The following is a 72,089-nucleotide window of genomic DNA, read 5'->3' as shown; positions in this document are numbered from 1 at the left end:
GCTTTACAAATGCTGATTGATTGATTGATTGAAGCATCCAATCTGTCTCTCCTTTTCATTCCAATTCACGCCAATGAGTAGAGAGGCACTAAAGGATGAAGGAACAACTCTGGTCATCAAGTGTCCCACCAAAACACCTCCCAATAATGCTACTCTACAAACACACGCCTCTCTACGGTAAACAACCTTTCCAACGAAACTTTTACAACGCACTACCATTACAACGCGGTCATTACAACGCAAACCATTACAACGCATTGCGCTGGGGGGGTGCTCTAGGATAGGGAATAGGTTAATTTACTATCCAATAACCTTCCCTAGTGGCCACGGGGACTGGAGTTGGAATAGTAAATTAAACTATTCACTATCCAACACCCAAAAGCACTATGCGTTGTAATGGAGTGCGATGTAAAAACCGCGTTGTAAAGGCAGGCGTTGTAATAGCCTGCGTTGTAACATCATACATCCCTCTCTACCCAAGCAGATCCAGTGGCCAAAGTGCCTTAGTGCCTCATCAGGGGTATGAAGCACTATATAAATGCAATTACAACAAGACCACCATCGTGCGGCGCATCAAGGGGGCAGCCGGGATTTGGAGGTTGTTTTTGGACTCCTGGTTTCAGTGTCACTGAGTTAAATGCCAGGTCAGATGAAGGGAAGGAAGGAAAAGGCAGGAGGATGCAAGAGAGGGGAGAGGAAACAGAGAGACAGCAAGAGGAAACAGCAACATTTATAACTCCGACAGATTAAAATGAAGGTAATGGGAAGGGAGTGAGCACATGGGTATGGGGTGGGTGAAATGATAGCCCAGAAGTAATCAACGACCAGAGGAGGAAGACAAAACAGTAAGTAGAAGACGGTACTACAAGAAGGGATCAGAGAGCAGATGTGGTTGATGATTTTCTGACCTCCAGGTAGAATGACATTCCCCGGGCTAATCTCAAAAGTAACCTACAGCTACAAGTATATTACATGTGTAAGTTTACTCCTACACTTTTGAGTAACTTTACTACTGAGGGCTATTCCTCAATCTTACTGTAAATTTGCTCAAGAGGGTAGACTTACATGACTGCACCCCCTGAAACAGTGGGTGGGGCCAAATGTAAGTTACTACGACCAAAACGGAGCAGCAAAATACCTAGCAACACACATGGCCGACCATCGATACTGCCGCACCCACCCATACAAAAGATGAGATGAAGAGGTAAAATCCCACCATAATAGTTTGAAAACAAAGAACTAAAAAACAAACAGATGTATCCAGAAACAGTTTTAAAGCCAGTCAGCAAGCCATATTCAATTGTTTTATAAATCCGGTTGATGCCAGTTGTGTTTGAAATGTGAAACACAGTGTGCAGTAGATCAATAAATTGTGTTAGAAATTTGGTCTACAGAAGTTGCTGGATCTCAGATGCAGAGTGGGTTGTTTGGAGTGGAGCTGTTTTAGGGTAAATGCACCTTTCTTGAAAGTGATTGAAAAAAATCACCTTCAGTAGGTTATGTCTTTTTTCAATCCACAGGCACTGTAATTGAAAGATGTAAAAGTTCTGGCAACCAATGGGAGTGGGTTTTGCTAAATAAATGAAAGAAATGATAACATCAGGCCCCCCCCCGGTGGAGATCAGCATTGAGAAGGGCGAATTCTTGCCGAAACGCATCTGCTTGGCACAATAAAAGGGCTGTGGAATCCGCGGTGTGCTCCTGAATGTTCCTATTGGAGCGTTGCTGTGGAAATATATATATAATTTTTTTAATATTACATTTAAACATAATTTTAAATACTTATGATAAAATATTTAAATAACCTTTTTTTAAATTAGTAATAAATATAACTTTAATATATAAAATAGATATGTATTAACGAATATAAAATGTTATTTATTAAATAATGTAAATTATTTTTTTTAATTTACAATTATTTTTAAACTAAACATATAATGAAAGTATTTCATCATAGAACCATTTTTAATATTTTGTATTTATATATATAATTTGAACACTAAATTAATATATATCTTTAAAAAATCTAAATAAATGAATTTATTTTAGAATTATTTCCTAAAGGATTCAGCTTGGACATCATTTAATTATGCTGGACTAATTTCACGTTACTTTTCGATGTAGAATTGCTGATAAAAATGCGATTGCTCCTGCTTGCGTAACAAGAGTTTTTTGAGGAAAGACGATCCTACGGCGAGAGCACATTTAGCACCAGTAAACAGGCGCTCACACTCGCAATTGGTTTTCTGCTGAATTAAGCACAAAATGCACCCTTGCATCGATTTTAGTGCAAAAGTGAATTTTACGCAAAGAAAATGATTCTAATGCCGAAACTAAGTGGGGGGGATCCTACACCACAAGCACATTTAACGCTATTTATTAGAACAAAATGTATTTTTGCAACCATTTTGAACGCAAGGGGCATTTTTGCGTTACAAAATACTGCTAAACATAGAGTTACTCTTCATGACTAATTATACATAATCTCATGGAACTTGAATGTAATTCCGTTTGATTACACTACACTGAATTATGCGAGTTACTCCCACCCCAATTATTTTTTAATTTTCTGTTTCCATTATTTTCTTTTGGAGTTCATTATAATGGCAGTGGTTTAAATTATGTGGTGTGCTGGACTTATTCCAGGCCTGAACTAGAGTACATTTACTACTGTTTTAAGTGCTCTTTGGCTGTAGTAACATTAGAAGTGCAGTTTGTGAATAGCAATAGGCTTAGGGGCTAGATGTACCTATCTTTTCTGAGATCGAAAATAGCCCGGTTCGCTAAGCCTTTTTGAATGTACAAAACCCCGTTTTGCGATTCGGTAACCTATTATCGCATCGCAAAATGGGTTCACGATTCGGTATTAGGAAGGGGCATGTTAAGAGTGCCCTTTCCTAATAGCGACTCACATTGGTATGTGTTAATGTTTTGCGACTGAAATGTGGTCACAAAACATTCACATTTTACCACCTACTTCAAGTAACCCATTTACAAACCAGACATGAACCTTTGTGAGTGGTAGTTAAAACATTTTTAAGTGGAGGCAGTAGTTTCACCGACTTTTCATTTTTCATTTTTGAAACGCAACCTGTTTTCCTTTAAGGAAAATGGGCTGCATTTAATACAAAAAGTGCATTACACTCGTAGGTTTGTGAATGGCATTTTGTAGTAAGGAGTCCTACCGTAAGTACTACTTTATGTACTGCAAAATGTCGTTTGTGACTCTGGCCCGTCCACACTTGGACACTCCCTTAGTCCAAATACCAAGCCCACTTTGAGGAAATGTCTTACTTACTTTTTGTAGCCGTCTTGTGGTTGGGCCATGAAGCAGCGGCATCCAGCTGCCTTCATGCAGAGCCAACCTTCGAGAAAAGAGCTTATTCCTGCAAGATTATCCAAGGAAAGCAAGTGAGACACCAGGCTGAGACTTAGAGGCTGGTTTTAGAGCTTGGCAGATGGGTTACTCTTAGGATAAAATGGGATTTGTAGTTATATTTCGGCGGATGGGATATCCGTCACCGTTGTGATGGAGTAACCAGTCCACCAAGATCTAATTCAGACCCAAAGGCTTACTTCTCTAGGTTAACTAGTTACCTAGTTAAGGAAGAGAAGCATGGCATCCATAGGTTCAGGTGATGCCCGGATATTGGGACGGTGGTGACCGGGCAAACGTTCTTTTCTGTTGATAAATGATTTTAAATGAAAATGCAGTGCAAACATTCTTTCCTAACTTACTGCAAATACTACCCCCAATGCACCCTTTAACCTGTCTCCTTCTTTCGCCAGGTGTGGGGCTGTGTAAACAACTACCTGAAGATCTCTCCAGGAAGTGCTCCCTCACTGGGTAAGGTTTACATCCTGTTTACATCGCGGGGGTTAAATATGGTGGCCCATTCAATGTTCACTGTTTAATAAGTGTCTGTAGGAGAGCTCACAGGTATTTACTCCCTCAAGCCCTGATGGGGCACAACGGCTGTATTTACTCCCTCAAGCTTTAAAGGTGCACAAAGGATGTATTTACTCCCTCAAGCGTTGAAGGTGCACAAAGGCTGTATTTACTTCCTCAAGCATTAAAGGTGTACAAAGGATGTATTTACTCCCTCAAGCATTGAAAGTGCACAAAGGCTGTATTTACTCCCTCAAGCATTGCAGGTGCACAAAGGCTGTATTTACTCCCTCAAGCGTTGAAGGTGCACAAAGGCTGTATTTACTCCCTCAAGCATTAAAGGTGTTCAAAGGATGTATTTACTCCCTCAAACATTGAAGGTGCACAAAGGCTGTATTTACTTCCTCAAGCGTTGAAGGTGCACAAAGGCTGTATTTACTTCCTCAAGCGTTGAAGGTGCACAAAGGCTGTATTTACTCCCTCAAGCATTAAAGGTGTACAAAGGATGTATTTACTCCCTCAAGCGTTGAAGGTGTACAAAGGATGTATTTACTCCCTCAAGCATTTAAGGTGTACAAAGGCTGTATTTACTCCCTCAAGCATTAAAGGTGTACAAAGTATGTATTTACTCCCTCAAGCATTGCAGGTGCACAAAGGCTGTATTTACTCCCTCAAGCCCTGAAGGTGCACACAGGCTGTATTTACTCCCTCAAGCATTGAAGGTGCACAAAGGCTGTATTTACTCCCTCAAGCGTTGAAGGTGCACAGAGGCTGTATATACTCGCTCGAGTGTTGAAGGTGCACAAAGGCTGTATTTACTCCCTCAAGCATTGAAGGTGCACAAAGACTGTATTTACTCCCTCAAGCGTTGAACTGCACAAAGGCTGTATTTACTCCCTCAAGCATTGAAGGTGAACAAAGGCTGTATTTACTCCCTCAAGCGTTGAAGGTGAACAAAGACTGTATTTACTCCCTCAAGCGTTGAACTGCACAAAGGCTGTATTTACTCCCTCAAGCATTGAAGGTGCACAAAGACTGTATTTACTCCCTCAAGCGTTGAACTGCACAAAGGCTGTATTTACTCCCTCAAGCATTGAAGGTGCACAAAGGCTGTATTTACTCCCTCAAGCGTTGAAGGTGCACAGAGGCTGTATATACTCGCTCGAGTGTTGAAGGTGCACAAAGGCTGTATTTACTCCCTCAAGCATTGAAGGTGCACAAAGACTGTATTTACTCCCTCAAGCGTTGAACTGCACAAAGGCTGTATTTACTCCCTCAAGCATTGAAGGTGCACAAAGGCTGTATTTACTCCCTCAAGCGTTGAAGGTGCACAGAGGCTGTATATACTCGCTTGAGTGTTGAAGGTGCACAAAGGCTGTATTTACTCCCTCAAGCATTGAAGGTGCACAAAGACTGTATTTACTCCCTCAAACGTTGAACTGCACAACGGCTGTATTTACTTCCTCAAGGATTGAAGTTGTACAAAGGCTGTATTTACTCCCTCAAGCGTTGAAGGTGCACAAAGGCTGTATTTACACCCTCAAGCGTTGAAGGTGCACAAAGGCTGTATTTACACCCTCAAGCGTTGAAGGTGCACAAAGGATGTATTTACTCCCTCAAGCGTTGAAGGTGCACAAAGGCTGTATTTACTTCCTCAAGGATTGAAGTTGTACAAAGGCTGTATTTACTCCCTCAAGCGTTGAAGGTGCACAGAGGCTGTATTTACACCCTCAAGCTTTGAAGGTGCACAAAGGCTGTATTTACACCCTCAAGCTTTGAAGGTGCACAAAGGCTGTATTTACTTCCTAAAGGATTGAAGTTGTATAAAGGCTGTATTTACTCCCTCAAGCGTTGAAGGTACACAAAGGCTGTATTTACACCCTCAAGCGTTGAAGGTGCACAAAGGCTGTATTTACACCCTCAAGCGTTGAAGGTGCACAAAGGCTGTATTTACACCCTCAAGCGTTGAAGGTGCACAAAGGATGTATTTACTCCCTCAAGCGTTGAAGGTGCACAAAGGCTGTATTTACTTCCTCAAGGATTGAAGTTGTACAAAGGCTGTATTTACTCCCTCAAGCGTTGAAGGTGCACAAAGGCTGTATTTACACCCTCAAGCTTTGAAGGTGCACAAAGGCTGTATTTACTTCCTAAAGGATTGAAGTTGTATAAAGGCTGTATTTACTCCCTCAAGCGTTGAAGGTGCACAAAGGCTGTATTTACTCCCTCAAGCGTTGAAGGTGCACAAAGGCTGTATTTACTCCCTCAAGCGTTGAAGGTGTACAAAGGCTGTATTTACTTCCTCAAGGATTGAAGTTGTACAAAGGCTGTATTGACTCCCTCAAGCTTTGAAGGTACACAACGACTGTATTTACTCCCTCGAGCGTTGAAGGTGCACAAAGACTGTATTTACTCCCTCGAGCATTGAAGGTGCACAAAGGCTGTATTTACTTCCTCAAGCGTGGAAGGTGTACAAAGGCTGTATTTACTCCCTCAAGTGTTGAACTGCACAAAGGCTGTATTTACTCCCTCAAGCATTGAAGGTGTACAAAGGCTGTATTTACTGCCTCAAACGTTGAACTGCATAAAGGCTGTATTTACTCCCTCAAGCGTTGAAGGCGCACAAAGGCTGTATTTACTCCCTCAAGCTTTGAAGGTACACAAAGGCTGTATTTACTCCCTCAAGCTTTGAAGGTACACAAAGGCTGTATTTACTTCCTCAAGCATTAAAGGTGCACAAAGGATGTATTTACTCCCTCAAACATTGAAGGTGCACAAAGGCTGTATTTACTTCCTCAAGCATTGAAGGTGCACAAAGGCTGTATTTACTCCCTAAAGCATTAAAGGTGTACAAAGGATGTATTTACTCCCTCAAGCATTAAAGGTGTACAAATGATGTATTTACTCCCTCAAACATTGAAGGTGCACAAAGGCTGTATTTACTCCCTCAAGCATTAAAGGTGTACAAATGATGTATTTACTCCCTCAAACATTGAAGGTGCACAAAGGCTGTATTTACTCCCTCAAGCGTTGAAGGTACACAAAGGCTGTATTTACTCCCTCAAGGATTAAAGGTGTACAAAGGATGTATTTACTCCCTCAAACATTGAAGGTGCACAAAGGCTGTATTTACTCCCTCAAGCGTTGAAGGTACACAAAGGCTGTATTTACTTCATCAAGCGTTGAAGGTGCACAAAGGCTGTATTTACTCCCTCAAGCATTAAAGGTGTACAAAGGATGTATTTACTCCCTCAAGCATTTATGGTGTACAAAGGATGTATTTACTCCCTCAAGCATTAAAGGTGTACAAAGGATGTATTTACTCCCTCAAGCATTTATGGTGTACAAAGGATGTATTTACTCCCTCAAGCATTAAAGGTGTACAAAGGATGTATTTACTCCCTCAAGCATTTATGGTGTACAAAGGATGTATTTACTTCCTCAAACATTAAAGGTGTACAAAGGCTGTATTTACTCCCTCAAGCATTGAAGGTGAACAAAGGCTGTATTTACTCCCTCAAGCGTTGAAGGTGCACAGAGGCTGTATTTACTCCCTCAAGCATTGAAGGTGCACAAAGACTGTATTTACTCCCTCAAGCGTTGAACTGCACAAAGGCTGTATTTACTCCCTCAAGCATTGAAGGTACACAACGGCTGTATTTACTTCCTCAAGGATTGAAGTTGTACAAAGGCTGTATTTACTCCCTCAAGCGTTGAAGGTACACAAAGGCTGTATTTACACCCTCAAGCGTTGAAGGTGCACAAAGGCTGTATTTACTCCCTCAAGGATTGAAGTTGTACAAAGGCTGTATTTACTCCCTCAAGCGTTGAAGGTACACAAAGGCTGTATTTACACCCTCAAGCATTGAAGTTGTACAAAGGCTGTATTTACTCCCTCAAGCGTTGAAGGTACACAAAGGCTGTATTTACTTCCTCAAGGATTGAAGTTGTACAAAGGCTGTATTTACTCCCTCAAGCGTTGAAGGTACACAAAGGCTGTATTTACTCCCTCAAGCCCTGAAGGTGCACAAAGGCTGTATTTACTCCCTCAAGCCCTGAAGGTGCACAAAGGCTGTATTTACTCCCTCAAGCCCTGAAGGTGCACAAAGGCTGTATTTACTCCCTCAAGCGTTGAAGGTACACAAAGGCTGTATTTACTTCCTCAAGGATTGAAGTTGTACAAAGGCTGTATTTACTCCCTCAAGCGTTGAAGGTACACAAAGGCTGTATTTACTCCCTCAAGCCCTGAAGGTGCACAAAGGCTGTATTTACTCCCTCAAGCCCTGAAGGTGCACAAAGGCTGTATTTACTCCCTCAAGCCCTGAAGGTGCACAAAGGCTGTATTTACTCCCTCAAGCGTTGAAGGTGCACAAAGGCCAGAGACCCAGATCGATCAGGCCTCTTTTTAATTCAGGGACCATTTCTGTATGTGCAGTGATGTCTGCCCACATCTGATGGTCACTTCTTCCAAGCATGGCCTGCGAGTTTGCTGCTCTAAAATGACCTAGAAGATGCTCCTTTTCTGAACGTATCTATTCTGCAGCCCTCTTAAACAGGGTTACGGTGCTGCACAACACAGGCTTTCTACCAATTCCGAGCCCCCTTTTGGATACCTGGTGAAGGGGGAGGGGCTTTTTTGGTCTGAGTTTCGGAGGAATGCTGAGCTTTCTTGCTAAATATAATTGATACTTGGTGTAGCTCCAACCACTTTCCATAGGAGACCCTGAGAATGTACAAGAAACAGCCTATCTCTGCAGAGGTATACAGCAGTTCCAACCTTTGCGGATGCCAACTTCCATCCCGGGCACGGTAGAGGCCGCAGAGTCGGCCTGTCATTTGGGAGTTCTGTTTGAGCCTAATCTGCAGCTTGACGTCTCTGTAAATAGGACCGCGGCGACCTGTATGGGCTTGCTTCGTGCCCTACGCAAGATCTTGCCGTTACTTCCCCTGGGAGCCAGAGCAGAAGTAGTGCGTAGTTCTATTCTCAGTAGGTTAGACTACTGTAACGCACTACTCCTGGGAGCCCCTAAGACCTTGATCCTAAAGTTGCAGAGGTTTCAAAATATGGCTGCTAAATTGGCTCTATCTCGTCCACGCTCGGCTTCTTCATCTGCAGCATTGGCTGATCTTCATTGGCTACCTGTCCAGCAGAGGATTGCCTTTAACCCCTTCGACGCTGATGACGAGCTGGGCTCGTCAAGAGGTAGCCTCCTTGCACGCTCATGACGAGCCCAGCTCGTCACGTAACATGCGATTTTAAAAAACTCAGCGTACGGGCGGAATTCCGCCCGCACGCATGCGGTTAAGGCCTTATGCCTTGTTTTCAGGGCTCTGCATGGACTAGGACCGATACCGCTTCAAAATCTCTTCTCTTGGTATCAAGCAGCTAGACTTCTGAGATCTTCCTCAGCGTTCCTGGTGATGGTTCCCAGGATTAACAGAGTGAGGATGGGCGGCCGTGCCTTTAGTTTCACGGCCGCCACGTTATGGAATACCCTACCTCTGGCGCTGAGGAGTAGACAAGATATGACCTCCTTTAAAAGGGATCTTAAGACCCACCTGTTTCCAAGAGCAATGTAGTGCGCTTCACCTGATGGAAAGATATGGTCTCAGCGCCAGGATACCCTTTGGGTGACAGCTGCGCTAAATAAGTATAAATACATTACATTACATTACACACATTACTCTCTAGGCCTGGGCGGAGTTCGAAGTGCCAAAAAAGCTCAGCGGAGTTGCGCAAGTGGTGGAATGCAGCAGAAACTGCCGTTAGGGCGATTTTTCTGATGGTGCTTGAGTTAAGATGGTGGAGCTCGTAGTCGGACGGTGAATTAATTGCGAATTGCTACTGATGCGTCGTATAAATCGCAACACCTCTAGAAGTAGAGAAGTGTGGCTCAATGGTTAGAGCGGCAGACCCTGATGCAGTAGTCTGGCCGGGAGTCGGGACCAGGGTTCAATTCCCACCTCGGCGGGTCTCGGGCTCAATTTCCTCGGACCTGATAATTCTCGCCTCGGTGCCTATTCGAATCATGAGTCCCACTCTGCACCTCTGGGCAATAGCTTGCTTAATCTCTACAACGGCCCCAACAACGCTGAGAATGCCTCATGGTCTGGGACTGCCGGCCACCCCCCCCTTATCATGCACACTACAGTTATCACACTTATCAGACCAACAGCAGAATTCTTTGGAAGGCAGGGGGTCTCGAGACCCCCCGGCCGTATTTATTAAAATATGAAACAGAATTAAAAAATTTATAAAATAACATTATTTACATAATTACTAAATGCAAAATTCAGACATTAGATTTACATCAAGTTTAGACAGGTATGATGGGCTAACCTTAACAAATGTCTAATACAGCGTGTTTCCTAACCGAATCTAACATCCTGATATCAATTTTGCATTCTAATAATTTCTGGTCCTACGGCAAGGTCGCTAACCGGTGTCAGATCCCTTTACCCAGCTACGCTCTCACGTCCGAGATGCGCATGCGCAACAAGGGCCCGGTTACCCTCGTGCGCTCCATGAACTCCATTTAACCATAACAGGAGGGCCCTTACACTCGCGCCCCTTGATGACGTCATAGTGTATGTGAGGGGTGGCTACCAGCCTGAGGAAAGCGTGACTCCCTCCCCCGCACCCTTCCAAGCGACGAATATCCTGCCCCTGAAGTTCTGGGAGAGACCGGTGGCCCCTCCCCCTGGGCGACCCCTTTCGTGAATGGGACCGCCCCTCCCTAAGGACCTTATATTGCTGCTCACCGATTATGACCTTACCGCCCAAGGCCAGCATAGTTGACCGACTATCTGGCCCCCCTCCAAAAGCCTACACTGAAAGGTCATACCCTCCTTGCAAAACCTTCTACCCATGCTAAGATGTTCCTTATGAATAGGGCATTCCCTGACTCTGTCAAATGGACCCCAATCCGCACATAAAACTGTTCCCCCCAGATGCAACCATGAGGTATGCTCTGTAGATAAGGAGTTCGAAATAGATTGTCTAGTTTATTGTTGACCCTCTTTACCGAGTGATTCAACGCACTGACTCATTCACCCCCCCTCCACTGCAATCTTGGTATCAACTGTGACCACACAATAGTGCAATGCGGTAACAGTTTCGCCAGCCACCCTGCCGCTGATATGATTTCTTCCAACAAGACCCTTCTGCCCAAGTCTACTAAATCATTCCCCCCAGGTGCAAGAGGACCGCTGAGGGTGGTGAGGTGTGTGTCTCGAGTAGATCTGATATGTAACCCCTAAGCTGACTGAGGCAAAGCCCCCCTCTGCCATGGAAGGAGACATTGAAACCCCCGCACTCCGTCTACCCGCTCCTGCAAGGAAAATTGGTTTAGCACGTTTCACATAAGAATGGCCGACTACCCATACTACTTAAGTCTTCCTTGTGTCTCCCTGCCGTTGCCGTGATGTTGATGGATGGCTGTGATGGTCCTCAAGTAGTTTCCGTCCTGTGTCACAGGCCCGAGAAACTAGAAATAAAACAAGACAAACAGCAGGCGTCAGAAAGGCGGCGCCTGACCCTTACAACATGTGCAACCGCACATAACGCTTATAGGCATTGGAAGACCACCTCCCAATCGTCTTCACACTATTGACATTCAACCCCCTTGCGGTGGCCTCAGTGGCTGCCCCTATCCGGAAAGAATGTGTCCCAAATTCTTTGGGGTTTAAACCTGCTTTGGCAATACTCATGGCTAAGACTCTCTGGAACTGAAACCTGGCAAAAGGGGTGCCATCATTATGCATTAGCAATGCTCCACTTGGCTCACATGTCCGTTGCTTAATTAATGCTTCCACATGTGACACCAGGCAGCACGGGTTATTCGGTGCCCGGTGTAGTACTAAACTTTGTCCCTTAGCCTCCTGATCAGTCTTGGATTTCCGGATGGTAACCCGCATTGTGTCGTCCCGTATACTGACATCACGCAGCTGAAGGCCACCTTCCCTATCTAGTTTGTTGACTGCCACTGGTTCGCCTACCCGGAAAGCCCCGTAGAATGCCAGGGCAAAAGCAGCATTGAATAATCCCACTTCAACCGAAGAGCTGCACGTGTCTGGCAGGGCGAGGAGCACTGCTGCCAACCGTTCTAAACCTATCGGCCTTCTGCCATCGGCGGTGGGTGCTTGCAAGCGCCGCCATCCTTTCAATGCTTTTTGCACTAAGATACTGTTCGTCGGGTCCCTGGCTCCCCTTGCGCGTGCGAAAAAGGAAACAGCTGTCTTGTGTCTGCTAGCTGTCGCCGCCGTGCGCCCTTCCTTGTGTAATGTGTTCATGTACCCATTAAAACTAGCCTCCTGATCCCACTTCGTCTCCCAATCATGTCCCAGAAAGTTACAGTAAGACCTGAACGCCCCTTCGTAAGCTGTCCTGGTCCTGGGAGCTAGGCTGGCTGCCACGAGGTCGTGTAGTTGGGGGCACCAATCTGCCAGAGAGTCGATGGGAAGTGAGCTGGGGATGCCTCTGCAGCTGGTAGGTGTTCCCTGAATACCTGCATCTTAAAGCGAGAAAGGGCGTCAGCGGCGTTATTCAAGACCCCTGGGACATGTTTGGCCCTGAAATGTATATTCAATCTCATGCAACTCAGCACAATCTCCTTTAACAGGCGCAATATGAACTGACACCGCGCTGCCTGTTGATTGATGCATTCCACCACGGTCATGTTATCTGACCAGAAAATCACCGAGCGATTGGCCAATTGCTCGGGCCAGACCTTCAATGCCACCCAGATTGGGAAGAGCTCCAGGAACCCAATGTTTGCGGTCAGCCCACTCTCTTCCCACCAGCCGGGCCATCTTTGTGCCACCCACTTCTTTCCAAGTATGGCGCCAAACCCCACACTGCCAGCAGCGTCAGTCCATAGTCCTAACTCTGCCGAGGTCAGCATGGGGGCACCCCACAGTACTCTGCCATTGAAATTTACCAGAAATGCAATCCATATCAGCATGTCCTGGCGAACCTCGGCTGACAGTCGTGTGCGGTGATGCTTTTCCCGCAAGCCCTTCATGGCTTGCGCAATTGAACGGGAAAATGGGCGTGCCATGGGGATGACTCTCAAGGCAAAGTTTAGCTGGCCAACTGTCTGCTGCAACAGCTGCACCGTGACCTTCTTCTTCCGCAAACATAGTTCAAGGGTTGCCCTGAATTTCACGATTTTTTCTTTGGGTAACCTGAAACAGCCTTCCACGGAATCCAATTCAATTCCCAAGAATTCCAGGCATGTCAATGGCCCTACTGTTTTTCCCTGCGCAAGCGGGACCCCAAAAGTGCGTATGAGCACGCAAAATTCCTGCAATGCCCACGCGCACTCCTGCGAGCCCGCCGGACCCAGGAAAAGAAAATCATCTAAGTAATGCATGACATACTGGTGACCCGTAGATTGTCTCAGCACACACTCAAGGAAAGAGCTGAATGTTTTAAAATAAGCACATGAAATAGAGCAACCCATGGGCATGCACATGTCCATGTAGTACTTGCCTACGTAGGAAAAACCCAGCAGGTGTTGATCTGCTGGGTGTACTGGGAGTAGTCTAAAGGCTGACTCAATATCTTATTTTGCCATCAGTGCCCCCAGACCCAAGACTCTCAACATTTCGACTGCCTGGTCAAAAGACGCGTATTTCACACTACAAATAGACTCATCAATTGCATCATTCAAGGACAAGCCCTTCGGTGCAGACAAATTGTGTATGAGCCTAAACTCGCCCCTTTCCTTCTTTGGGACCACTCCTAAAGGTGAGCAAACAAAATTCTGTACGGGGATGTTAGGGAAAGGTCCCGCTACCCTACCCAAGCGCAGTTCCTTCTCTATCTTGTTCGCTACTACCCCGGGGTTGTTCTGAACTGACAACTGGTTCCTACACTGTGGTGTCCCAGTATAACCCCCAGCTGGAATCTGGAAACCATGTGTGAAACCCTCTTGAAGCATCCTTGCGGAAGTGTGGTTAGGGTATCTTTTGAGCCAAGGGATCATAGCCGCCAACAAAATAGGTGAATGCCCATAAGGGGGTGTACTGTGCTTTTCTGGTTTCCTCCTCCCTCTGTTACCGGACGCATTGCCCTTTGACCGGCATGTCGCCTCTGGGTGGGAAGGGTGGCCGCATAAGTTACACGCGTGCCTGAATTTGCAAGTGCCCGGTGCCCTGTTGCAAGTTCGCCTATTGAAATCCATGCAGACTCCTTTCCCACCCGTACTACCTCTGGTCTTATTGGCCATTTCCCCGCCTTGCGCTGGCCGAAAGGGCTGCTGAAAGGGCTGCTGGGGCTTAGGGGAATAACCTTTGTTCCATGTAGCGCTAGTACCTGCAGACTGTCTCTTCTCAAACTGGGAATGCCAGGAAATAGAATCAACTTTATCCCATGCTAAAGACCGGTTAAACTCCCTCGATTTCCTGAAAGCTATGTCATATTCCTTCCATGAGTCCCCCCCATGATTCTCGGTAAACATTGTAATCCTACTCTGATAGCAGGCCATCTCAGCTTGCTTACTGGGGAAACGTTCACTAATAACTGCACTATAAACAGAAAAAGCCCTGATCCAGTTAATGAGCGTCTCCTCCACCCTAAATTTGTACAACTGAGATCGCCATTCACTAGGCAACATCATTTCTTTCTGCGATTTCGCATATTGCCACTCCCTGTTGTCAATCAACAATGAGAAAATATTAATATATTTGTCCGCCCAAATTAACTCCTTCACACTCTGAGGTACATGCTGCGCCAAACTCTCACTCCTACAGGGAATTGCGCCCTCGCCCAGTACCAGCAGGGCAACCTCCTTACCACTTTCGGTGGGTTGTGTTGGTTCCACGGTCTTGACTGCGCCCCCATTGCTTGCTGGACCTGTTTGGGGAGAAATTGGCGCACCCGGCGTGCTATTTTCGCCCCTAGCTACCAAGATTTGAGCAACCATTCTCTGGGCCTCTGCCGAGGGATCTGCCGCGGGAGGTAACATTCCCCCGATTCCCAACCAAGGGAGCACAGCCGCTATCTGAACCGCCGGTTCTGGTGGCACCTGACCCGGATTTGCTGGAATGACTGGCGGGGCAATGGCTGGCACTGGGACAATCACTGGCGCTACTGGCGGCGGGATACCAACGGGGACCGGGTCAGTGGGTGGCATTATTGGCGCTATTGGCACGCTTACTGGAGGTTGCGGGGCGGGGGCTGAGATGCTGGCTGGAGGCTGGGTGGCAGGAGTTGGTGAGCTAGGTGCAACAGGCGCTACATTCGGTGTTGGACTCGGGGACCCCCCACCCCCACCTGACCTGGGGGGGGCGACCACCAACTTTCCTAGTTCTGGCACGTTTGGGTGGTGTTTCAAAATCTCCCCTTGGTTTGGGGGGCACTATGGTCCGCTTAGGCCTTACCGTCGGGCCTGCCTGAGCATCCATCCTCGCCCCCAATTCAGCCACAGTCTTACCCAATTTGTCCACCTTCCCCAATCGCTTGTCCATTGCGGACATTCTGCGCATCATTGTTCGAAACATTAACTCCATGTTCGAACCCCCTGCTCCCCGTCTGGCAGACATACTGCTCTTACACCTACACTGCACAATGCGTTATGTATTGGCACAATGTGCCCTGTACCTGTCCCGGTCGGAGGCTCACAGGCTGGCCGTAAGCACCACGCAACTGTGACCGCACACACCAGCTAGCCTGGAGTGTTTGGGCGAGCGAACTCTAGTGCAGCGGCCCGCCAGAAGCAGTGAAATGCAGGCCTGCCCGCGTCCTCAGGATCAGCCGTCCACCGTGAGCTCCACAGCTACCCGGTCCGCACCGACCTTTGTCTTTAGCTCCTTGTACTGATGAATTCTGACAGAAAATAATGCCTGCCCTTTGTGCCTGAAACTTCCAATGCCGCGCCGCACTCGATACACTGGTTGCAATCCCCGATCGGCAATCCTGCTTAATGAGCACCCGACCGCCGCTCCAAATCGCCGAAAACCTGGAATACAAAGAAATAGAAAATTAAAGGCCCCACAGCGGGGCGAGGAGCGAGCCTGGGAAGCGTGGGCACAAAGAGGCCGCTTCCCGCGCTCCCCAGGCTCTTAAACGCCCCCTATGCCGCGGTCCCGCCTCCTTGACCCGGAAGCGCAAAACTGCTTCCGGGTCAAATGGCGGGACGCGCGGACCAACCAGAACGGGTGGAGAGGTGGGGGGGGGGGGCCCAGCCATGTGTGCGTGGGGGCCGAGCGGCCCCTCCTTTCCTGACTTCACCTTGGGGGTGCCCAGGAGTGGGCTCCTCACAGGGAAAGGCAAGGAAGGGTTCCTCGGCGGTATTCGTAAAAGCACCGAGATGCCTACGGGTAGTCGTGCGCTATACAAGTGCGTAATCATTTCATTTCATTTCATTTCTAACGTCCTTACCAATTATTATACCTATTGCTTCAGAATCAATTCAAATATTCAGATAGTCTCGTAACTGCTTAATGGTAAATGGCTACTGTGCCCGTATCGCAGCTTTCCTAAGTGGCAACAATGTATCTTCTTCAGTGTTCAAAATAATTGCAATAGGTATAATAATTGGTAAGGAGGTTAGAGGTGTTGCAATTTATACGAAGCACCAGTAGCAATTTGCAATTAATTCACCGTCCAACTACGAGCTCCACCATCTTAACTCAAGCACCATCAGAAAAATCGCCCTGATGAAGTTCTTTTGTAAGAACGAAACGCATTGGCTGCCCTATGAGTTTATATGAATAAAGAAGATTAAAAAGAAAATCTGCAATCAGACAACTACTAGATGGACAATTTTCAATCCATTGATACGATTTGATTTGATATTGGGTGGTGCAATCCACAGTGGGTAGAAACTTTGACCCTTGTCTTTCCCTTCAGAAGAGTTTTTGGTCAACCTTCGTCTTTCTTGATAGAATCTGGTGAGGCTTCATTGCATAGAGGAAACATTCTGAGAAGCTGCTGCTTTTACACACATCTGTGACTTAGAAAAGTCCAAAATACCCCTTTGTGCCTTTGTTGAGGGTGGAGCACTGCTCTGAGAGTCTTCCCAGAGGATGAGATCCTTGGAAGGAACCTTCTACAGGAGGTCAAAAATGTTAGTTATCTGCTCCTTGGCATTTTAGCAGAAAACGTGCAGCTTATTTTGCAATCTTTGACTCATATTTGGGGTGCATGAGGGCGATCCCTCAATTGTTTCTTTTGACTCAATTTTTTGCATGGTCTGAACACAGCCTTTTAGGATGCTCATCCATAATGAGAAGAAATGCCCTGTTCTCAGTCCACCCCTGAGTTCTAGAGGGCTTGTATAGATGTTAGGAGCGAGATGGGGCAGGAAAATATGTTGAAAAAGTGAGCAGGAACAGAGCAGAGCTCTGAGAAGGGTCTTCCTTCACAAAAAAGCATGCAGTAAACATTTCAGGGATGGTGGCTTTAGGGAAAGTAGAGTTCAGTGCAGTCTCCTCTCATTGGCCAGATCTTTTCAAATAGTTGATTATGCTACAAAATCATGCTATTTAATGCCTTACAGAAATATTGAAGTTATTATCCACTGCTATCCTCCTCATCTTGGGTCGGGGCATAGTTAAAGCTTGTGATTCTGGTAAAGATCCAATTTTAGAGACACAATAAAATATCAAAGCATGCACGACAATGTTGAAGGGTCGAGGGAAGAGGGCAGCGCCCTCCTGGACTCCAGATCTCAGTGGGACACTTGCATTGGAGTTTGACCCCATGTTACCCATTCTTTAGGACAAATGGGGGGTGAAGCGCCTTGGAGCACGCGTCTCTGCAACAGCCTCGTCCTTGAGGTAGGTTCAGTCCATTGCACACTTTTCAAACGTACTCCTAACCTCCCATGAGCTGTGGCTCCATCACAGCGGGCAGGGCCGGACTGGTGCTTTTGGGCACCGGGCAATCCCCCAGTCAGCTGGAAGGGGTGGGGGCCGGTTTTCAAATAGGGGGCCGGTTTTGTGGCTGGGGGGCCGATTTTCGGTCCGACCGTCACAGCGTTACTCACGTCAGTCACCAGGTGTCGTGTGACTCGTGTCTGAGACTCTCACAGTCTCAGGCTTTCCATGTTTTCCAAGTTCCAAGCTGCAGTGCACAGGCCTGAGTGAATACTAAATAATACTAGCGTCGCGTCACTCAGCAGCAAGCCTGATTGACCCGTGACCGTGTGCACTGCAGTGCAACCTAAACATTTTTCAGGAGGAGGAGGTGTCTGTGCGCAGCGCGCAGAATTATGCCCTATCTCCTCCTCCGGCGCGTCTACGCGCCTCTCTAGGGTGCGGCTGATGTAATTCCCGCATGCGCAATTGCGCATTGGGCAATTAAAACTGCGCGTGACTGGTGCACTACAGGCTGCAGCATCACAAGTGGCGAGAGGAGCAGACCGGAGCGGCCATAATTCAAAATTTGCGAACATACGTGACAAGAATTTTCAATTCTATTAAGGACAAGGAGGCGAGGATTATGCTTTCTCATTTCTTTAATGAAAAGCTCAGCAGCCAATAAAAACAACCAAAAACTACATTTCCCATGAATACCAGGGAAGGACCATAGAGACTACAGTATAAAGGGACCCAACATTAGTCCTTCTTCCTCTTTCTTTGTTGTGGAAACAGTTCAAGGTCAAAATAAAATCCAATGTAGAACAATAAAATCAACTCCAAACACGCTGCAGAAATCCAAAGGATCTGGAAGCAGGCAGTAGAAGAACTCTGAGTCCGTGAACCAGGAGAAAGATGAACGTCAGAAGGAAGGTGGCAAACTCTACTTCGGGTCTGAACCTGAAAAAGATATAGAGCCGTAACATCCAAATAAAGCAAGAGAGTCAAAGCAATCCAGGGGGGGGAAAAGAACAAGGAACAAATTTCACAATAGCATTAAATTGATTGCAGAATATAACAATGTAAATCAAAAACAATGGGTGGGATAATCCTCGCCTCCTTGTCCTTAATAGAATTGAAAATTCTTGTCACGTATGTTCGCAAATTTTGAATTCTATGTCAGGACAGGAGGCTCCGATTATGCTTGTTTAAAGCTGGTTCACCACCACAGAAGCAACACTATCAATTGGCTTGTAATAAAAGGATTTGAAAACGGAATCAGAAGACCAATCTGCAGCCTTCATATTGTCAAAAAGAGTAACCCCCATGGAAAAGGCTTTAGAGGCCATTGCTCCACGGGCAGAATGTGCACCAAACACAGATACATCAATGCCCGCCTCGGACATAAGCCAACGCACCCAGCGCGCCAAAGTAGCTGGAGTGACAGGGCGAAATGGTTTCTGTAATGCAATTAACAATTGACCCTGCATGTCTGAACGTAAAGAAGCAGTACTCACCTCATAATCTTTCAGGCACTGCACAACACAAAGATTGGGATGTGCGGGAAAAGACGGATAAGTAATGAGAGAAGTATTACATTTAGTCCGTCTGGAAAGGCGAAAAGAAACACCTTCAGGCGTGAAACTGCGACCCGCAAGATCTAAAGCGCGGACATCCGAAACACGCTTACAAGAAAGAAGACACAGCAACATGGTCAACTTTGCGGACAATTATTTGCGGGACAAGGACGAATTGGAAGGCCAGGCTTCCAAGAAACGCAGTACAATGGAAACATCCCATAGCGAGACATACTTAGAAGTGGGAGGTTTCGAGAGACGAATACCTTTAAGCAATTTAGAAATGAAGGGGTGTTCCCCAGCTGGTTTGCCATCAATGTGGACATGGCCAGCCGAAATAGCGGAACGAAAATTGTTGACTGTCCTGTAAGCCAGACCTGAAGAAGCCAGAGACGCCAAAAAATTAATGATCAAACACACATCCGCTGAAACGGGATCAGCTTCCCGTTGAGCACACCAATCGCACCACCGCTTCCAAGCACCTTTATATCGCTTGTGAGTATTGGGAGACAATGCCTCACTAATGAACTTGGAAGCGTCGCTCGAAATGCCCGAGATCGTCCAGCGATCCCCGAGATCCGGCACGCCAGCAACTGGAGAGAGCCTGATAGAATCAGGGGATGCGGATCTTCTAGAGGATCCAGCAAAAGATTCCACTTCTGGGGAAGAAGGAGAGGTGGCTCGCAACACATCTCCAGGAGAACCGGGAACCACGCTTGAGCCCTCCAGAGCGGAGCAATCAGAATCAGTTCCGCTCGAAACCGTTTGGTGTAAACCAGAACCCTGGGAAGCATCATGAATGGGGGAAACGCATAGCACAGAGTCGACGGCCAATGCTGAAGAAAAGCATCCGTGGCTAGAGCTAGCGGATCCGGTCTCCAGCTGTAAAACATCGGTAGTTGTGTGTTGAGGCGAGAGGCAAACAGGTCTATGCGACACTGACCCCAACGCCGAAGAATGGAACGGAACACTCGAGGATGAAGCCTCCAGTCGCTGAAGTCCCGAAGATGTCTGGAGTGCCAATCCGCAACTTGATTGTTGCAACCCGGAAGATACTCCGCAATAACAGTGATCCTCTGCTGCAGACAAAAATGCCAAAAGTCTTTGGCTATCTCCGCCAATACCTTGGACCGAGTCCCGCCCAGTTTGTTGACATATCTGACTGCGGACACGTTGTCCATCCGGAGAAGAATGCAGCAACTGGTCTGGCGCGGAGAGAAACACTTGATCGCAAATGAACCCGCTAGGAGTTCTAGACAATTTATGTGGAGAGACAACTCCTGAGGGGACCAACGACCTCCCGTCGAGACAGGACCGCAACGGGCTCCCCAACCCCATTGGCTGGCATCGGATTCTACTACCAGTTCCGGCGACGCCCCGAATAGAGCTCGACCATTCCAGGCCTCCATGTGGTCCAGCCACCACTGCATCTCCCACTTCACGTCCTCCGACAGAGGAATGTGATCTGAGTACCTGAGACCTTTTCGGAGATGCTGAATCTTCAGACGCTGCATTGCTCTGTAATGGAGGGGACCCGGAAAGATCGCCTGAATCGAAGAGGCTAACAGACCGACCACACGTGCCAACGATCTCAGTGACACAGTCCATCTGGAAATAATAGACGTCAATTCCCTCTTGATGTAACGAATCTTTTGTCTGGGCAAGAGGAGCTGGCAAGAGACGGAGTCGATCTGGAAACCCAGGAAATCTATAGACTGAGTGGGAGTCAAAACTGATTTCGGAATATTGATCAGAAATCCGAGAGATTGCAAAAGACCGATGGACCACTGCAGATGTAGCAGAAGCTGATTCGGACAATCCGCCAGAAGGAGAATATCGTCCAAATAAATAATCAGTCTGACCCCCCGAGCTCGCAAGTGTTCCACAACTGGCCGCAGTAGTTTCGTGAAGCACCATGGTGCTGACGAAAGGCCGAACGGGAGGACTTGATACTCGTACCAAACCCCGAGCCAATGAAACTGGAGAAACCGACGATGAGGCTTGAAGATCGGTATCGACAGATACGCGTCTTTGAGGTCCAAGCGCACCATCCAGTCCCCCTCCCGCAGGAGATCCCGCAAGAGATGGATGCCCTCCATTTTGAAGTGCCGGTAAACCACCCCACTGTTGAAGTCTTTCAGGTTGAGAACCAGGCGAGATCCGCCTCCCTTCTTCTCGACTAGAAAGACTGAGCTGGCAAACCCGGTCGGATGACGGACGGTTGGAAGAATCGCCCCTCTTTGGAGAAGCACATTTATTTCCTCGGAGAGACAAGCTTGATCGTGAAGGGAAAAACTTAAACATGGGGGAGGACGGGTCTGATGCACAGGGTGATAGAACTCTATCTTGAAACCTTGTACAGTTTCTAGCACCCATGCATCGTTGGAGATCATGCGCCAGTTTTCTAGAAAAAAAATTGTATCCGACCCCCCAACATCACATCGCAAGCATGAATCAAGCTCACCTGCTGAGTTGGAGTCTTGGTAGTGTCCTTGGTGTCCTCCGGAACGACCTTTTCCATACTGGCCCTTCCCCTTACGGGAAGGATAGAAGTTTGCTCTTGTGGAGTAGCCGGAGTCATGAGCTCCACCACGATGAGAGGGGTTACCTCTGTTGGACTGTTGAGCGTGGCCACGGCCGAACGAGCGTCCACGTCCTCGTCCGGCCTTTGCAAAAACCGGACGCATAGCCCGGCGCAAGGATGCTTGCGCTTTGTCAATGCCACTGAAAGTTGACACAAACTTAGTGAGTTCCTTCAAGAAGGGTTGTCCAAATAAGAGACCCTGCGCGTCAGGACCAGACTCCGATGTTGCAAGCTCGGACAGCTTCGGATCCAACTTCAAAAGAATCGACCTACGTCGTTCAGCAGACACTGCGCAATTGGCATTACCCAACTGGCAGATTGCTCTTTGCGCCCATTCGATCAATACGTCCGGGTTCACAAGAGCTGAGGCCTCTTTTGCTTGAAATCCCAGATCAAGAATTTTAGTAAGAGGCCCAAGCATGTCCAACATCTTGTCCTGACAAGACCGCCACGAACGGTCAAGGCCCTTTTTCGGGTCCTTAGCATATTTCTTTAAATATGTGACCATCATAGGGTCGACCTCCGGTGTCTCAGCCAAATGGTCAGCGAGGTCGGGCCTCGGACATTCCGAGCGGAGACGTGCACGGACTGAAGCCTCAAATGGTTGCCGAATATGAGCCTGAATTTAGGCTGCCACAGCAGGCGAAGGCAACCAAGAAGACGAGTTTGGATGTAAAATATCCGCCGGCTCAAATGTGAGCACCGAAGGGGCGTCCACAAAATGCTCCTTACGGACACGCTTCTTTGGAGGGGGTGAAGCATGGTCTGAAGACGTGGAAGAATGCACATTGTCCGAATCAGTATCATGAGGAACAGAAGTACTGGAAGGCGCAGCCGCCAAATTCTTTGCCAGTCTCTGAAAGTCAGATTTATGGGGATTAACTGGCGACTTCGCGGACTTTTTAGAAGGAGGCAGCCATCCCTGTTGTTGCGCATACATAGTTAAATGACGCTTTAGAGGATTAATTGCACGTACCAGTGCTTTATTAACCGACTGCTGGACTCCCTTGTCCAATTCCTCCACCAAATGGTGCTCCATAGAGCCTTCATCCTCATCCCCATAATAGTAGTCATCATCTGCGTCATAATAATCTGCCATTGCACAAAAATGCAAAATTCAGAGCCCACTAGATGACCAGAAAATACGGAGTGTGAGACACAAGTCAAGGGGGAGTGTGAAACCCCAAAATGCAGGCTTAGAAACAGAGCAGGCCTAGACCTACACTCAAAACCAATTTAAATGTGGAGGGAGCAAAAGCCTGCGCAGACCAAAAAACACTCTAGGCAGAGCCTATGCATAAACGTTACATAAACGTGGCCTTTCCTGGGCACCGGCGTCAATTGGGTCGAAAGTTCAACAAGCAGTGGGCGTGAACGCTGCAAGAACGCTCCTTCACTTAACCGGCGTGTGAAAAAAAAAAAACCTCAATGCCGGAAATAACGCAGCGCGCATGCGCGAACTGCCGCCTGAGAACTCCGGCTCGAGAGCGCTCGCGCTCCCCTCGCGAGCCAGCAACCCAGCTCCCGCTCCACCAAAGGCAACCGGGCACAAACGGCCAGGCGCAGGGAGGCGAACACACGCTCCCAAGGGACACGCCGCAACGGACAATGAAATAATCCCTAAAACACGGAAAAACTGAGCCGGAACGCTCCAAACATGCAAATCACCGCGCGTCAGATAGACAAAGCAGCGGAAGACAAAGGCAAGCGCAAATGCACAATAATATCACAATAAAGTCAGCAATATGCATTGAGAGTAAAGATAAAGGGACTTAACTGGCTGCGGAGCAGCAAAGAAAGAGGAAGAAGGACTAATGTTGGGTCCCTTTATACTGTAGTCTCTATGGTCATTCCCTGGTATTCATGGGAAATGTAGTTTTTGGTTGTTTTTATTGGCTGCTGAGCATTTCATTAAAGAAATGAGAAAGCATAATCGGAGCCTCCTGTCCTGACATAGAATTTAATTGGCTAGCCTGTTTTATGCCACTGCCACCAACAGCAGGAGGTAAGTGTTTCCGCCCTGGGCTGGCCCCGGCACCAAATCACAAACACATTCACAAACAGTTGCCGGGCGTCGCACAGTGGTGGTGTTCTCTGGTCTGGAGAGTTCGACAGTTACCAGCACTGACCGTATATACACAGCTCTGTATGGTACGCCGCTCGCCAGCTAGAGCCTGCCCTTGTTCAGCCTTCCTTGCTTCTTCAATTAGCTAAAGTTACCCACATTCTCTTGATCAGGCAATGCTCCTATTGTCTTCGCCGGGCCGCCCTGGTCTTTACCCAGCCTGAGTGATGAAGCATGGTTCTAATCTCCGCTCCGGAAACAGTAACCGGGTCGCGGGGCCCGTAAATCACTCACATCGCTCCAAATCGGTTCTTAAAGTGCTCTCCTAAATCCTAAGGACTTTACAAGCCCTCACCCAAAGGAAAAAAAAGAAATGCGCGGTTACTCATTCTTTAGACCTCGTGGGATGAAAGACTGAATGGGCCCTGTGGGTTTCCAAGCATGTGACTAGGTGGCGAAACACATATCACTGCAAAGCATGCATTGTACACTAAGAACAGATGAATTTGTAAAACTGTGCCGTAAAATGGATGGCGTGACGTCTCACTATTCTTGGGAGAAAGGCCACAGAACAGGGTCAACAACAGCCACTACTATTTCTATGTGAACTCGCACTGGAACATTTCCCGGTTTGCAGGCGGTTTGCTTTTAAATGCCACCAGCCTGTCCATCCCTAATAGTTTGTTTATAGGTTGAGTTTTGATTTTTGGGAGCGTGACTTTCCCCAAATGGGCATAAATTCTTTAACAGAAACCGTCGCTGCCTTGTCAACGGTGATTTTTCAGTATAGGAAAAAAATAGGGAATGTGGCCAGGGGCTGAGAGACAGAAAAGTGAGAAACAAGAGCGCAAATGTGTGCGTGGGTAGGAGAGAGAGAATCAGAGAGAAAGAGAAACAAAAAACAGCCACTCGTGCAGGACCTGGAAGCACGCGTCCTGTGCTGGGGAGGCTGAGACAAAACAACTGCTCTCTTCAACTTCACAAGGAAGGCCATCACTGGTGCTGTGTGGGATGGGAAGAGCATGAAGTAACACAGTGATTGGCCATGTTCTCGAGTACACCCAGCCTCAGTGCTGACTGCTGAACATCGGTCAGCAGGAACATGCCTACCTACCTCAGCTACGGTGCATACAAAACTAGGAGGAGTGAGGGGGCAAATGTAACGGCCGCCATCGGGGAAGTGAAGTCTCTCACCCGCCCTTCATAAACGTGTGAGCGTGTATGCTGGTAAAGTAGATCGGCGGCTCAATGCACCTGCAGCTGGAGACCCGAATGGGCTGGCACAGTATTATTCTGTTGAAGAACTAGTGTTATTGAGCATGGAGAACTATAGAGCGCTTCTTGTCAGGGCACATGCTACCAATCTGACTTACAGCAGCTGTCGTCACTGCATCAACCAGTCTGTTAATGATATGGAAATTATCATAATTTCGACAAGGCTGCTGCCTTGACCTCCCTTGATGATACCTGACTCGTCACCTGGCAATTTAAGTGATACTATCTACATCTTCACTAAACGTATCTCTAAGATAGAAAACTATAGAGACAATCTCGCCTGTGGGAGGTATTGGCTTTGTCAACGTTGTTTAGCCATGTCACACAGCAGCGGGGCTGCAGGGCAGCATGACTGAAAGTAAAGCAATAGAACATTGTACTTTTATTTTTGTGAGAGATAGGGCAGTAAGAGAGACCACGAGGGAGGAAGGATGAGCATGGAGGGCAGCACAGACAATGCAGTGTGTGAGAAAAAAGTGATGATGCGGGCAGCAGCGCCAGCGTTATAGTGCATTTTTTTTTTTATTGTGGGTGGAGGAGCAAAACAGACAACGGTGGAGCAGGCACAACATTGACAATGGAGGTAGAGCAGGTTATGGCTAACATGTGCAACAGTCAGAGAGAGGGCAGGTGAGGGGTTGAGACATGGACAGCAGAGTGCAGTGGCAACACAGAAAATGGATAGGCAACACAACCATCAGAGTGGAGGGTGTGTTGGGGGTCAATACGGAGAACAAGGGGGTGGTGGGTGGAGGGCAACACAGACTGAGACAACTGAGGGAGGGTGGATTGGCGCAACTTGGACAATGAAGGGAGAGCAGGTGGGGTGAACATGGACATTGGCGGGCGAGCGGGTTAGGGCAACATAGGCAGTGGACAGAGGGCGGGTGGGAGGTCAACACGAATAATGAAGGAAGGGCAGGTGCACACATAATAAAAATAACAAAATGTAAAGTTTTAAAATAGTACATAAAACAGCAAGTACTCCAATCGATTGGAGCGGGCGGCCAGGCCGGCAGGCCGCAACTAAAGTAGGAGAACTGAAGTAAGGTAATGCAGCAGGCTGGCTGGCTGCTTTGTTCGTTCTCCTACTTTAATCACGGCCTAGACATAGGTTGGATTAATATTAGTAATCAGCAATTGCCATATCATGTGCCTTAGTGATAACTCCTAACAGTGAAATCTACTTATTTTTGACTAAAAACCCAGTTGTGTTTAAACCTTGGAAATAATTGTATGATCACACATTTGTTTGCACTTTGAGGAGCAAAGGAAAGTTAGGCTGACAAACGTGATGTAAAAAAAGTTGTCTCTTCCTTTGGATGTGCTGCAGTTTACAAGTTTTGAAATGCTGACTCAGAGGCGTCCAAGTTTGGTCCAGGAAGGCTGGATCCTTGGCTGGTGTTCGGATAAGCACAGACTGTGTAATGTGTTCCATTTCAGACTCAGTGGATGTGCCTTTATCTCATGTCCATTACCTTAAAACGTCTCTTTGACTATGGAGCTTTTGGTTTAATTGTTGCCTGCTGTCAATATTGGGAGGTACAGGTAGCACAGTCGTGCTCTGTCTAGCATGCATGTTGTGTTGCCCCATAGGTGGCTGAAGCAGAGCCAGTCGTGGGTGTAGAGATGAAAGGAAGAAGAAAAGACAAATGCGGACAGAAAAGGGAACAGTGTGATATCTCTCTCTCTCGCGCCCCCTCTCTTTCGCCCTCCTTCTCCCTCCCTCTCTCCCTTTCTCGCTCCCTCTCTTGCTCTCTCTCTCTCTCTCTCTCTCTCTCTCTCTCTCTATCCCTCTATCCCCCCTCTCTATCCCCATATCTCTCTCGGTTCCTCTCTCACTCTCAATCTCTTTCTCTCTATCATTTTTTTCTTTCTCCCTCTCTCTATCCCTCCCTCTCTTTTCTATCCCTGTATTTCTCTCCCCATTTCTCTCCCTCTCCCTATTTCTCCTCTCTCTCTCCCTCTCTCCCACTTTCTTTCTCTCGCCCCTCACTCCCTTTCTCTCTCTCCCTCTCTCTTTATTTCTCTATCCCTCTCTCTCGCTCCCTCAGGCGCTCTCTATCCCTCTCACTCTCTCTATACCTACCCCTCTCTCTCTCTCCCCCTCTCACTCCCTCCATCCCCCTCTCTATTTCTCTTTCCCTCTCTCTCGCTCCCTCACGCGCTCTCTCTCCCCTCTCTCTATCTCTCATATCTCTCCTTCTATTTCCTCCCTTCCCTCTCTCCCCCTCTCCTTTCTCTCCCTCTATCTCCCCCTCCCTCTCTCTCTCTTTCCATCCCTCTCCCCATCTTTCTCTCATTTCACTCCTTCTCTCTCATTCTCTTCCTCTTCTACTCCCTCTACTTCTCCCTTTCACTTCTTCTGTCTCCCTCTCCTCCCCACGTATAAACATAGCCAGACCTATTGCCGCAGTCAGTGCTTGTTCATGCTCCCAGCTAGTAGTGGTTGCTCACTTCGCTTGCTCGCTACACACCATGTGGGGGCTGGTTTCACTTTTACTTTGTTCTCTCTGATTCACTACTTGTGTCTATTTTTGGTGCTCTCTGAAAGAATGGCTATGGGTACATATGACTGGGTGGGTAACCTGATGTTCTTTAAGGTCATCATCTACTATTTACTGTACTTTGAAAGTTGATACAATTTGAATATGTAATGAAAAAAGTGTTGTAAAATTAACCATTTTGGTCGGCTCGCTACGCGCCGGACGGAGGCTGGTCCGGCAAAATTTGCCAGGGCTGCTTTCAGTTCCCAGTCCGGTGTGGTGGCCTCCACGCAAAGGGCTGCAGATGTGCGAACTGGAGCTCTTCATAGACCCTCCTGACAGATGGAAGCTGGAACTCTATGGTTCAATGCAGGCAACTGTACAGTGCACTCACCCCAACAGGTACTGAGAATGTCAATGCAGCGGTACAGAGGGAGCATCTTATAAGGCAGGGGTACTGGCCAGGACTCTCCTGTCATACCTGATCTTTGATCTGTGCATTAAGTCAATTCAATTCAAAGATACTTTATTTCGGTTTGATTCAACCATAAAAGTACACATATCATAAAAAATGCGATGATTAAAAAGACATAATACATTGTTAAAGTGCAAGTGCAATGATATAGTAGCCTTTGTACATTAATTCATTAGTGGTCTCATGTATTAATACAGTAACATTCATTGATCCAGGCAATTGCGCAGTCTAAGAGACAATTTTAAAAATTCAGTCACTTGAAGAATACTGTTAGCATACAATAATTGTAAGTATAACAAGGCTGGTCGGATCTGTTTAAAATTAAGTTTCTTTAAAAGCACAGTCAGGTAGCGTTTTCGCGGGTATTCATAAAAACCACATAAAAACATAAAATGCAGCATATCCTGTGGAGACTTTCCGTCGCAGCCACAGGATGCTGGGGTTTTGCTAAAAGAGTCTTTCTTGGGTCTAATAAGCAGGTGATGGAACTGATTTAACCTGAACCTTGTTAGCAAAAACTTCTCGTGGGTGCTCAGTGTGCCAAGTAGGTAGGGTTCCATAGTTAAACAAGTTTTGACCATAACATATTTTCTTACACTTGTTTTCTGTAACTCTACCCCTTCCCTCTGGGTCTTCCTGTCCAGAAGAAAGGCTTGTTTAATTAGCTCAACATCACCCTTAACGATTCTGTTTGGGTGGTCAAATAGCTCTGGGCGTCCCAGCCCAGAACAGCAAGATTTCAAATATTTCAGCCAGGGAGTGCCCATTGCATTGTCTTGAGACAGAAAATCATTTACAGTCAGATGTGTCAATGGGATATCTTGATTCAGCCACAGTTTTAGCCAGCAGGTTAACGGGCGTAGGGAGAAGATATTGCTCAAATATTCCGCCCCCAACTCCTCGTGACCTGCAAAGCTGGATGTGCCGGCCGAGACACAAAGGAGACGCTTCATAAAAGCATTTTCGGCAGTCTGGAGTTGATCGCCGGGCACATACCCCCATAGTTCACTACCATAGACTGCCGTTGCCACTGATTTCGCATCATAAATTTTCATCATGGCATGGGTCGGTTTTTTCCCCAATTTTGAAGCAAAGTTAAAAATAGAGGCATTAGCCCTGGTCACATCACTTCTCTTTTTAGCAAGTTGGGGTCCCCAAGATAATTTGGAATAAAAAAGAACACCCAGATATGAAAATGTATTTGACAGTGGAATCACTGCATTGTCTACTTTCAATGTATAGTTTCTTTTAGGGCGTTTACCCACTTGCAGAATGAATGATTTAGTGTTATTGACCAATAAGTCTCTGTCTGTCATAAATAAGTTAAAAGCGTTAAGCAAGGCTTGGAGACCTAACTCGATTCTAGAAATTAAAACCGCATCGTCTGCGTATAAAAGTACAGGAATACTCCGCCTGCTGACTCTTGGACAGTCAGCCTTCACATCCTGCAAAACGCTGTTTAATTCATTTATATAAAAATTAAAAAGAAAGGGGGCCAAGATACAGCCTTGGCGAACTCCCTTATCTATAATAAAATTATCAGTTGTGCACAGATCTTGGGAATACCTTACATCGGCACTAGTACTACTATGTAGATCCACCAAAAAATTAACAATCCCACTGTCCACACCCTTCTCCCTCATGGACTGCCAGAGCTTCACTCTGTTCACGCAGTCGAAAGCTGAGGATAAGTCCATGAAGGTGAGATGGACAGTACCTTTTTGAGCAATGGTGTATTTGTTAAGGATTAGGAAGAGATTAATGCACTGCGTTATAGTTGATCTACCACTACAGAAGCCGTATTGGGAGATGGACATGATGTTGTTTTCCAAAACCCAATCAGACAGTCTCTGTAGTATAATTCTCCCCACTATTTTGACCATGGAATTAATTAGAGAGATGGGTCTATAACAGCGTGGGCTATCCCTATCTCCCTTCTCAAACACCGGCACGATGGTGGAAACCCCCCAGGACGGTGGACAGCCAGTTATGGCAGCCGCATTAATAACCGCCTCAAGAATCGGTGCCCAGAAGTTCGGATCAGATTTGTATAAGTCAGGGGGAATCCCGTCAGGTCCGGGAGCTTTCCCCGCTGTAAGCCCCTCTATCCCAACCAAAACCTCACCTCTGTCAAATCTTATGAATCCACCCTCATTGTCGGGGAGGGGATTCATTTTGTTGTTCAACGTGCAGCAATATAGTTGCTTAAAATGAACTTCCCACTCCTCCTTTGTTATAACACTCTCAAGCCCTTCACCTGGATCCTGGGCCAAAAAAGGTTTCTTAATTACCGCCCAGAATCTGGAGCTGTTGCTTAACGTATGGGGGTCCAGTATCTCATTCCAGGCTTCATTTCTTAAGAAATCTTTGCGGGTGGCAGTGATTAGTTTGTACTCTTTGCGGCACTGTTTCCAGAATTCTGGGTCTAGCTGCCAAAGCAATTCTTAGATTGCGTGCGGCTTTTGAACAGTCCTGATTGAACCACGTAGGTCCCCCTCTCACGCTCTTCTTAGCTGGTGCCGTCAGTAGATTATAGACTTTATCTGATAGACGGGAAAAAGCGGCTAAAACCTGAGTTGGATCAGAGCCCTCAGCAAGGCTGTTATTAATGTCATCGCTACAGGAGTCTTTGATGTTTTTGGTATATAAGATCAGGGGTACACATGGACCATTTAAGACGGCGTCTCCCATCCGTTGCGCATACAGTACCCATGCTAGAGTTACGACTTTCTTTAGCCACCCAGGGTCCCCTGAGATGGACAGTGAGCGGATTGTGGTCACTACATTCGCTATTTACAATATCAAAGGAATCCACAAAAGCCTGCATGGGCAAGGAGAGCAGAACATAATCAATAAACGTTCCTTTCCCATGGCCCTTGAAAGTTGGAATAACAAAATACTTTCTTGGATCATACAGAGCCATTGTCAGGGTTAGGTCATGGTCATTCAACAAGTCATTGAAAAGTTCTCCCTCCACTGTGTGTTCCAAGTGCAGACCCTCATACCGATCACAATACGATTCCGACAAATTTTTCATCAAAGGGTCGCCACAGGGGTGAATATTAAAATCACCCATGATCATTAAATTATGTGAGCATTACTTCATAGAAGTACTGATAAAGTCATTTAAAATTTTAAGTTGACTAGGAGCTGTACATAAATTTACAAAATTATAAAAATTAACCAGGCCAGCTTTACAATTTTCACCAACTAAGACTAAGCCCAAAATGCCAGACTTACCTGTTACCACTCTACGTATAGTGCAAGACAAAGCTACAGAGATAAACGTGACCATGCCCCCCTTTGGTCTACCCCTGCTGACTGCTGTTGCAGGTACATAGAAAGCCTTATACCCTTCAATAAAAAGATCGCAGTCCACTAGCCAAGTTTCTTGTAGACAAATAATCTGGAATTGTTTAATGTACTCAATCCAGTTACTGTCTGACATCTTGGTGGACAGGCCCGCAATGTTCCAGCAGATGACATTGTTTTTATGTATTTTGGGTCGGGATACCTCTATATGACCCGCTACAGGTATGCATGCATTACTGTGGCCCCCGGACTCCTCGCGTCAATCACACGCCTCCAGGCCAGAGAACACTTCATATCTGTTCTGCATTGGAACATTGAACCCATTCACACCATTGCTCACCGCATAGCTGTTCAATGCGTCCGTAGGAGAACCTTTTGAACCGTGGGTAGCAGTATTATATATGTATGGGGCAGCTAAAACAGGTGCCTGGGTTTGAGATCCTAATCTGAATATTCTGGGGTTTTGAGGAGCTTTTAGCACTGGTGTATAGAAATAACCTAGTGGACGCACACAGACACTGTTAGCATTGTATACTAGCGAGGATACTCTTAGGAGGACTGTTGCCACGTGTTGGGGGTGTTTGAAGTTAATAACAACACAGTCCCCACTCGTTGTTTTACGTGAAGGGCCAATCCAATCAACCCTTTCTGTCGTAATGATCTGGTCGTGATACTGAATAGGGAATCCGCAGTTTTTATTTAGCCAGGCCACTGTTTTGTTTTTAAGTGATTCTTGTGTCTCCCCAAACGGTAGAGTTAGATGCACTACAAGAGGTGGCACATTCGTCAGAACAGCCACATAAGGTACACAGTCAGGAGGAAGTGTAATATGCCTATTTTTCCTTGATGGAGGAAGTGTAATGTGCCTATTTTTCCTTGATGGAGGAAGTGTAATGTGCCTATTTTTCCTTGATGGATTACATGCAGGCCTGTAGCCAGGTGCTGCGGGGGGCTGTTTATTCTGTTGGATTGCTGGTACTACTGGGGGCTGTCTATTATGTTGGGTTGCTAGTACTGCTGGGGGCTGGTTATTATGTTGAGTTGCTGGTGGAGGTTTAGGAACAGTATTAGCGACAGCAGAGCCTGGATGACAAGGCTGTTGCCCAGTTACAGCTCTTTCTCCCATACCCTTTCTAGTATTATTGGAGATTATAGCCTGCGCAGAGGCAGACGCCAGATGCTCCGACAGCAGTCCACCCACCCGATCCACTTCAGAGGCTACCGTGTCCAATCTGACTAGCAGAGGACTGACTAGTTCTATGATTTTCTCCTCCATCTTGCTCACCATGGTACTAATCAGTAGTTCAAAATGCTTAGTGGTTAAGACCGCACCTCCTTGATTAAAGTCCTCTGAATTACCTGCACCTGTGTCTTTCTGCACATTCTCACTGGTCTCAGTGTTGGTGTTGGTGAGACCTGGGTTGTTTCTTCGATGGAGGTGTTAATTAGGTCTACATGTGTCTCTGCATGGACCTGTGCCACAGCTACAAGCACGCCCTCATTACTTAAGTTCGGGTTACCTTCTATTGCTACCTCTGTCCCTAAAATAGGCAGGTTTTCTGGTAGAAAAGGAGGATTACTGAGGCCTAAAGAGGCCCTGCGTTCATTGTTAATTTGGTTCACCTTTTTGACCAGGAAGTTATCCATGGTAACCAGACCAGAGGTTGACCTATCTAATTTTGCTCCGGACATAGCAACAGGGTCTAGAATCTGCACAGTTTAGCAATGTTCTCAATATAATACAGATTACCAATAGTTACAATGTATTATGCCAATAGTCAATGGAGAACTAGTACGGCTTATTAAAATACTAATACGAAGTCTCACGTGACTCTGATGAACTTGAGGCAAAGCCAAGGTCCGTAGCCCGGCCCGGCCTCCTCTGGCCACTGAGGGCCAAAGAGGGCCCGCCCTTTGCCCGGGCTTAGCCCGGCGCAGTCCCGCGTGCGTCCCCCGACGCGGGAGGTGCTGCTGGTGTTTAAGCGCCTCCGGACGGAAGCAGCAGGCGTGAGGAGGCGGCGTCCCGGTCAGGCAGGGGACGCTGGGTATTGTAGTCCCGCAAGCTCGTCCCCACTCGGCGGCCGGAGTACTCTTCGGCGGCGGGGGAAACTGTTGGCAGGTTCAAGCCTCCCTGCGTCCCTGGGTCAGCGGTGAGTGAGTAAAGTGCCCCCAAAAACAAGCAGAGGCCCCCGCTCCCCCGAAGGTGCTGCTGGTGTTTAAGCGCCTCCGGGCGGAAGCAGCAGGCGTGAGGAGGCGGCGTCCCGGTCAGGCAGGGGACGCTGGGTATTGTAGTCCCGCAAGCTCGTCCCCACTCGGCGGCCGGAGTACTCTTCGGCGGCGGGGGAAACTGTTGGCAGGTTCAAGCCTCCCTGCGTCCCTGGGTCAGCGGTGAGTGAGTAAAGTGCCCCCAAAAACAAGCAGAGGCCCTCGCTCCCCCGGAGGTGCTGCTGGTGTTTAAGCGCCTCCGGGCGGAAGCAGCAGGCGTGAGGAGGCGGCGTCCCGGTCAGGCAGGGGACGCTGGGTATTGTAGTCCCGCAAGCTCGTCCCCACTCGGCGGCCGGAGTACTCTTCGGCAGCGGGGGAAACTGTTGGCAGGTTCAAGCCTCCCTGCGTCCCTGGGTCAGCGGTGAGTGAGTAAAGTGCCCCCAAAAACAAGCAGAGGCCCCCTATGCATTAAGTCATTGTTTAATGTATGTATAGTGGAGTCTCTTCAAAGCATGGGCCTTACAAAAGTAATTTGTACTTGTACTGTTTACTCCTAACCTAATCTCCAGGTCCCTGTGACAGCTGTTTTAGGTTAGACACATGTGTGTAGTTTGAAGTCTGCTTAGCAGCACAGTCGGTAGTCTGAGTCGCCTGCTGCATGTTTCCGGGGTTTCCATCACCCTTTGGGTTATATGTACAAGCCCCTATCACCACAGGAACGTCACTTTTAGTGACACTGTGATGGCGATAGGAGCTTTGCCTTATTTACAAGGCAGCGTTAACCCACTTAACATGGTTTAACGCTGCCTTCTACATAAGGCACCCGTTCACGCTATGTTTAGCGTGAAAGGGGAGGGCAACGGGTGTTGCTGTGGGTCCAACGCAACACCCATTAATTTTGACACTGCCCCCTATGTACAAGGGTGGCGTTAATAAGAGGCAGTGCCAGAATTAAGACCAGGGAAAACCTGGTCTTAAAGATGCGAAACTGGGAGAAATGCTTTATTTCTCCTTGTATTTGCTGTTTCCATGTGTTCTGCCTTGTACATCACACACAGACACAGCAATTGAATATTTATGTGCAAGAAGGTGTCCCTACCTGCACATAAACAATGAAAAAAAGTATGCTTTGCAACGTCTATTTGTGCTGCGTTAAGCGCACATACCCTTCCAGCACATAAACAATCTTCCCCTCATCGCAGACGCCATTGCACCATGGTGCAAGGGTGCCTGCGTTGGTGCTAGGCTGCTGAGTTTAGCGCCACCACAGGGGGGAATGCAGGGGTGCACCATATTGTTGTAAATATGATGAAGCCATGTGTTTCTGTAGTGTCTGAGTGCGGCTTTAAGCCAGGAAGCCTAACGCCGCATTCCGTCACTTTGTTGTACATATGCCCCATAGTTGGATGAGTTCTCATGTTCTGAGAGGTTTGGGTGCTGTGATATACTCCATCTCTAGACTGAGTGACAGTTTCTAGTTCAGTGAACTACTGATAAATGATTTGGGTGTCAAAGGGGTGTAGCTAGGGGGCTTCTGCAGGGGACTATCAACAGGTAGACATTCCAGAGTCTGAGCCAGCTTGCAGGGAGGTTTTAAACCAATACTACTAAAAAAACAGAAAATATTCTTGTCTGGAGATGTTCCTTTTAGTCACAGACTTTTTGAAGCCTAAAATGATATGTGCAGTTTTGAAAGAAGGTGAAGGCAAATTACAGTCAGTAGCAAGTAAGGATTCGATATCATTGATTACATTCTGGCAAGACAGTGGCCAAACATGGCAGCCTCTTGCCCTATCATTGCAGAAGGATGACCACCATGGCCACATGCTTAAAGCGGGTTGACTCTTGGTCGGTTTATAATGCGACCTAATATTAGAGTAGATTACAACCGTAATCGCAAATTCACGTCAGTCGTCTACAAATCTATGACCTCAAGGTAGGGAAGGTACTAAAATACCTGAAAGAGGTCCATTACCAGACCAGGAACCACTCAGAAGAGACTCAGAATGGTTATTGATCAAGGCAAACTCTGTTCATCAAACTTTTCAGTAATCCCGGGCGGAACTTGCGGAGAGCAGCTACACAGAGTTCCACGGAGTTGGGGGGAAACTCCGTGGAACGCTGCTCCGCCACCCGCCTCCAACCCGCCTGAATTAAAATGCTAATACACGTAATTTAAAAAGAATAAAAGTCACTTACCTTATTGCGGCGTCCCCGGGCTGCCCTCCTCCTCGCCGTACATCTTGCACGAACTGCGCATGCCCAATTTAGTGGGGCGGGGGGGCTGGTTAACTCCGCTCCAGAGTCTGAGTTTTTTCCCTACTCCCGCGTTCTCAGCGGAGCGCGGAGTAGGGAAATCTCCGCAGATTCCGCTGGTGGAGTGAAGGTCTTTGCCCGTGCCTACTTTTTTCACCCTTTATATATCTTTGTTCCAAAAGTATGCTTCGGCAGGTGTGCAGAGTCACAATATTTAAGCTAGCCGATATGGTATGTCTCACTTTAGGTGAAAAAAATACTCAAATGTCACCTACTTTACCCCAGTATGAGATAAATTGCCATTCCTGTTTTCATAGGGCCAATACGACCAATGTTTGCGACATTCGCCAGCATTATTTAATAATAATAAGGGTCAGATCGCCTTGCTTGGTAAAACCAATGGGCCTTTACTGCAGGTTTGTTGTCCTGTTTGCTATTGTTTATTAAACATGGTTTATCCTTCTAATGCTTCCCTTTCCCCCTAGATAAAGGAGCCAGTCACAAGGCAACCAAGCATCAATCTCCAGAAGCTATCGACAACGAAGAACGCGGCACCAAGGGTTCAGACCCTCCAGCGAAGCGGAGACCAGTACCCACAAACCTCGTCCTGGAGGGTGGCATCAGTAAGAGGCAAACAAGAGTACAAGGGAACCATGGTGCAGACTACACCCCAGCTCTGGGGGCGAAACCTCCAGTGCACATCCAGGGCACAGACGACGAGAAGGCCATCAGGTGTCATCTTGTGGGGGGGCGTGAAGAACGCCGCAACCTTCGCCGCCGGAACCTCCAGGAGGGAGCTGGCCGACACAACTCAGGCTTTTTTTACAAAGAGAGTCACAGACGAACAGAGTGGAAATCACAGAATCCGGTGGCCACGATAAATGTGCCATCGCAGCAAGGGTGGGAGGGATCAATGCAACAGGTTTATCATGCACAGAACATTCATGGAGATGCCACCAGGGGAATGAGTTCAGTTTTACAACCCTCAATGGAATGGCCAAACCCAAGCTCCTCAATGGACCCAAGACCTCTGGTAAACCATTCAGATTCCATGGCCCAGACGAACCCAAATCCTCAGAGGAACCCTGCGCATTCAAGGAATCGTGTAGATCCAATGCCTACAATGAGCCAGCCAGACACCCGACTTCAGGCAGGCTGGTCAGATGCAAGACGTTTGGAGAACTTTTCAGACCCCAAAGGGCAGCAGGAGTTGTCAGATTCCAGACTCCTGATGATGCAGTCAGACCAGAGCCACAAGATGGGGTGTTCAGAGCTCCACCTCCAGAATGGATGGATAGGCCACAGGATTCCGAAGGACTGCTCGGACGCAAACCTCACATTATATGAAACAGCTCCTGCGATATCCCGCAGACCTCAAACAGAACACCTGCTATCCCAGCCTGGGACCTTAGGGCTGCCCTACAACACTGACCAGAGACTTCCCCTCAGTTCATACACCACAGAAGTCAATGCACTGGCACAGAAACCCCCGGTACACTCCAACTCAGCCTACAACATAGGCGAGGTCTCCCTCCATGCAGGGCGGACACTGCTGCCTCACCATCTGACCCCAGATCTGGGCTCCACCCCTGATCTGCACTCCCACACCACTAACACAGTGGAACATCGAACCAGGCATCACTCTGAGATGACAACGCCAGCACGTGCGTCCATCATCCCCAGAAACAGAACTGTCCATTATGACCATCCAAGAGGTGGTAGATACCTTCAGGAATGTCCACTTCCTGAGCACCCAGTAGGACATATTTCAAACACTGGTCCCTTGTCAAATGAGTTAAAATCTGCTCCTTCTCATGGGCCTGAAGCATCCATCCACTCGGTGAACAAGCAGGAGGTATTCACCTATGGTCACAACTCTGTCATTAACACCTCTGACGCCAAGAATGCATCCATGCTTCACCAACCAAACATCACCCCGAACAGCTCGGATACAGGAACCGGGCGTGTGCTATACGACGCGCGTGCTACAAGGTTACAGTCGAAAGAGCAGGACGAAGTCCAGGGTCATACCAGGCACACCCTGGAGAAGGAGACAGTGCACCCCACCACTCAACAGACGTTCCTTCTCTACACAAACAACATGGCATCCAGAGAAAGAAATCACCTGTCTTTGGGACCCAGACTACCACCGTCTATCATCACCCGGTCTCACTACACCCAGGTGCCCAAAGGCAGCCTGCATTAGAAGTCAGTTCTGCAGACTCACCAACCAGCCAACATGTTGGATAACTTCTACAATATTCTGGTATACAGACATATATTAGACTCAATTAAGTACCTGTGGGTCCCCCTGATTTGAACACACATATAAAATAAAGGCTACCAAAGTCATCATCATGTCAGGTTCTTCTGAAGGGTCCTGAACATTCAGGGCCAAAATCACAAAGGTATACGTACACCGAACCGTAGTTTAGTTGTTGAAACGACAGCGTCTACAAGGGCTAAATCCAATGGCTGATTCACATAATCAGGGCTCAAGAGTTTCTATGTCAGGACCAGAGGTGAAGATTACACTAAATCTTTTCTCACTTGTATTAACATAGATTCCAAAAACAAAATGAGCCATGTTTCCCAACAAAAGAGAACAAAAACAAAAAAATGTTATATTGACATGACCCAACGTGGTCGCCGCCAGGCCAAATATCTGTGGAACCGTTCCTCCATCTTCTGAAACATCCCCATTCTTTGCAGCTCAACAACTCTGAGATAGATGTGCATTTATATTATCTGTTTTGAGATTTTGTAGCTGAGCCTGTTCACTCTGTGTTGCACTTGTGCCAGTGGGCATGGATGATTTCCAGGTGACACGGCCATACCTTTCATAGCAGGCTGCATCCCTCTTTTCAACAAGCCTGGCCATTGGGAATGGAGCCAACATACAGATCTGCTTGGGTGAGATAGCCACATAGGTGCCTGGAAAGGGGTCTTTGTCCTGAGTTGTCAGCTTTGGTGTATTTGTTGTATTTTTGATCTGCACTTGCTAAAAGATGTCTAGCTGTTAAAAGGATGACCTCCTCCTGTTGTGCAGGACATTAATGGGAGGCATAACAGTGGGGCACTTACTTTAGTTTGAAAGTTACTGAAAGTAGTAAAACTGCATATTACTCTGAAGCCTAAAAATGATATAAGATGTGAATGGAGTCTGAGATTTTTGTAGAGATGGTCTGCCAATGGGAATCCTTCAATTTCTTCAAATTTCTGTGGAATGTTCATCAAAGTGGCCATTCCACTCTGTGTCATTTCGTGTAGGAGTGCTGGATGTAAGGAAAATGCATTTGTCTTTCAGGATATTTACCCCAGATGGGGTAACTTTTACATTTACCAGGAGGATGAGATTCAATAACCCCTCCATTTCCTACCCAACTTTACTAGACAGTTTGTGAGGAAAGATGCTTTAGGGTATATGAAGATGAGACAAGGGAATTGAGACCAGCAGTTCTTAGGCACTTAGAGCCTGATTACCAGTTTGGTAGGCAAATCAAATCAAAACAGCTTTATTCGGTGACAACAAGGCAAACACCATAAAAGCATACCAACACACATGTATCTAAAAGAAAATACATTCTGACTATTATTCAGGAGGGAAGATTAATTATGATAAAGTTTGTGCAAATTTGGACTTCATGGGGAAAATAACAATAAAATAACAAATCAAATTTCCAAATGTTCCTAAGATACAATCTGCCACTAGTTCATACAATAAAGTGCAAGTGCGATCAGTGCAAAAGAATGCGATTAAGGAATGGTATTACTCATCATCTTTTTCATACAGCAGAGCGTCCAAAAGTGCATAATCTTTTCTTTTTCTAATTGATTGTTGTATGAAGCAGATTACAGAGCTAATAATGTTCATAGTGCCCAAGCTGCATTTAAAATTAAACGCATCCTTATAGTTAAAAAGCATATTTTTTTAAAAAGAGTGGTTTCAATACAGTTTTTCGGATATCCATATAAAAAGGGCAAAAAAGAATAAAGTGCAGTCCCGCCGACCCATGGTGGCGGTCCTTAGACCGCCAAACTGGCGGTCCACTCACTGTATTAAGAATACGGCAGTAGGACTGCCACAGGACATCCGCAACCACCGGGTCATGAGCACCCACAAACCAGGGCCTTTGTGGGTGTTCAAAGAACTTTTGCAGTTAGATAACCACCCTGAAAATGTTTGGACTTTAGGCCTTTAGTACAAAAGTCTAACAAGTGCATAGCCTGTGATTTGCAAAGAAAGGGTGCTTGTAGTATTTTCGTTGTATTTTTGCCATTTACTAAAAACCTTTTTATGAGTTGGAAACGTCCTGACACATTGAAGGGGGTTTTGTGACCCATTATAAATTGGAAAATTGAGGGGATTCCTCCTATTTGGAATATAACATCTTCTGTGCTTGGATTGTCCAAGCCCTCGATGTATTAATCCCAGCCAGATGGAGTAGGAATCGATGCTCTCAGCCCAATCCCTGGTACTCGGAGGCACTCAGGTGTATTAAAGCTACCTGTCGCCAAGCCGAAAGAGCATGGAGAAAGAACTATGATAAAGATTTGAAAGTATGCTACTTAGCTAAGGTAAAGGCATACCATAGAGCTGTCTGCCGGGCCCGTGCTGATTACTATGCACAGGAGTTTCAGGCAAGTTCCAACCCATCCAAACTGATTTTTAAAGTCTTGAAGGAGCTCACAGCGAACAGACTTCCTACTACGGAGATCTGTTCCCTTGCCCACTGTGAGTCGTTAGCCAGCTTCTTTGTGGAAAAAGTAAATGCTATATACCGCTCTTTTCCCAAAGTTGACCCTGATAGTACGACCTTATCACTACGTACTTCCCAGTGCTTGGCCTCTTTTCCCATACCATCGGAACAGGAGTTCAATCTCCTAGCGGCCAAGGTCAAGTCTGGCTCACCAGACGACCCTTTGAGACCGGATCAGTTTTTGGATTCAGCGCCCTTCTGCCTTCCTCCTATCCGCCATCTGATGGAGCTATCCCTCACCACCGGTTCAGTTCCACCGAGTTGGAAGGCTGTCTGTGTTATGCCCATCATAAAGAAACCTGGATTGGATCCGTCGAAGCCGGAGAGCTATCGACCTATCTCCCTCCTCCCTTGGGTGGCAAAGATCACAGAGGCCCATGTGAATAACATCGTAACAAAACATCTGGCCTCTGCACACCTACTTGATCCTACACAGAATGGTTTTAGATCTGGACATAGTACAGAGACGGCACTCCTATATATGGTTGAACATCTCCGCTCTGTGCTAGATGCAGGTCAAACGGCGGCACTGGTCCTTTTGGACCTCAGTGCCGCCTTTGACACTGTTTCTCATACCATTCTCATACGTAGGCTTGGTGAGGCAGGTGTTTCAGGTAGGGTGCTGGATTGGCTTCAATCGTTCCTTTCAGAACGATCCTTTCAGGTTGTGGTGCCACCGTTCAGATCTAAACCTCATGCCATCGCCCAAGGAGTCCTGCAGGGTTCGGCGTTGAGCCCCACGCTCTTCAACCTCTACGTTCAACCTTTGGCGGAGGTGGCGAAGAGTTGGGGTCTCACTATGGTATCATACGCCGATGATACCCAGTTGGCGGTGGCTCTCAACGGGGGCTCTGACCAACTGGCGTCGAACTTTGCGGATGGATTGAGGGCTGTTGCTAGTTGGCTTACTGCCAACTGTTTACAACTTAACGCCCTCAAAACTGAGGTGATGGTATTGGGGAAACATCCTGATCTGTGGGGTGCTAGCTGGTGGCCTACTGAGTTGGGACCTCCTCCAACACCTGTTTCAGAACAAAAAAATCTCGGCGTCTGGTTGGATTCTAAATTGACCTTCTCGTTCCATACTAAGAAGGTGGCATCCACGTGCTTTGGCATTCTGCGCGGTTTGAGGCCTATCCTCAAATTTTTCGATGCCCCCACCCGCCAGATGGTGATACAAGCTAGCGTATTATCGAGGCTCGATTACGCGAGCTCACTGTTTGTAGGTGCCAACCAGGCGGAAGTCCTACGACTCCAACGGGTTCAGAATGCGGCAGCTAGGGCCCTAGTGGGCTTGCCGCGCTTTTGCTCAGCCCGTAGTACTATATTCAAACTGCATTGGCTGCCTGTGATTAGACGCATAGAGTTTAAAACCCTCTGTTTTGCGTTTAAAATTCTTAAAACTGACACTCCCACCGTTCTCCAGCACCTCTTGACTCCATACACCCCTTTGCGCAGCCTCCGTTCTGCCGGCCAAAATTTGGCACTTGTTCCCCGGTTCCAAAAATGTAGACTGGGTGGCCGATCGTTTGCGGTTTTGGCCTCCAAATTGTGGAACGCACTCCCCCTCTACATACGTTCTTTAGAAGACCTTTTTTCATTCAGGAAAGCTGTTAAGACTTATCTTTTTCCTTTATCTTATTAATCACCCCCTACCCCTTCTGCGTTGTGGTTATGTTACTTTCTTCAGATATAGCGCCGGGACGCCCCTTTGCTGGGGCAGCTGTGCGCTCAAAAATTTAATTAACATAACATAACATAACAAGTCAAAATGGAATATTTCAATGCTTTGTGATCACAGTTTCACAAACCACTGATCATGCACCGACACCTCAAAGATAGTAGGGTCTGATTTGCAAAAGGAAATGTTATCCAATTGTGACAGTTTCCTATTGGGAATGATTTCAGGAGGCCTCGAGAGGCACAGGCAGCACACGCTTCCTGCTATGTGTTGCCAAACAGGAAACATGGGGCCTGCTTTAGAGCCTGGCAGTAGTAAATGATGTCGCATAGCACTTGTAATAAGGTGGACAGGATATCCGTCAGGTTTGTGAGGGAGTAACCCATCCACCCAACTTTAAATCAAGTTAAATATTCAATAAAGGCATGACCTACCCATTTAACAGACACACACTGCTTTTACAAAAAGGTTTCTCATTTTAGAAAGCAAATGCAACCGTGGTCATCTGTTGTCCCCTGCAGGCCACCATCCCTGCATTCCGAGCCATTCACAGAGGGACTCCTATCATTACTTGACCCATGATTCTCCACTATGCTGGTTGTTTTGGCACCCACTGAAAAGGTACAATTAGCAACGCAAATACAATTGCCACCTGGACAACAGGTTACCTGACTGGCTGGGAAAGTCATTACAAGATAGTTTGGAAACTTGTGAGGGTCGTAAAAATCAGGCATTTAAGTTAAACATAACAACTATAAGATGAAGACATGCAAAAGGTATTTCACCATAATGTATAATATTAATATTATTTATTTAAGGTTAATAGTGGATTTCGTGGTTAACAAAAAATAGTGAGGGATTTGAACTAAGTGTTGTTTATGTATCATCTTGGGCCCTTTCCCAAACTCTAAAAAGTACAAATGGCTGATATTTTTGCCTGAGAAAGATGGCAACCATATGGAACTTAAAATGCATTGCAAACAGCACACTCATTTGAAAACCAGGCTGTGTGCAAAATGAAAAGGGCCTTTGCACATCGGAGGCCTAGTGCTCCCAAGAGCCTGAGAAAATGTATGTTTACGGTGGGGAAGGAGGTGCATACCCAAAACAGCCTTGGAAGTGTAGGGGAAGAGTCTCTCCACATCGAAAATATTTCCTCAAACGAGAACCAAAAATAAATAGGAATTCTGTGTAAACAGAACTAAGAGTAAGAATTGCACTTGTCCCTACATTTCTATATAATTTAGGGCCCGATGTAGGTGGCTAAATACCAGTCGGTAACGGTGGCATTCGGTAAATTTAACCGTTAACGACTGGTATTTAGGCATTCCCTATGTAGGTAAGGAATCGGTAAATAGGGAATCCTTAATACCGATTCCTTAAATGCAATGTAGGAAGCACATTAAAGAGTGCTTTTGGGCCTTAAGAATTCGATAATTACCAACAACTTCAAGTTGGTGGTAATTACTGATTTCCTTTAAAAAGCAAATTTTTGCTTTTTTTAAAGTGCCATATGGCGCACATACATGCCCTTAGGGCATGGATGTGTGCCGCATGTGCACACATGCACATTACAGGGGTGCAACAGGGTGTACTTTGGGCACCCTTGAAATATCTCCCGGTATTACCGATTCGGTAATACCGAATCGGTAATACTGAGGGCCAGATGTAGGTAAATGTGAAATACCGATTTCTTAATACCGAATCGGAAAAAATCGGTACTAAGAAATCGGTATTTCACATTTACCTACATCTGGCCCTTAATAACTACACACGTAAGAATCCATTGTAAACCGAAGCTGCTGCTGAGTCCCAAAATCACGGTTGGATTTATTTGCAAACTCCATGAAATTCAGAAATTTCATATAAATATTAATATTAGGTGCATACATTTCACACATTAAATTAAAGGCATGAGATGAAGAGTGTCACTTTCACACATATTAAAGGTGCAAGAATGAGTTTATATTTCACATAAATTGAAGGCGTAAGATTAAGTGCGTAAATTATCATCTATCAAGGCATGGGTGAGTTTAAAGAACCAGGCCTCCAGGTGGGATCAATACAAAATATGAAGAGACCATTTTAAAGGCAAACTGGAGCATTACCTCTCTGATATTGCTATGGGTGGCTTACAATCTTTGAACAAGCATTGGAAAAGCCAGTAGGTCTCATCTATGAGGCCTATTGGCTTTGGCAAGTATTTTTAGCCATACCGTACAGCAGCGCAGCTGAAAGTAATGTAAAAAAAAAGACCACTCTTTTGCAGCCATTGCATCATTTTGTAAGGGCATGTAAACAGGGGAGCATGAGTCTGCAAAATGAGGCAAGCATTATTTTTATTTTCATTTAAAAATCTGAGTTGGAGTTGCAAATAAAAAGTTACACGAAGTGCTCTTTTTAGGTTTTTCCTAAATTGGCGCATGTGTGGTCGGTTGCGAGACATACTGTTACCATGTAGTGAACTCAGAGCCCACACTTACATACCATTGGTTGGCTTCACTGTCACTCTCATTTGCTTGCTTCTTGGTCGTCAGCTTCCATGGGCTTTCCATCCTCCTTTGGTGTTTGTCCTCTCCTGGAGAATTGACCTTTTACTTGTCTCCTTCCACTTCTTCCTTTTCACAACCTACATTTTTGGTTAAGTACTATATAAAAGTGCATGTGTTTTTCAGCTGTCTCCCTCCTGTACTTTGTGTTCCTTTTTCTCACCCGTTTGTTTCTCCCCTCAATGCCCTTCCTCAGTTGCCATTCTTGCTTCTCCACCCCTCTGTTGTCCATTTACTTCTGTATCTCCACAATTGCGCCCTCTATTGTCCTTATGCTTCCACATCCATGCCTTCTCACCCCCCCGATGTCTGCGTGCTTCCCAACCCCTGCCCGCCCTCCATTGTCCATGTACATCGTCATCGTTCACGCACCCACCTTCCGTTGTCCCTGTGTTTCCCCACCCAACCTCCATTATCCATGGGTTTCCTCATCCCCCAAACTCTGCTGTCTGTGCTTCCTCATTTTTGTCTCTCACCTGACCTTCTTTTCCCCACCTGCAGCCTTCTCAACCATGTTCCCTCGCTTTGTGTTACCTCATCCTCCACCCTCTGCCAACCACAAACACCCTCCGTTTTTTTTCAGGTTTAAAAAGCTTTATTTAAAAACACCAATTACAATAGAAATAACCATAAAAGTAAAAAAAAAAAAGTATGCAGTAAGCAAAGTAAAAGCTTTATAATTACCAGGGAAAAAAACAGGGGGGGGGGGGTAGAGGAAAAGGAAGGGAATATCAAACCAGAAGACCAAGTCATGAAATTGAAAATATCTGAGAAAATACGAGAGAATGCAATATGTCGTTAAAATGCTAAATTATACATGCATGCACAGAATGTAACAGATTACTGTGGTTTAAAATTTTCTGGATAAATATAATTAGTTTGCTTTTTAATAATACCACCTATTCTCTATTTGCATATAGAAAAGACAAAGAAGCAAAGGCTGTATCCAATCTGTGATAATGAAATATATCCAACGCCCAGACTTTATATGAAATATTAGAGGAACATTTCCAATTAATTGTGATTTATTGGAAAGCTAATACCAATAAGAGATCCAACAACTTATTACTATGAATAAGAGGGTGGATTCATCTGACAAACTACCTAAAAAGAGTATCAAAGGGGAAAAAGTATAACGTATTTGATACATTGTAATCAGCTGTGACCAAACCTTCTTCCAAAACAAGCATTTGCAATGCAATAGGTCTCGCATTATGAAAGTTTGAGCTATTGGTCTTGTAAATGACAATTTTTTTATTTATGTGTTGATTTTGAAAATAGCTAAATTAATAGCTTTGTCATTTTCAATGCCAATAGTTATAACTTTCGCACATGTGACGACTATAGCATTTGTAATGCAACATGTTTTGTATTTACGTGACTTAGATGTATTGATATTACAAATAGCAACGGCTTTTAATTTTTTTAAATAATTAATACTTAAATAAAAGTGATTGTAATTTATATTGGCAATAGCTTAAACTTTTGTAAATAACGTTTGTGAAGATTATGTTCAGTGTATTTTATTGTGATGAAAATCCAAGAACAGAAGTGAAATAACATCTTTTTGTGACATTTGTAATAAAGCTTGAAACATTGAGAGAACATAATTGAACCAGTTGTTGTTGAATGGTTGCACAGATTGATGCTGTGGTGGTGCTGAGTGATGCTGTGGTGGTGCTGAGTGATGCTGGGATTGCGCTGAGTGGTGCTGTGGTGGTGCTGAGTGATGCTGTGGTGGTGCTGAGTGATGCTGTGGTGGTGCTGAGTGATGCTGTGGTGGTGCTGAGTGATGCTGTGGTGGTGCTGAGTGATGCTGTTGTGGTGCTGAGTGATGCTGTGGTGCTGCTGAGTGATGCTGTGGTGCTGCTGAGTGATGCTGTGGTGGTGCTGCTGAGTTCTCTCTGCAACTGCACTCTGCAACTGCACTCTGAATCTGCACTCTGCACTCTGAATCTGCACTCTGCACTCTGAATCTGCACTCTGAATCTGCACTCTGAATCTGCACTCTGAACTCTGAATCTGCACTCTGAATCTGCACTCTGAATCTGCACTCTGAATCTGCACTCTGAACTCTGAATCTGCACTCTGAACTCTGAATCTGCACTCTGAACTCTGAATCTGCACTCTGAATCTGCACTCTGAATCTGCACTCTGAATCTGCACTCTGCACTCTGAATCTGCACTCTGAATCTGCACTCTGCACTCTGAATCTGCACTCTGAACTCTGAATCTGCACTCTGCACTCTGCACTCTGAATCTGCACTCTGAATCTGCACTCTGAATCTGCACTCTGAATCTGCACTCTGCACTCTGAATCTGCACTCTGCACTCTGAATCTGCACTCTGAATCTGCACTCTGAATCTGCACTCTGCACTCTGAATCTGCACTCTGAATCTGCACTCTGCACTCTGAATCTGCACTCTGCACTCTGAATCTGCACTCTGAATGTGCACTCTGCACTCTGAATCTGCACTCTGAATCTGCACTCTGCACCCACAATATGCACTCTGCACCCACAATCTGCACCCACAATCTGCACCCACAATCTGCACTCTGAATCTGCACTCTGAATCTGCATTCTGAATCTGCACTCACAATCTGCACTCTGAATCTGCACTCTGAATCTGCACTCTGAATCTGCACTCTGAATCTGCACTCTGAATCTGCACTCTGAATCTGCACTCACAATCTGCACTCTGAATCTGCACTCTGAATCTGCACTCTGCACTCTGAATCTGCACTCTGAATCTGCACTCTGAATATGCACTCTGAATCTGCACTCTGCACTCTCAATCTGCACTCTCAATCTGCACTCTCAATCTGCACTCTCAATCTGCACTCACAATCTGCACTCTCAATCTGCACTCTCAATCTGCACTCTAAATCTGCACTCTGAATCTGCACTCTGAATCTGCACTCTGAATCTGCACTCTGCACTCTGAATCTGCACTCTGCACTCTGAATCTGCACTCTGAATCTGCACTCTGAATCTGCACTCTGCACGATGAATCTGCACTCTGAATCTGCACTCTGAATCTGCACTCTGCACTCTCAATCTGCACTCTCAATCTGCACTCTCAATCTGCACTCTGAATCTGCATTCTGAATCTGCACTCTGAATCTGCACTCTGAATCTGCACTCTGAATCTGCACTCTGAATCTGCACTCTGCACTCTGAATCTGCACTCTGAATCTGCACTCTGAATCTGCACTCTGAATCTGCACTCTGCACTCTGAATCTGCACTCTGAATCTGCACTCTGAATCTGCACTCTGAATCTGCACTCACAATCTGCACTCACAATCTGCACTCACAATCTGCACTCACAATCTTCACTCACAATCTTCACTCTGAATCTGCACTCTGCACTCTCAATCTGCACTCTCAATCTGCACTCTCAATCTGCACTCTCAATCTGCACTCACAATCTGCACTCTGAATCTGCACTCTGAATCTGCACTCTGAATCTGCACTCTGAATCTGCACTCTGCACTCTGAATCTGCACTCTGAATCTGCACTCTGCACTCTGAATCTGCACTCTGAATCTGCACTCTGCACTCTGAATCTGCACTCTGAATCTGCACTCTGAATCTGCACTCTGAATCTGCACTCTGCACTCTGAATCTGCACCCTGAATCTGCACTCTGCACTCTGAATCTGCACTCTGCACTCTGAATCTGCACTCTGAATCTGCACTCTAAATCTGCACTCTGCACTCTGAATCTGCACTCTGAATCTGCACTCTGAATCTGCACTCTGCACTCTGAATCTGCACTCTGAATCTGCACTCTGCACTCTGAATCTGCACTCTGAATCTGCACTCTGAATCTGCACTCTGAATCTGCACTCTCAATCTGCACTCTCAATCTGCACTCACAATCTGCACTCACAATCTGCACTCTGAATCTGCACTCTGAATCTGCACTCTAAATCTGCACTCTGAATCTGCACTCACAATCTGCACTCACAATCTGCACTCTGAATCTGCACTCACAATCTGCACTCACAATCTGCACTCTGAATCTGCACTCACAATCTGCACTCACAATCTGCACTCACAATCTGCACTCACAATCTGCACTCTGAATCTGCACTCTGCACTCTGAATCTGCACTCTGAATCTGCACTCTCAATCTGCACTCTCAATCTGCACTCTCAATCTGCACTCTCAATCAGCACTCACAATCTGCACTCACAATCTGCACTCACAATATGCACTCGCAATATGCACTCTGAATCTGCACTCTAAATCTGCACTCTGAATCTGCACTCTGAATCTGCACTCTGCACTCTGAATCTGCACTCTGAATCTGCACTCTGAATCTGCACTCTGCACTCTGAATCTGCACTCTAAATCTGCACTCTGAATCTGCACTCTGCACTCTGAATCTGCACCCTGAATCTGCACTCTGCACTCTGAATCTGCACTCTGCACTCTGAATCTGCACTCTGAATCTGCACTCTGAATCTGCACTCTGCACTCTGAATCTGCACTCTGAATCTGCACTCTGAATCTGCACTCTGCACCCACAATATGCACTCTGCACCCACAATCTGCACCCACAATCTGCACTCTGAATCTGCACTCTGAATCTGCACTCTGAATCTGCACTCTGAATCTGCACTCACAATCTGCACTCACAATCTGCACTCACAATCTGCACTCTGAATCTGCACTCTGAATCTGCACTCGGAATCTGCACTCTGCACTCTGAATCTGCACTCTGAATCTGCACTCTCAATCTGCACTTTCAATCTGCACTCTCAATCTGCACTCACAATCTGCACTCACAATCTGCACTCTGCACTCTGAATCTGCACTCTGAATCTGCACTCTAAATCTGCACTCTGAATCTGCACTCTGAATCTGCACTCTCAATCTGCACTCTCAATCTGCACTCTCAATCTGCACTCTCAATCGGCACTCTCAATCTGCACTCTCAATCTGCACTCACAATCTGCACTCTGCACTCTGAATCTGCACTCTGAATCTGCACTCTAAATCTGCACTCTGAATCTGCACTCTGAATCTGCACTCTGAATCTGCACTCTAAATCTGCACTCTGAATCTGCACTCACAATCTGCACTCACAATCTGCACTCTGAATCTGCACTCACAATCTGCACTCACAATCTGCACTCTGAATCTGCACTCACAATCTGCACTCACAATCTGCACTCACAATCTGCACTCTGAATCTGCACTCTGCACTCTGAATCTGCACTCTCAATCTGCACTCTCAATCTGCACTCTCAATCTGCACTCTCAATCAGCACTCACAATCTGCACTCACAATCTGCACTCACAATATGCACTCGCAATATGCACTCTGAATCTGCACTCTGAATCTGCACTCTGAATCTGCACTCTGCACTCTGAATCTGCACTCTGAATCTGCACTCTGAATCTGCACTCTGAATCTGCACTCTGAATCTGCACTCTAAATCTGCACTCTGAATCTGCACTCTGCACTCTGAATCTGCACCCTGAATCTGCACTCTGCACTCTGAATCTGCACTCTGCACTCTGAATCTGCACTCTGAATCTGCACTCTGCACTCTGAATCTGCACTCTGAATCTGCACTCTGAATCTGCACTCTGCACCCACAATATGCACTCTGCACCCACAATCTGCACCCACAATCTGCACTCTGAATCTGCACTCTGAATCTGCACTCTGAATCTGCACTCTGAATCTGCACTCTGAATCTGCACTCACAATCTGCACTCACAATCTGCACTCACAATCTGCACTCTGAATCTGCACTCTGAATCTGCACTCTGAATCTGCACTCTGAATCTGCACTCTGCACTCTGAATCTGCACTCTGAATCTGCACACTCAATCTGCACTTTCAATCTGCACTCTCAATCTGCACTCACAATCTGCACTCACAATCTGCACTCTGCACTCTGAATCTGCACTCTGAATCTGCACTCTAAATCTGCACTCTGAATCTGCACTCTGAATCTGCACTCTGAATCTGCACTCTCAATCTGCACTCTCAATCGGCACTCTCAATCGGCACTCTCAATCTGCACTCTCAATCTGCACTCACAATCTGCACTCTGCACTCTGAATCTGCACTCTGAATCTGCACTCTAAATCTGCACTCTGAATCTGCACTCTGAATCTGCACTCTGAATCTGCACTCTGCACTCTGAATCTGCACTCTGATTCTGCACTCTGCACTCTGAATCTGCACTCTGAATCTGCACTCTGAATCTGCACTCTGCACTCTGAATCTGTACTCTGAATCTGCACTCTGAATCTGCACTCTGAATCTGCACTCTGAATCTGCACTCTGAATCTGCACTCACAATCTGCACTCACAATCTGCACTCACAATCTGCACTCACAATCTGCACTCTGAATCTGCACTCTGAATCTGCACTCTGAATCTGCACTCTGAATCTGCACTCTGCACTCTGAATCTGCACTCTGAATCTGCACACTCAATCTGCACTTTCAATCTGCACTCTCAATCTGCACTCACAATCTGCACTCACAATCTGCACTCTGCACTCTGAATCTGCACTCTGAATCTGCACTCTAAATCTGCACTCTGAATCTGCACTCTGAATCTGCACTCTGAATCTGCACTCTCAATCTGCACTCTCAATCGGCACTCTCAATCGGCACTCTCAATCTGCACTCTCAATCTGCACTCACAATCTGCACTCTGCACTCTGAATCTGCACTCTGAATCTGCACTCTAAATCTGCACTCTGAATCTGCACTCTGAATCTGCACTCTGAATCTGCACTCTGCACTCTGAATCTGCACTCTGATTCTGCACTCTGCACTCTGAATCTGCACTCTGAACCTGCACTCTGCACTCTGAATCTGTACTCTGAATCTGCACTCTGAATCTGCACTCTGAATCTGCACTCTGAATCTGCACTCTGAATCGGCACTCACAATCTGCACTCACAATCTGCACTCACAATCTGCACTCTGCACTCTGAATCTGCACTCTGAATCTGCACTCTAAATCTGCACTCTGAATCTGCACTCTGAATCTGCACTCTGAATCTGCACTCTGAATCTGCACTCTGATTCTGCACTCTGCACTCTGAATCTGCACTCTGAATCTGCACTCTGAATCTGCACTCTGCACTCTGAATCTGTACTCTGAATCTGCACTCTGAATCTGCACTCTGAATCTGCACTCTGAATCTGCACTCTGAATCTGCACTCACAATCTGCACTCACAATCTGCACTCACAATCTGCACTCTGCACACTGCACTCTGAATCTGCACTCTGCACTCTACATATGGTATGTTATGCTTACATACGTTCCATATATTATCCATGTATATGCCACATTTAGTTAAGAATATATGTTCTGGCTAGTTACATTACTTTGTTTGTATACCCTTTTATGCTGCTCTAAAGTTATTTCAATGGGTGAAATGCGGAGCCTGGGTAGCAGGAAGGAGAAGATAAGAGAGTGCATCGAGTGCGGACTTGTGAGCAAGCGCCTTAAGCCATCAGGATGCTACTTCAAGGCACGTAGACAGGGTCGTAATACCCAATGATACTCGTAAAGGTAGCTACAAAAAATGATGTTAGGTTGTGCACACACCCTGCAAAGATGCGTGTAGCGCCTGAAGTCACAAGTTGAACCTGGTGTTGTTCGCTACAATAGACGATAGTTATCAGTGAGGTTTGTTCCACCATGAAACGAAAGTTGGCTGCCGAGAGTAACAAGGCAGTGCTGGGAGGGGGGCTGCGCACCAACTGAAGTGCTCTGGTTGCAAGGCCTGCGGCCGTGTGAAGTGATAAGCCTTGAACGGCCTGCGGCCGTGTGAAGTGATAAGCCTTTGAAGTATGGGAGTGTGGGAGGAGTGCTGCTACGGCCTGGGGGAAGCTGGCTGGGGAGGGGGAGGAGAAATGAATGTAAGGCTGTGGGGAACAGAGTTTATGGCCCAAAAGCGCGTGCCTGTGGCCACGTGAACTTCAAGAAAACTGCAAGGAACGAAGCCCTTGGTTTGACGAGGATTTCGAGCACTTGAATTCTCGATCCCTCAATGCGCTTGCGCGCATTGTAGGTCACGAGACCTAAAGAAGCAGTGGGTGAACAATAAAATAAAAGGTGCATAAGATCTCAACTAGGATGATTGCAGGAGCAACAGCCACCTTTAGTATCTTTAGAAAATTTAGCAATTCGAGTGGGAGAGTGATAAAGTCTATTAAACAAAAAGAATAGTGTTTGAATAGTAGTAGCTGTTATCGATACCTTGTGAATTTTATACCATATCTTGTTCCAGAATGAGATAGACCAGGCACATCCCAAATCAGATTCCCAACTGACATCGACCTTAGATTTAGATCTAGATGGATCAAAAGAGAAAAAAAGTATATATAAGGAAGGCTTTAGGAGTAGAAGTCAGAATAACGGGTTTGGGTGGAGAAGGAGTCTAACCTATTGGGAGTGAACGGAAAACCTCTGAGATAATATTAATGAGGAGATACAATTTGGATAAGAATGTATGCGGACAGTTAAAATAATGCTGAAATTGAGGGAGGGATTTGGGGATCTCACCATCAACTAAATCCCCAACCCATATGATACTCCTCTGCCTCCAAGACTTCCAAAATATTGATTTATTATTAATAGTACAGGGCTATTGTACCATACAGGAGAAGGCCAGAAGGGTTCCCCAGGTATTATGTGTGGTTGATAATAGGGCTTTAAGATGGTGCAAGTATGTTTAAACAGTGAAGAGGTAATACTAATGTTTGTGGAAAAAGAAAGGACTTCCTTGGGAGAAAACGGAGCAAGTAAGAAATACTCCATCTCAAGCTAGAGAGGTGTAAATGAAGAAGAATTGGAGGAGAGCCACGGCGAGGCCTGTTTCAAACAAAAGGCTTTATGAAAAGCTTATATATCTGGACAATATATATCACCCTCTTGCTTAGCCCTCTTGAGCTTAGCTACAGCTTTTCTAGATTGTTTGTTGTTACATAGAAATGTAGAAAGTATAGAATCAATTTGTTTTACATAAGAAAACGGGATGTGTACTGGGATTATGGTTATATAATACAGTTGGTGTTATCATCATTTTGATGGAATCAAGAAGCCCCCACCAGGAAAGAACCAAGGGTTTCCAAGAGGAGAGAAGAGATTCCACCTTTTTCTAAGCCCTTTTTCGTATTGTACTGTTAAAACGTCATGCTGCTCAGCTCTGCAGGTCAGGAAGCACGGTATGGGCTCTCAGGTGGCTATGGCCATGCTGCTCAGCTTTGCAGGTCAGGAAGCACAGCAGGGGCTCCCAGGTGCTGCTCAGCTCTGCAGGTCATGAAGCATGGCATGGGCTCTAAGGTGGCTATGGGCATGCTGCTCAGCTGGGCAGGTCAGGAAGCACGGCAGGGGCTCTTGGGTGGCTATCAACATGCTGCTCAGCTCTGCAGGTCAGGAAGCACGGCTGGGACTCTCAGGTGGCTATGGACCTGCCAATCAGCTGTGCAGGTCAAAAAGAACGGCATGGGCTCTCAGGTGGCTATGGGCATGCTGCTCAGCTCTGCAGGTCTGGAAGCACGGCAGGGGCTCTCAGGTGGCTAATGGCATGCTGCTCAGCTCTGCAGGTCAGGAAGCACGGCAGGGGCTCTTGGGTGGCTATGGGCCTGCTGCTCAGCTCGGCAGGTCAGGAAGCACGGCAGGGGCTCTCAGGTGGCTAATGGCATGCTGCTCAGCTCTGCAGGTCAGGAAGCACGGCAGGGGCTCTTGGGTGGCTATGGGCCTGCTGCTCAGCTCTGCAGGTCAGGAAGCATGGCAGGGGCTCTCAGGTGGCTAGGGGCATGCTGCTCAGCTCTGCAGGTCAGGAAGCACGGCAGGGGCTCCTGGTGGCTATGGGCATGCTGCTCAGCTCGGCAGGTCAGGAAGCACGGTATGGGCTCTCAGGTGGCTATGGGCATGGTGCTCAGCCCCGCAGGTCAGGAAGCACGGCAGGGGCTCTTGGGTGGCTATGGGGCATGCTGCTCAGCTCTGCAGGTCAGGAAGCACAGCAGGGGCTCCCAGGTGCTGTTCAGCTCTGCAGGTCATGAAGCATGGCATGGGCTCTAAGGTGGCTATGGGCATGCTGCTCAGCTCGGCAGGCCAGGAAGCATGGCTGGGGCTCTCGGGTGGCTAATGGCATGCTGCTCAGCTCTGCAGGTCTGGAAGCACGGCAGGGGCTCTTGGGTGGCTATGGCCATGTTGCTCAGCTCTGCAGGTCTGGAAGCACGGCAGGGGCTCTCAGGTGGCTATGGCCATGTTGCTCAGCTCTGCAGGTCTGGAAGCACGGCAGGGACTCTTGGGTGGCTATGGGCATGTTGCTCAGCTCTGCAGGTCTGGAAGCACGGCAGGGGCTCTTGGGTGGCTATCAACATGCTGCTCAGCTCTGCAGGTCAGGAAGCACGGCAGGGGCTCTTGGTGGCTATGGGCATGCTGCTCAGCTCGGCAGGTCAGGAAGCACGGTATGGGTTCTCAGGTGGCTATGGGCATGGTGCTCAGCCCCGCAGGTCATGAAGCACGGTATGGGCTCTCAGGTGGCTATGGGCATGGTGCTCAGCCATGCAGGTCAGGAAGCACGGCAGGGGCTCTTGGGTGGCTATGGGGCATGCTGCTCAGCTCTGCAGGTCAGGAAGCACAGCAGGGGCTCCCAGGTGCTGTTCAGCTCTGCAGGTCATGAAGCATGGCATGGGCTCTAAGGTGGCTATGGGCATGCTGCTCAGCTCGGCAGGTCAGGAAGCATGGCTGGGGCTCTCAGGTGGCTATGGGCATGCTGCTCAGCTCGGCAGGTCAGGAAGCATGGCTGGGGCTCTCAGGTGGCTATGGGCATGCTGCTCAGCTCTGCAGGTCAGGAAGCATGGCTGGGGCTCTCGGGTGGCTAATGGCATGCTGCTCAGCTCTGCAGGTCTGGAAGCACGGCAGGGGCTCTTGGGTGGCTATGGCCATGTTGCTCAGCTCTGCAGGTCTGGAAGCATGGCAGGGGCTCTCAGGTGGCTATGGCCATGTTGCTCAGCTCTGCAGGTCTGGAAGCACGGCAGGGACTCTTGGGTGGCTATGGGCATGCTGCTCAGCTCTGCAGGTCAGGAAGCACGGCTAGGACTCTCTGGTGGCTTTGGCTTGCCAATCAGCTGTGCAGGTCAAGAAGAATGGCATTGGCACTCGGGTGGCTATGGGCATTCTGTTTAGCTCTGCAGGTCTGAAGCACAGCACGGGCTCTCAGGTGGCTATGGGCATGCTGCTCAGCTCTGCAGGTCAGGAAGCATGGCTGGGGCTCTCAGGTGGCTATGGGCATGCTGCTCAGCTCTGCAGGTCAGGAAGCATGGCAGGGGCTCTCAGGTGGCTATGGGCATGCTGCTCAGCTCTGCAGGTCTGAAGCACAGCACGGGCTCTCAGGTGGCTATGGGCATGCTGCTCAGCTCTGCAGGTCTGAAGCACGGCAGGGGCTCTCAGGTGGCTATGGGCATGCTGCTCAGCTCTGCAGGTCAGGAAGCATGGCTGGGGCTCTCAGGTGGCTATGGGCATGCTGCTCAGCTCTGCAGGTCTGAAGCACGGCAGGGGCTCTCAGGTGGCTATGGGCATGCTGCTCAGCTCTGCAGGTCAGGAAGCATGGCTGGGGCTCTCAGGTGGCTATGGGCATGCTGCTCAGCTCTGCAGGTCAGGAAGCATGGCTGGGGCTCTCAGGTGGCTATGGGCATGCTGCTCAGCTCTGCAGGTCAGGAAGCACGGCTGGGGCTCTCAGGTGGCTATGGGCATGCTGCTCAGCTCTGCAGGTCAGGAAGCATGGCTGGGGCTCTCAGGTGGCTATGGGCATGCTGCTCAGCTCTGCAGGTCAGGAAGCATGGCAGGGGCTCTCAGGTGGCTATGGGCATGCTGCTCAGCTCTTGTCTTTCAAGTCAGAAGCTGGAAAGGTAATAGAAGAGAAGTCAACCCTTACTGGGGCCTGGGCATGGTGAGGGGTAGGTGCCCAAGCAGGTCTAGAAAGCCCAAGCTAGACTGGTGAACTGTCTATAAGTGGCTCCTGTGTATCTCCTGCTATTTTCTTTGTCCCAGTTTAAGGCTTGATAATTGATATTGTGCTGTCCTGGCACAGTGCTGCTCCAAAGGGAATCTCTCTGTGGCAGGAACCATTTACTGCATGATTCGCAGTTAAAGTGCCTAGCTCTAAGTTAAAGTGCACACCCTTCCAAAACCAGGTCATTTTGTTAACTTTCTGGCCCGAGGGTCTCCCTTCTCTCTGGCTGTGAGATCCCCTGGCAGGAGTAACGTCGGTGCACTTGGGGCACTAGGGGCCAGATGTACAAAAATTAGGAATTGCAATTTCCAAATTGCGATTCTTACCCAATCACAATTTGGAAATCGCAGATCCTAATGTGCTACAAACTGAGGGCCATATGTACGAAGCATTTTTGCGGTCGTAAACAGCCAGCTTCACAGAATCTGGCATTTCCAACTGCAAAAACGCCTTTTCATATGTACAAAGCAGAAATTGCATGTTGGTAACTGTTACCAAATCGCAATTTGCGTTTAGCGATTCGGTATTCGGTATTTGGAAAAGGTGTGTTTAGGGCGTCCCTTCCATATACAGAATCACAGTGGTATGTATGAATGTTCTGCGACTGCATTATGGTATTTTTTTTTTTACGACCACCTCAAAGGTAGTGGTAACCATTTGCAAATGGGAAGGGGTTCCCAAGGCACCCCTTACCCTTTGGGAATGTTGAAACAAATATTTTTTAAGAGCAGGCAGTGGTCCCACTACGTTTCAGTTTTATGATTGATTAACCATCTTGTGCTTTATGTAAATTACTTTTTTTGTTATTATTAATGGGTATTGTGCAGTTATTTGGTTCATAAAACCAAAAAAGAAATAAAGAAGCAAAACAGCAGCAGCGAAGTCACCCACTCACTAGTAAGGAAGAACGAGGGCAGCAGAGGGACATTAATAGAGGGTAATGTGCATTGTAACATGTGAGGATGTGTGCACTTTGCGGCAGGACACACACATGAGGGGTGCGTGCACTATACTGTTGGATACGAGGGCAGTCATTCACTGACGTGCCGAGAGGTGCACTATCTGTCATGCCTGAGGGTGGCACTCACTGCAGGGCAAGGAACAGTGAAATGAGGAAGGCGGAGGGCACACGGAGCACTTCAATGACCTCCTGTTTGCAATAAAACAAGCATATGGTGTGTTCGGGTATTTATAACACACTTAATGAAAGTTAACGTGCAGCAGGTGTGTAAGACACACATAACATTTATGTAGCTTGAAAATTCGTGACACCAGTGGCTTGTTCTATATGACTGCAGTTACTCACAGTTTGGTGTGGCCTCCTGTCCTACTACTATGTTGGTGGCTCCGTATGCTCCTGAATTTAGGCCTGGGCGTAGTTCGCTGAGTTTTGCTACGTGGCACTCCGCAAAGTTACAAACAAACTCAGCAAAGTTCCACGAGTGGTGGGAGTGCAGTGCGAACTGCAGTTTGTACTGGTATTCCTGCCGCTCAGGTAGAAATTCTACCCGAGCGGCAGCTCGCGAACTTACCGTTCACGCTCGCGAGTGGAGAAGAAACTCTGCTGCTCATCACAACTCCGCAAACAGAGCGAAGTTCACTGCCCAGGTCTACTCCTGATGAGGAAAGTATGGTCGTAGTGAGCAGATACAACTTTCTCACCCCATGGCCCTGATTGGACGGATTGTACCACTTAGGTTATGTGCCTCTGAGCAAACTGAGAGAAATGTTGCATAATGTTTGTAATCAATCATATGTATTATTTTATATTTAGAAAGCTGTCTGATTTATGTTTGAAGACGCTCCTCCCGAGTTCCCTTTAACAATGGAGTGGTCCGTAGTGCACGGTGTTTGCAGATTCTCCTCCCGTGTTTATTTAAGTAAAGGAGCTGTTAGTTGTGCACAGTGTGAGCACTCCATAGGTAAAATAAACAAGTAAGGAAAGCGGGAGGAGGAGCATGATGTGGCATAGAAAGGCGTAAGATGTGGCTCATTCAACTATAAGGAGCGTGGGACTCCTCCACACTCGTCATTACAAAGGCACTACGTAGCAAGGGCGTTACAGCGCTGCTCCGTGGGACGCATGGGAAGTGGAGTGATCCCAACCGAAGTTAAAATTAAAAATCAGTTACGGTCAGGGAAGCGGGAGAGTGTTGCTCCGTTAGTGAACAGTCACCACATACACAAAAAAAACAAGCCAGTTAAAATTATTCAAAATTATAAATACAAGGGTGATAGCAATTAAAAACAAATGGATGCAGATGGAAGCACAGAGGACCAGGGTAACATTGAAACTTTGGATAAAAAAAGCATTGACTGACTAAAAGACGACTGCTGCAGGGACTGTGTGCATAGGAGGGGGGAGAGCTTATAAAGTGATTATAACGTGAAGCAGAAGCAGAAAGAAAAAGAGGCGGGGGCCAAAGGAATGAAAAGAATAAAGATAATGAAGTTCTCAGGAATAGGAGATAATCAATCAATCAATCAAGGGATTTGTAAAGCGCACTACATACCCGTGAGGGTCTCAAGGTGCTGGGGGTGGAGGGGGGGAGCCGCTACTGCTCGAAGAGCCAGGCCTTGAGAAGTCTTCTGAAGGTCAGGAGGTCTTGGGTCTGTCGAAGGTTGGTGGGGAGGGTGTTCCAGGTCTTGGCGGCGAGGGGGAGAAGAATCTGCTGCCGGCGGTCATTTTCCAGATGCGTGGGACCGTGGCGAGGGCGAGGCTGGCTGAGCGGAGGCTGCGGGTGGGGGTGTAGAAGTTGAGTCGTCCATTGAGGTATGCTGGTCCGGTGTTGTGTGGGGCTTTGTGTGCGTTGAGGAGGAGATTGAAGGTAATCCTCTTGTTGATGGGGAGCCAGTGTAGGTCTCTCAGGTGGGGGGTGATCTGGCTGCATCGGGGGATGTCGAGGACCAGTCGTGCCGAGGCGTTCTGGATGCGTTGCAGCCGTCTCAGGAGCTTGGTTGTTGTTCCTGCGTAGAGGGCGTTTCCGTAGTCCAGACTGCTGGTGACGAGGGCCTGGGTGATGGTTTTTCTCGTTTCGGAGGGGATCCGGAGCATTGGGAGGGTGTTAAAGCAGGATGCGGAGACGTCGTTGACCTGCTTGGTCATGGAGAAGGTGGAGTCGAGGATGACCCCTTGGTTGCGTGCGTGGTTGGTGGGTGCTGGGACTGTTCCCAGCGAGGTGGGCCACCAGGAGTCGTCCCAGGTTGAGGAGGTGGAGCCGAGGATGAGGACCTCCGTCTTGTCAGAATTCAGCTTCAGCCTGCTGTCCTTCATCCATTCGACGATGGCCTTCATTCACCTGTGGAGGTTGGCTTTGGCGGTGAGAGGGTCTTCGGTGAGGGAGATGATCAGCTGGGTGTCGTCAGCGTAGGAGATGATGTTGAGGCTGTGCTGGCGGGCGACCTGGGCGAGTGGAGCCATGTAGATATTGAACAACGTAGGGCTGAGAGAGGATCCTTGAGGTATCCGGAGCATTGGGAGGGTGTTAAAGCAGGATGCGGAGATGTCGTTGACCTGCTTGGTCATGGAGAGGGTGGAGTCGAGGATGACCCCTTGGTTGCGTGCGTGGTTGGTGAGTGCTGGGGCTGTTCCCAGCGAGGTGGGCCACCAGGAGTCGTCCCAGGCTGAGGAGGTGGAGCCGAGGATGAGGACCACCGTCTTGTCAGAATTCATTCACCTGTGGAGGTTGGCTTTGGCGGTGAGAGGGTCTTCGGTGAGGGAGATGATCAGCTGGGTGTCGTCAGCGTAGGAGATGATGTTGAGGCTGTGCTGGCGGGCGACCTGGGCGAGTGGAGCCATGTAGATATTGAACAACGTAGGGCTGAGAGAGGATCCTTGAGGTATCCGGAGCATTGGGAGGGTGTTAAAGCAGGATGCGGAGATGTCGTTGACCTGCTTGGTCATGGAGAGGGTGGAGTCGAGGATGACCCCTTGGTTGCGTGCGTGGTTGGTGGGTGCTGGGGCTGTTCCCAGCGAGGTGGGCCACCAGGAGTCGTCCCAGGCTGAGGAGGTGGAGCCGAGGATGAGGACCTCCGTCTTGTCAGAATTCATTCACCTGTGGAGGTTGGCTTTGGCGGTGAGAGGGTCTTCGGTGAGGGAGATGATCAGCTGGGTGTCGTCAGCGTAGGAGATGATGTTGAGGCTGTGCTGGCGGGCGACCTGGGCGAGTGGAGCCATGTAGATATTGAACAACGTAGGGCTGAGAGAGGATCCTTGAGGTATCCGGAGCATTGGGAGGGTGTTAAAGCAGGATGCGAAGATGTCGTTGACCTGCTTGGTCATGGAGAGGGTGGAGTCGAGGATGACCCCTTGGTTGCGTGCGTGGTTGGTGAGTGCTGGGGCTGTTCCCAGCGAGGTGGGCCACCAGGAGTCGTCCCAGGCTGAGGAGGTGGAGCCGAGGATGAGGACCTCCGTCTTGTCAGAATTCAGCTTCAGCCTGCTGTCCTTCATCCATTCGACGATGGCCTTCATTCACCTGTGGAGGTTGGCTTTGGCGGTGAGAGGGTCTTCGGTGAGGGAGATGATCAGCTGGGTGTCGTCGGCGTAGGAGATGATGTTGAGGCTGTGCTGGCGGGCGACCTGGGCGAGTGGAGCCATGTAGATATTGAACAACGTAGGGCTGAGAGAGGATCCTTGAGGTATCCGGAGCATTGGGAGGGTGTTAAAGCAGGATGCGGAGACGTCGTTGACCTGCTTGGTCATGGAGAGGGTGGAGTCGAGGATGACCCCTTGGTTGCGTGCGTGGTTGGTGGGTGCTGGGGCTGTTCCCAGCGAGGTGGGCCACCAGGAGTCGTCCCAGGCTGAGGAGGTGGAGCCGAGGATGAGGACCTCCGTCTTGTCAGAATTCATTCACCTGTGGAGGTTGGCTTTGGCGGTGAGAGGGTCTTCGGTGAGGGAGATGATCAGCTGGGTGTCGTCGGCGTAGGAGATGATGTTGAGGCTGTGCTGGCGGGCGACCTGGGCGAGTGGAGCCATGTAGATATTGAACAACGTAGGGCTGAGAGAGGATCCTTGAGGTACCCCGCAGATGATCTTGGTGGTCTTGGAGCGGAAGGGTGGGAGGCGGATGCTCTGGGTTCTGCCGGAGAGGAAAGATGTGGTCCAGGCCAGGGCCTCCTCTTGCATTCCAGCGTCGTGGAGGCGCGCTGTTAGGGTGCGGTGGCAGACCGTGTCGAAGGCGGCTGAGAGGTCCAGGAGGATGAGGGCGGCTGTTTGTCCTTTGTCCATTAGGGTCCTGATGTCGACGGTGGCGGCGATGAGGGCGGTTTGGGTGCTGTGGAAGTCGGACTGGGATGGGTCCAGGGTGTTGTTGTCTTCGAGGTATTGGGTCAGTTGATTGTTGACAATTTTCTCTATGACTTTCGCCGGGAACGGGAGCAGGGAGATGGGCCAGAAATTCTTGAGGTCCTTGGGGTCTGCCTTGGGTTTCTTCAGTAAGGCGTTGATCTCGGTGTGCTTCCAGCTTTCCGGGAAGGTTGCTGTCTCGAAGGAGATGTTTATCGTTTTCTGGAAATGGGGGGCGATGGCTGTACTGGCTTTGTTGAAGATGTGGTGTTGGCATGGGTCAGACGGGGATCCGGAGTGGATGGAGTTAATGGCCTTGATGGTGTCTTCGGCACTGACGTTGGACCAGGTGATCAGGCGGCTGGTACGCATGGTGATCGCAGGGGTGGTGGGCTCGGCGGTGGATGTGGGAGTCATGGCGTTGAAGCCGTTGTGGATGTCGGCGATCTTGCGGTGGAAGAAGTTGGCCAGCGAGTCGCACAGGTCCTGAGAGGGTAGAATGTCGTTAGCGTTGGAGCTGGGGTTGGAGAGTTCTTTCACAATGTTGAAGAGCTCTTTGCTGTTGTGTGCGTTGTTGTCTAGGACGTCCTTGAAAGCGGTCCTCTTGGCGGTCCTGATGAGCTGGTGGTGTCTGCGGGTGGCGTTCTTGTGGGCCGTTTAGCTGTTTGGTGTTCGTTCGCGGAGCCAGTTCTTTTCCAGTTTCTGACAGGTGCGCTTGGAGGCTTGGAGGTCTTCGGTGAACCAGGAAGCTTTCTTGCTGGAGTGGTTGGCGGCGGGGGTCCTGAGTGGAGCGAGGGTGTTGGCGCAGTTGTTGCTCCACTGTTTGAGGTTGAGGGCGGCGGTGTCGGGGTCGGTGGGGCAGGGGGTGGTCTCAGGGCAAGGGTGGTGGTCAGTTGGTGTTCGGTGACCTTGCCCCAGCAGTGGCGTAGCATCTATTGGGTGCGGTGGTCCGTGGTGGGTTTCCTGAAGGTGAAGTGGACGCATCTGTGGTCGGTCCAGTGGGGTTCGGTGGTGTGGCTGAAGGAGATGTGGGGACTTGCGGAGAAGATGGGGTCAAACGTGTGTCCAGCGGCGTGGGTGGGTGTTGTTACGAGCTGTCTGAGTCCTAGGTTGGCGAGGTTGTCGATTAAGGCGGTGGTGTTGGCGTTGTTGTTGTCCGCGAGGTGGAAGTTCAGGTCCCCGAGGAGGATGTATTCCATAAAGGCGAGGGCGTGGGTGCTGATGAGGTCAGCGATGGAGTCGCTGAACTGTGGTCGGGGTCCGGGTGGTCTGTAGAGGGTTCCTTGGAGGGTGGTGTTGGAGTCAGTGTGTATCTGGAAGTGCATGTGCTCGGCGGTGTTGTGGGTGTCGTCGGTGTTGGTCGAGACTCTTATGGTGTTCTTGTGGACGATGGCAATTCCCCCTCTCACTCTCTTGGTGCTGTCTCTGCGGGAGATCTTGTAGCCTTCTGGGATGGCGATGGCGATGGCGATGTCTGGTGCTGAGGTGGTGTTTAGCCAGGTCACTGTCAGGAAGGCGACATCGGGCGGTGGAGTCGAGGAGGTCCCAGAGTTCGATGGCGTGTTTACGAGCGGAGCAAGTGTTGAGGAGGATGCATTGGAGGTGGTTGGGATATTTTCTTGACGGTTTGGCGGGCTGGACGCTGGTGAGGTTGCAGTTCCGGCAGGAGAATGGTCCATGGGTGCGCTATGGTATGGCCCGGTAGCAGGCGTGTTCTCATACGGGGTTAAGTGCGTGGAGGGTGAAAGCGTCGTAGTGCAGTCGGGTGCGGGGGTGTCAGAGGGGTCCAGGGGTTCTTGTGCTGGGCATGGTCCAGGTGCGGACAGGTGCAGACAGGCTTACCTTTGGCATGCTATCGGCGCACCTGCTGCGCGCGCGGCCGCCAAAAGAAGGGGAGGTGGGAGGGAGGAGCAGCTGGGTGGGGGGAGAGGGCCAATGGGGGCGTGCCGCAGTGGACGCAGCGGCGGGGAGCGGGATGGGCAAGGGAACTGGCACAGAGGGGAAAACAAGCACAGGCAAAGGCAGGGAACAAAGTGGCAGAAGCAAATACAGTCACAAGCAATACCAAAACAATCCAAACACAGAAGCAGATGCAGTACAAAGCAATACCAGAAAAATACAAAAACAGAGGTCACAGGCACGAATGCGAGCGGGCACAAGTAAACCTACGGCCTACCACTGGCCACCAGGGATGAGGAGCAGGTGGTAGCCTGCGGATGGAGGCGGGCCTCGAACACCCTCAGGAGCAGCGGGTGGTCACAGGAGCAAGGGCGCAGTCCGGTGGAGCTGAACGGCGTGGGGAGCCACCTGCCTGGAAAACAGGGTCAAGGCAAGCATAAGTACACTGTACTTCACTGGTGCTCCTGAGCCTTGGAAGGAAGTGAGCTATCGGCTGTGGGAACGAGACAGGAGGCAGCAAAGAAAAAAAACGATGCTGGAATGGACCAATCCTAAGCAGGAGAATGGAATAAAGTGGTTTTATTGAATACAGCAGGTCTTGCAGACAGCGCATGCGCGCTGACACTCGACCTAAAAAATAAGCGGTGGGAGGATACATTCAGCCAAGCAACAGAATGGCAAAGTAGCTATGCTAAAGTAGAGACAAACACAAGATGGGACAAGGAAAGACATTGAGCAAGAAGCAAGCGAATAGAAGTGAAAATACAACCAACCAATAGTAGGCAACGGATGGGCTCTAAGCCCACTGAACATTCTTGGTAAGCCCACAATAGCCCTTTCACAACTAGACAGCCTGCGCAGACTGGTAGGCAAGACATAAACAAACTACTGCGCCTGACAGTTTCCAACTCTGCCTGCACACACATGCATTTAAGCACGGGGGTATGCGCATGTGACAACACAGACCCCGAAACCTCTGGGTGTCTATCACCACCTGCCTCCTTTGACTTCTTACCTTCTATCCAAGTAAACACCGTCCCCAAAGAACTTCAACTCCCAGTGTAAATAATTACGAGGACTACAACTCCAAGCATTTTAAGAGTTACAACTTCCATCATTAAGTGTTTTGTGGAACTGCAACTCCCAGAATACACAGCGCTCTGGTGCGTGACCTAAATATGGCCACACCCAGTCCCAAAAGGCACAAGGCAGACGGCTTTCTGGGAGTACAGGGGGTTATGCGCATGTGACAACACAGACCCCAAATCCTCTGGGTGTCTTCCACCACCTGCCTCCCTTGACTTCTTACCTTCTATCAGGCCTTTAAGCCGTTCAGACACCGCCCACACCTCCCATGCAACGCCAGCAGCCAGGTCCAAGATCAGCACAGGCGCATGTGTCCAGGGAAAAGTAGGTTAAAGTTTGTGGCGCAGGCGCGGCCACACAACACCCATGCTCTTTCCTAGCTCAATACCTCTCCCTGCTGCGTCCCTGCCAAGCTCTTTGTCTCCGTTCTTCGAATAATGAGGTACATTTGATAGAGATCGGGGGTCACCTGACCAATAATTTCACCATATAGTTTTCGGGCCCATAAATTTCAATTCACCATATACATTAATCAGGCGACCTCACAATCTACCATCAGCACCCAGATTCCTTCCTGTTGTATTCTAGTGTACCCGACTTACCATCCACCGTTACGGGTACCTATGACCACAATGGATCAGGGAGCTAGCTGTGAAGAAAGGCAGGCAAAATACAAAACCCCAACTTTAAATACCTTAGATATTCATCAAATGACCACGGACAACTGGGAAGTTTTAAGAATTTTATCTAGAAATCAGTTTCGGAAATCATAAGGTTTACAGTCAAAAGACAGTCGATAATCAGGATAACGAAAATAACATAACCATAAAGAAACAATGTAAGGGTAATCATTTAAGTTTGCAAACAGTGCGACAGGGAACACGCTAAGTAGACTTAAACTGAAACTCAAGAATGGACATCTATAACTGAGCAAACTATTTGCATGTACTAGAATTATACTATTGGAACATACTTCATGAAAAATGGGAGGGAAATTAGGAATCCTATACATCTATGAACACGCTAATATTCTAATATGATTATTTCAAGAATAGAATTCAGAGAAAATATAAACCATATCTAAATTCATAAACAGTATGGAGAGAATTGTGCTTTAAAGGTAAGGTAACATAGGAACATACTATGAGACTAAAATGCAATAGGTTTTCATATGGTAGACTGCGGAAAGCATGGAAAATATAACATGTGCAAGGTATGTCTTTATTGAAGCAAAGACAGGAAAATAGAAAGGTGCAGTATAGAGTTTCAGCCCTATCTATATATTTACCTAGAATGGTGTGAAAACCAACCCTGGCCACGGATCAGTCAAGGACAGGAAATACCCCAAGGAATAGCAGTCATCAATGGGACAGCAGGTGCAGAATGGACACCCCAGGACAGGACAGGAAACCCAGATTAGGATCAGGACAGGACCACCAAGGCACGACCAGCACCCGCAGTTCAGAAGTAACGCCTGCGCTCCACCCTTTCTGCAGCTATCAGTCAGAACCCCGATTGGGTTAGCGAACTCCTCAGCAAAGTGCTCCGCCAGCACTTAAGGTTTAGTAAAACCTTAAAGGTCTATGGTCAAATTTCGGACAGAGTGCTCCGCAGCGCTCTGTAAATCCAGTCATCTATTGAGTGCGTTGGGTCAGTGACAGGTCAGCTATTCAGACAAGTCGGACAAATTCTATATCTAAACCTAGGCTAGATATACTGTTTTCGGGTCAGTGTACCACCCCCCAAATGTTGCAAAGTGTCAGAATCCCCAATTTCGATTGGTCCCAAAGTAGGCTAGGTTAACACACCAATCAGAACAGACTTTTCTAAGGCCTGATTTACATTCTAGGGTACCGCCTAGCCAGTTTAGGTTTCCCACAGACAAGTAACACAGAAGACAATGGAGAGTTTACAATGTAGCAAGTTAGGAACACAATTTCTCCATCCTCCTGGGTCAGAGGTGGCTTTCTCAGGAGCATCTTGTCTGTGGCTGCCAGCTGGCTGAGTTCCACCGCTCAAGGCTATTGCTCCCTGGGCTGCGCGGTCATGCGCGGAAGAGACCTTCAAGATGGCTTTCGACCCATTCGGACCCCCCGTTTATCACGGTACATGAAAAGTAAGCGAAAACAAATTAGAACATAGAAATAAATGAATAAACTACATAACATGATTGAGTACTTATGCCTTATTACTATAAAAATATACTATGCAGTTATGGTTTAGTGCAATACACAATAACACGAGAGCATCTGTACAAGCTTCACCATGTTATTACACAGCATCCATCTTGTGGCTATTACGCATGCGCACCCTTTCCCTCCAAATCACAATTACGTCACGTCACGTGAGTGTGACTAACGCATGCACAGAAGCAATATTCTAAACGGCGGCCATTTTTAGAAACATAAATTAATCGTATTAGTAAAACACATAGGGAAGCATCACTAAGATACACGCACATTCAAAAATAAAGGGAAATTAGTACAACATACAAATTTTGTTACCGGGTTATGACAGATCCGAGGTTCATGACTCAAGCAAGTTGCGTAACATGCAAATTCTTGCTCTATCAATCCCCTCTTTGATGATATTTACTATCATCACAAAAAATAATGGAACCAGATGCCAACTTTTCTCACACCTTATGCATCTCAATCTCTTCCAGCAAGCGATTCAATTTCTCTTTCACATCTTTATCAGGGTGAGAATGTTTCACCTTTTTGTAAATCTGATTATTCATTTCTTCCAGTTCAAGCTCATCCACACTCCGTTTCACACCTCTTCTATCCACCGTGTACTTCTTTGTGTGTTTGCGACATTTGCAACAGACAAATATGAGGAAAATGAGGAGACCTATCACTCCAATTGGCATCAGTACCTTAAACAATAAATTTCTACCTAAATTGGCAAACCAATGACCTACATTGGAGAGACCATCTACAAGTCTCTTCCAGGCACTGTCAACCTCCAGTGGTTTGAGTTCCTTTTCCAAATTAGTAATGTTTTTCACATATTTTTTGATCTGTACACTTTTGTCCGGTATGTAAGTGCAACAATGTTGCGCCTTCAGCATCCGGCAGACTCTGCCCTCTTTTGCTAATAAGGTGTCTAGCGCAAGTCTGTTCTGCAAAACCATTGATCTGATCGCAACCATTTCGGTATTGACCAGCAGGAATCCATGAGCTGTGTCAGTAGACAACACATCCACTATTGTGGATAATTTGCAAATTCTGTGAGTGTTCAGAACCACTCCCACTCCAGGTATAAGTGCACTAAAAATACTACCCATTATTTCACCTACATTTTCTCTTCTACTACGCACTAAGCCATTAGTGTTTTCATTGCTTCCAGCAATTTCTTTCACATGGTATATTTTCGGGAAAACAATGCCAAAGTAGCAGCTTCCATACCAGTGATCCGGCAATTTGAAATAAGCCTTGTTTCCACATATATAATAAATTCCGGGAAACACAGGTTCTGACCCATTTTTAAAACCCCAACCTCCAATTACCTTGTAATTGTGTTCACATTGACTGGAACCAATGAAAATGTTATTATAATAACTAGTCTTCTCGCGATGAAGACAAAGTTTCCCTTTCCTTTCGAAATCCAGCAACAGAGCAGGACCACTCCCACCATTTGAGGTGCCTTCCATATTTTCAGCCCATTTAGGAGTTTTCTGTCTCTTGTCATTTGCCTTTCTTTGGAAACTCTCCCTTCTTTTCTCTGCCATGTTCAAAAATATTTTTTCTTGTTCATGTAAAGAACAGGTCAAGTTATCTCTGTGTGCTTCATTTAAGTCTATAGTACCTATAGTCAGAAAGTATTCTCCCATATAACGTGTAACGCCACTTTTAGTATGTACAGGATTCAGATTTCCACGTATAGGAAGTTCAGAAAATATCACATCAGAATTAGAATAGTAGTACTGTAACGGTCCTCTTTTGTAAAATAAACTAGCTAAAATGCTACAGGAAATTCCATAGGTCAAAGGTAAGTGATGATAAGTCACGCCTTCTGCTACAGAAGTAGGTAGTTTCATGCAGACATAGCAGTCTTCTATTTCCATAGTTTCTACATAGTGCACTAAAAGATTAGCGAAAACATTGAACTGTGTCTGGTTTCTAACTCCATGATAATGTAGTCCTTCCTCATCTGATGCTTCTAAGTCTCGTTTTGTTTGTCTGAGTGCTTTTTCACGTCTTTCTACACTTCGTGTTGTCAGTTCTTCAGTGTCAGTGGTCACAGTCTGAGTAGGGTCAATATTAGTATTTTTGCTTACCATAAAAGGAATGAAAACTGTTAGTCCTATCCAAATTATTATCACTATAGCTATACTACATATACATACTTTGCAGCATGTTTTGCAACAACTGCGTCTAGGCCTTCCATTCACGTTTGAATCAAACATTTTCGCTCAGAAGAAGATTTCTCAACCCCTCTCTGTATCTTTGCACAGTCAGCTTACTTTGTGCAACTTCAGGTTAATTCGTCTTCCTCTTCTGTGGACTGATCAGCAATCGGTTCTCCGTCACTTTCGTCAGTTAAATCAAGATCCTCAAAATCCTCCAAAATTAAAAATGTCCATTCAGGATCTTGGTATTTTTCATTCAGTCTTTTTATTCGGTCACTCCTTCTTTTGGAGCTTTCTCCAGCTTGTTCTACAATTTGAGGACTTTTCCTTCTTTCTGCAAGTTTTTCTTCTACTGTTTTTATTCTCAGTCTCAGTTTCTTAATAAATCCTGGTTCAATATTTTTCTTTTTCTTGAGTCTTTTAGCTGGCACTGTGATTTGGCTTTCTTCTAATACTCTTTTATTTTCATTTGTTTGTGGCACTTCTGTCTCTGTCTCTTCCCTTCCTATCTGACTAATCCCAGGTCTTGTATCTATTTCTTCTGCCTGGTTACTAAGCTGGCCTGGTTCAGGTGAATTTTGATTTTGGCTTTCGAGTGTCTCTGTTTCTGTGTCCTGAACACGTTCTTCTAATTCTATCTGATCCTGTTCAAGCACTTCGATCTCTTGATTTTCTTCTGCTCGAACTTTTTTATTAGTTCTAGTCTGTCCCTTTTCAATTTCAGGAGTCAGTGGAGGAGTATCGATCACTTGTTCTGTCCCTGTCTGACCTCCCTCTTCGTCCTCAGATTTGATGTGAATCTCAATGATCTGAGGGTCTTCGCCTGTGCCTATCTCTTCCTCTCTATTCCACTCTCTATCTTCTTGGGTTCACTCTCTTGTTCTTATTGGGTCTTCAGTTAAGTCGATTATGGGTATCCAATCATCTTGGCTGGTGCTCGGTTGTTCGTCATCAGCTACTTCAGGACCAACATCTGCAGACCCCTCAGCTGGACAACCTTCAGCTCCAGGTTCCTTGTCCGGAACTACTTTCTGTGTATGGCTGGCATGGATCCACTTGGGAACGCCTGCACACTTCACTGCTGTCGTGGTCACCAGTATTATCTGGCGTTTTTCTCCCCACCTTGGTTCAAGGTAACTCGAACGAGTATGCTTCTTGATTCTAACCCAGTCACCAGGAACCAATTTGTGAACTGGAGTTGTCGGGTTGGCGACGGCGTCTTCCCCAATCTGGCGAGAGATAGAACGCACTTGGTCACCCAGTTGCTTGCAGTATTCAAGTACCAAATCATCAGAAATGCTTAACAGTTTGTATCCTGGTACCCATGCTTGTCTCATCACTCTTCCCATTAGGATTTCATGGGGGCTCAGGCCTGTTTTCCGATCTGGAATACTTCTGAGTCCCATCAGAACAAGAGGCAAAGCAGTAATCCAATTCATACCAGTAGAGTCACACATTTTTGCTAATCTCGATTTTATAGTGCCATTTATTTGTTCTACTACTCCAGAAGCCTCTGGACGATGTGCACAGTGCAGCTTTTGTGTGATTCCAAATGCTTTACAGAGCTGAGCCAGTATCTCATTCCGAAAATGTCCGCCTCTATCTGATTCAATCATGACTGGAACCCCGAACCTAGGTATCAATTCTTTCAGTAACAGTTTGGCTACGGTTATAGCATCATTCTGTGTGGCAGGGTAAGCCTCCACCCATTTTGAAAACAGGCAGACAATGACAAGGACATATCTTTTTCCCTCACAGCGAGGTATGGTGATGAAGTCAATCTGAATTCTTACAAAGGGACCCCCTGATCTTCCAATTTTCCCCAGTTCAACTACGGTTCTTTTACCAGCGTTGAACTGTTGGCATGTCAGGCACCTCTGGCAGAGTGATTCTGCTACCTTCCTGAACTTCGGGTTATACCAAGTCTGCTGAAACACCAGAACCATGGCATCCCTGCCAGTGTGTGAACTGCCATGTATCAATCTTGCCATAGAGAAGAGCAGGTGTCTAGGTAACACAGGCATACCTTTTGGGCCCACAATGACACCATCCTCACTCCTTGGTCAACAACCAAGTTCCTTCCACTTCTCTTTCTCTTCCCAAGGCACAGCATGCTGCCATTCTCTCACTTCATCCCAGGTAGGTACTTCTTCAAACATCATAAGTTGGCAGCTGTTTCCAGTCCCTCCCAGTCTGATATTTATTGACATGCGATCCATAGCACATTGTTTTGCCACTCTATCAGCAAAATCATTTCCCAAAGATACAGCGTCAAGGCCTCTTTTATGGGCAACACATTTGACTACTGCCAATTCTTTTGGTAATTGGATTGCTTCCAGTAAATTCTGTACAATCCCTCCATTCCGAATGGGGGTACCTGATGAAGTCAGGAATTCTCTTTGCAGCCATAATTGGCCAAAGTCATGCACAACCCCATAACAGTACTGACTGTCAGTATACACTGTTATCTTTTTGTCTTTTCCCAATTTGCAAGCTCTTATCAGAGCGATCAATTCGGCTACTTGTGCAGACT

This window comes from Lissotriton helveticus, chromosome 12 (genome assembly GCF_964261635.1).
Source record: "Lissotriton helveticus chromosome 12, aLisHel1.1, whole genome shotgun sequence".
In the NCBI taxonomy this organism is placed as follows: Eukaryota; Metazoa; Chordata; class Amphibia; order Caudata; family Salamandridae; genus Lissotriton; species Lissotriton helveticus.
The sequence above is the reverse complement of the archived record's forward strand: the minus strand, read 5'-3'. Positions refer to the sequence as shown.